This window comes from Poromitra crassiceps, assembly GCF_964638095.1.
Source record: "Poromitra crassiceps genome assembly, chromosome: 13".
Lineage (NCBI taxonomy): Eukaryota > Metazoa > Chordata > Actinopteri > Beryciformes > Melamphaidae > Poromitra > Poromitra crassiceps.
The window spans coordinates 26,281,883-26,353,779 of NC_139644.1; the positions used below are offsets into that span (position 1 = coordinate 26,281,883).

The 71,897-nt window shown below is 43.5% G+C and overlaps 4 protein-coding genes and 1 pseudogene across 7 annotated transcripts in view; 3 read left to right on the forward strand and 2 right to left on the reverse strand.

Annotated features, from left to right (window-relative positions):
- slc1a9 (solute carrier family 1 member 9) overlaps positions 1–9,319 on the forward strand; it is a gene marked incomplete at its 3' end in the record, with an annotated part of 19,588 nt that extends 10,269 nt beyond the window's left edge. The window contains exons 3-11 of the mRNA XM_083649791.1: positions 279–431; positions 574–839; positions 1,728–1,833; positions 2,003–2,129; positions 4,450–4,683; positions 5,542–5,736; positions 7,361–7,495; positions 7,692–8,190; positions 9,137–9,319. Coding sequence (XP_083505917.1) covers positions 279–431; positions 574–839; positions 1,728–1,833; positions 2,003–2,129; positions 4,450–4,683; positions 5,542–5,736; positions 7,361–7,495; positions 7,692–8,190; positions 9,137–9,319 — 1,898 coding nt within the window. The remainder of the gene's footprint in view (positions 1–278; positions 432–573; positions 840–1,727; positions 1,834–2,002; positions 2,130–4,449; positions 4,684–5,541; positions 5,737–7,360; positions 7,496–7,691; positions 8,191–9,136) is intronic.
- An 11,648-nt stretch (positions 9,320–20,967) lies between these two features.
- On the reverse strand, positions 20,968–27,546 carry kcna7 (potassium voltage-gated channel, shaker-related subfamily, member 7; the record flags this gene model as incomplete). The annotated part of the gene is made up of 2 exons (XM_083649845.1): positions 20,968–21,915; positions 26,863–27,546. The coding sequence occupies 2 exons, from the start codon at positions 27,544–27,546 to the stop codon at positions 20,968–20,970; spliced, it is 1,632 nt and encodes a 543-aa protein (XP_083505971.1).
- A 5,132-nt stretch (positions 27,547–32,678) lies between these two features.
- On the forward strand, positions 32,679–58,781 carry LOC310788294 (branched-chain-amino-acid aminotransferase, cytosolic-like). 2 transcript variants are annotated; one of them, XM_083649847.1, is made up of 18 exons: positions 32,679–32,930; positions 33,179–33,217; positions 33,419–33,516; positions 34,118–34,184; positions 34,325–34,416; positions 35,367–35,471; positions 35,562–35,629; positions 35,970–36,066; positions 45,848–45,919; positions 46,421–46,621; positions 48,502–48,612; positions 49,197–49,316; positions 49,491–49,654; positions 52,766–52,908; positions 53,661–53,746; positions 54,249–54,389; positions 55,627–55,701; positions 56,905–58,781. In XM_083649847.1, exons 1-18 carry the CDS (start codon positions 32,849–32,851, stop codon positions 56,944–56,946), a joined length of 1,803 nt encoding a protein of 600 aa, XP_083505973.1. In that variant the 5' UTR covers positions 32,679–32,848; the 3' UTR covers positions 56,947–58,781. The 2 variants fall into 2 exon arrangements, with proteins under 2 accessions (XP_083505973.1, XP_083505972.1); XM_083649846.1 differs by lacking the exons at positions 32,679–32,930; positions 33,179–33,217; positions 33,419–33,516; ... (3 more) ...; positions 35,562–35,629; positions 35,970–36,066 and adding an exon at positions 44,126–44,184.
- Positions 38,872–40,749, forward strand: LOC310788291 (plastin-3 pseudogene; annotated as a pseudogene). The gene has a single exon. The product of its transcript is annotated as a plastin-3 pseudogene (transcript).
- A 3,721-nt stretch (positions 58,782–62,502) lies between the features above and the next one.
- On the reverse strand, positions 62,503–70,785 carry ifi35 (interferon-induced protein 35). 2 transcript variants are annotated; one of them, XM_083649848.1, is made up of 11 exons: positions 70,734–70,785; positions 70,425–70,457; positions 69,771–69,851; positions 69,394–69,552; positions 68,539–68,655; positions 68,312–68,456; positions 67,309–67,418; positions 67,034–67,217; positions 66,111–66,220; positions 65,534–65,656; positions 62,503–65,108 (listed from the first exon to the last, which is right to left on the reverse strand). In XM_083649848.1, the coding sequence occupies exons 2-11, from the start codon at positions 70,437–70,439 to the stop codon at positions 65,022–65,024; spliced, it is 1,131 nt and encodes a 376-aa protein (XP_083505974.1). In that variant the 5' UTR covers positions 70,440–70,457; positions 70,734–70,785; the 3' UTR covers positions 62,503–65,021. The 2 variants fall into 2 exon arrangements, with proteins under 2 accessions (XP_083505974.1, XP_083505975.1); XM_083649849.1 differs by lacking the exon at positions 70,734–70,785 and having other exon boundaries at positions 70,425–70,475.
- Between the last annotated feature and the right edge of the window lie 1,112 nt (positions 70,786–71,897).

The following is a 71,897-nucleotide window of genomic DNA, read 5'->3' on the forward strand; positions in this document are numbered from 1 at the left end:
TTCTCGTTCCCTTTCTGTGCTCCTGGTTGGTAATTTATCCTGTTACTGACTTTCAGAGGCTGTAGCGGGTTTAGTTTTAAAGCCTGAGTGAAGTTTCATATCATATGAGACTAGACAGCCTAGGCATCCATTGGTTGCATACCAATGGATGAGAAAAAAGAAGTTTAACAGACTGTTAATATATTGGTCTGTTACTGCTCTAAACATATAGATCAAAAGCATCTCTTTCCATGAAAAATGCAAAATGTTAAACAAATTCTCTCCTCTCCTCCTCTCAGGCGTGGTGATGGGAGCGGTGTTTGGGATGCTACTGCGGTACATGGAGGAGACAGATGTCACCACGCTCACTATGGTCTCCTTCCCTGGAGACATCCTGATGAGGATGCTGAAGATGCTCATCCTACCTCTCATCATCTCCAGCCTTATCACAGGTGCAGCGCCACACACACACACACACACACACACACACACACACACACACACACACACACACACACACACACACACGCACACACTAAATAAAGTGTACCTACATGCTCAGATTGTGAGTGAGGGTGCCGCGGTGTCTTGCAGGCCTGGCTGGTCTGGACGCTCGCTCCAGTGGCAGGATGGGCAGCAGGGCCATGGTGTATTACATGTCCACCACTGTGATCGCTGCCATCCTGGGGGTGGTCCTGGTCCTGGGGATCCACCCCGGGAACCCCAAACTGAGGGGCGGCCGCACCGTCAGCTCGGCCCCCAGCCCCAAGAGCCTGCAGGAGGTCAGCAGTATGGACGCCTTCCTGGACCTGATCAGAAACATGTTCCCCGAGAACCTGGTGCAGGCTTGCTTCCAACAGGTACCTGCTGTTACTATTGTTGGCTTGTCGATGTGCACTGTAAGGCTGGCTGTCCACCATGCTTGTCTGTCTCTCTCTATCAATGGCCAGCTAATGGTCAGTTTGCTCATGGTGGACAGGAGGGGACGTCTCTCTGTGCGATCTAACACTGACAGACTTGGCTGCTGTTCATCCAGGCTGACCATTTTGAAACGGTAATCCAAGCCTCAATCATGATGCCACAGTCGCCTTCTTCTGTCTGAATCCTGCCCCCCCCCCTCTTCTTTCTGTCGTGCATGCGTGTGTGTGTGTGTGCATGCGTGTGTGTGTGTGTGCATGCGTGTGTGTCTGAATGATTAGAAAGAGTTGTTTGTGTTAAACGGGGTGAGGGTCAGCCCTTCTGCTATACCACTAATCTCTTCACATCTGCGTTGCTGCATCCTTATTTGCCACAGTAATGCATCAGCTGGTGAAGAGCGGCCATTGCTGAGCAAGCTTAGTTTAGAGCTTCCTGCTCGCTTTCCTTTTCCCTGGTGTTTTCTCTCTCTCTCTCTCTCTCTTCTCTCCTCTCCTCTCTCTCTGCACCTCTGTTTTACTGCCACTTATGTTTGTGCCCATCAGGGAATCACTCAAGTCATGAAAGTCAGAATGGCTTCTGCAGAAACGAATCGTCCTTGCCCTTTCAACTTTTATTTTCTGCTTTCTCCCTGTCTCTCTTCCTTTTCTAATTTGGAATTATCTTTAAAGACAAATTTGAGTTAAATCACTTCACGCCACTGACAAGCTTTTGGGTCACTCACACGCAGGATGAGTTACATACAAAATCAGGCTCTCGCTCTGCAGATGTGAATAGTCTAAGTTCAGTCCGACCCACTGATCTGCCTCCAAACCGTTCTGTCCTCCCTCCAGGTCCAGACGGTGCTGAAGAAGATCCCAGTGACACTAGTAAACCAAACGGAGCCCGTCTTCGTCAGCAAGAAGAAACTGGAACACAAATGGGGCATGAACGTCCTCGGTGAGTTGAAAAGAGCCGATATTTACAGAATTTGCTTTGTTGAAGAGGCGAGAGCCTGCTGTAACTGTTCCATTTTCATTTGCCTGACTTTGGGTGGGAACCTTTTTTTCTCCACTGCATGTCGGACCTGTCGGTGACATGATGTTTTGCTGTTTGTGTCTTTGTCAAGGCTTGATTGGCTTCTTCATCACCTTTGGAGTATGCATGGGCAAGATGGGGGAGAGGGGGAAGGTCATGTGTGACTTCTTCAACATCCTCAACGAGATTATCATGACCATGGTTTCCATGATCATGTGGTCAGTGTCTCGAGTTTTTTTCTTCTTCCTGTTTTTGCATCCTGGTGTTTGATGTACATAGCAATGCAGTAGTGTGCTCTGTGTGTGTGTGTGTGTGTGTGTGTGTGTGTGTGTGTGTGTGTGTGTGTGTGTGTGTGTGTAGGTGTGTGTGTGTGTGTGTGTGTGTGTGTGTGTGTGTGTGTGTGTGTGTGTGTGTGTGTGTGTGTGTGTGCGCAAGCGTGAGCATGTGTCTCTGTTTTCCCTCATATGGGCCAACGGCTGCATTGCTTTGACATTCTGGAGATACCACACACACACACACACACACACACACACACACACACACACACTCACGCACGCACACACACACACACACACACACACACACACACACACACACACACACATACACACACACACACACAGGGGTCAGTGACAGTGATGGATCAGGAGACGACTGTGTACATAAGACAAATTGTGGGAACAGGGAGCAACAGGGCCAGCCAGCGCAAAGTGAAAAGGAGAAAGGAAGAGGAGGAGAGAGGCCGAACGTGGGATAGTGACGGACAGGGACAGGTGGAGAGAGCGAGAGGGAGAGAGAGAAGGGAGAGAGAGATAGAGGTGTAGAGAGAGAGGGATTCCCCGGCACAGCGCTATAGAGTCTGTGGTATGTCGGGGAGTAGCAGGAGCCTGGGGGCCGGAACAGTGTTTTGCGGGCTCCCAGGAGAGCCGCGGGTGGAAGATCTCCAAAATGTAATGGATCCTCCGACAGCAGAGGAGCCACTTGGCAGCAGAGCACAAAGCAGATGCGGGAGGGACGGCGGGACAGGGGAAGATGCGTGTGAGAGCATGCCCTTAGAGAGCCATGGAGGCCTTGAGGCTTCGCAGGACACCGAGAGAGAGAGAGCGAGAGAGAGCGAGAGAGAGAGAGAGTAGTGGCACTGAGAGGAGGGGAGGGGATGAAGCTGCAAGATAAACTGCAGGATGCTTGTCTCGCAGCCCTCTATAGGCCATCTACAGTAGACGTGCAGCTGGACACCAAAGGAATTGGGTCCTTGTTCGTACCACTCACTCAGTATAAACAGATTACTCATGGGCCTATGGGGCCGGCCAAACACAGAGTCCAGTGTATACAAAAACACATATTATACGAGGAACACATCCATCAATCCATATAGGCCTACGCGCCGTGCTTCACCAAACAACTGTCACTAAATGCCATCCTCGGGGTCCGGCGTGCAGCTGACCCCGGACAGCGAGCTGCTGCTGCTGCTGCTGCGACGGGACCGGCTCCAAGGCGGACCGGGAAGCCCTTAAAGGGGAACACCACTTTCTTTCACATGTATCAGCCCTCTGTTCAGTAACGAACAACTGCGCGCCAAAGCTCGAAACCCGAGATCCAAGAATCTGTCGTCTCCTCAAGGACAGAAGTGCTCCGCTGACAGTGAATGGAGATTGATTTTGGGAGCTCACAGGATGTTTGTCTGACTTTTGACGCCAACATGAGCTAGCAGTGAAAGATATCAGGAAACGTTCACGATTGTGTTATTGCTCTGTGGATAAAAACAGCCCCCCACTCCTATACTACTAATCATGTGGAAAAAATACAGATTCCAAAAGTGCTGCACAAAGCTGTTCATCAGGAGTCAGGAGAACTCTTCTGACCTCTCTCTCCCTGCTAGCTCCCTCTCTAAACCCCGCCCCTCTGCTAGGAGATTGCAGAGTTGTAGGTGTAGGACATCATGAACAGCACATAAGCTGTTTGCCAAGGTACTTGAACTCTGATGCACAAGCACTTTTAACATGCACTTTGAAGGTAGGTAAGCAGCAACACAAAGCAATAAGCACTTTAAATCGGATGATTGGTGCATTTGGATTCAGACCAATAGATTGGAGCGTGGCAAGATGGATTTGTCGTGTGATCGTGATCTCATGATCTCACGTGAATTCAACTGCTTCGCAAGGTTAGAGAACTACATGATAGTAATTATTTCTTTTCTGGAGCATCCTCTCTCTCTGTGAGGCCATTTACACCTGGCGTTAACATGTGTTTTCTGTGATCAGATTGCAATCAGATTGTGTTTTATCACTTGAAAGTACAGGTGTAAATAACACCCCCAAAATACATTGAATCGGCCAAACCACCTCCGGAAGTGGTCAGGGATGCATTGTGTACACATTGAACACAAGTGTAAATACAATGTGTCCTCTCAATCTGGATACAGCAACTTTATGCGGATTGAGAGGACACCCATTTCTGCAATCTGATTGCAATGAGATTGCAATGAGATTGCAGAAAATGCATGTTAACACCAGGTGTAAATGGAATCTGTGTGTCCAGGTATTCTCCGGTCGGCATCGCCTCTCTGATTGCGGGGAAGATCGCGGCCATCGGGGACCTGCATGTGGTGGCCAGGCAGCTGGGCATGTACATGGTGACCGTCATCGTGGGCCTGATGATCCACGGCGGCATCATCCTGCCTGCCATATTCTTCGCTACCACCAGGAAAAGCCCCTTCACTTTCTACACTGGGATCTTCCAGGCCTGGATCACCGCTTTGGGCACTGCCAGCAGGTAGGCAGCCTGCGGCGAGCGTGTGAGTGAGTGTATGTGAGAGAGTGAGTGAGTGCGTGAGTGAGTGAGTGTATGTGAGAGAGTGAGAGAGTGCGTGAGTGAGTGTATGTGAGAGGGTGAGTGAGTGCATGTGAGCAGGTGTGTGTGCATGGATGGTTCTGCCTGGGGGCATGTGTTAGCCATGTGTTACATGTTTCTTTTACAACATCTATTCCGTGAGCACCTGTTGTAGTTGTTATGATTGACCGGTATAGCTGCTAGCTGGCTACTCGCTTTTCAGCTATTTGGGTCAAAACATTCTGCAATTCTGCATTAATGCAAATGTAACTGAACTGACAAATCAAGCCAGCGGAGACAAAATTAATGTGTGAATGTGGGTTATCATAATCAAACCCCTGTCAGACAGATCCTGTGTTGTATACGTCTAAGCTTCTGGATTAGTCGCCAGCAGGCAAACTGGCCCTGCTGCATCCTGCCCAGCTCGACCCGCCCGGCATTCTACTCAAACCAACTGTCATTTTGGCACATTACTGAGGCTTTAGTGAATATAATCCTATCAACTTTGTCTCTAATTATATTATGACCCCGGGCTTAGCAGGTCTGGGAATCAAATTCCTCTAATTCTCATGTTGGAGGACTGCAGCAGTGGCCCGACACCAGCTGTTTGGTGGAGGCACTCGCTCGAGTCAAATGTCTCTTCCTCTTTATCACCACCCCCGTCGTCACCTCTGCACTTATCTTCTCCACCCTGTTTGTTTTTTCTTTGTCTTTCCCCACCTGTCTACCTATTTTATTTTACCTACTCATCTCCTGGCCTCCTCTCTGCTTCACCCTCTGTATGGGGTTTCCCTCCCTCAGTGCAGGGACGCTGCCGGTCACCTTCCGCTGTCTGGAGGAGAATCTGAAGATCGATAAACGCGTGACTCGGTTCGTGCTGCCCATAGGCGCCACCATCAACATGGACGGCACCGCGCTCTACGAGGCCGTGGCGGCCATCTTTATTGCCCAGATGAACGACATTTCCCTGGATGCCGGACAGATTGTCACTGTCAGGTAAAGCTCCTACACACCTAGTCAGATTTTCCTATCTGTGTCTTTATTTTGAGGTGTTTTGTACTTGATTTAGGCTACTGGTGATCTTGCTCTGGTTGCGTGCGTGAGCTTACAGTTTGCACAGTCATCAGAGCAGTAATGTACAGTGGTGAATAAACAAAACTAGAACAGAACTATGACATCCAGTCAAGGCAATGACCGCCAATATAACACACCAAAAAATAATTCTACTTTCAGAAATGCATTCATTTATGTTTTTCATATAAAATATTTTTTAATTCAATCGTTTTTTGACAACTTGATCAACTCTTTTAGGGTTTGGTGTTTATCATTCAGATTGTATTGCTCATATTTGGGGTTTTAGCAAAACATTTACGTCTGATTGAACCAGTCTATTTGGACGAGGCTCTGCCTGTCGCGACTGCGGTTGCAGGCGATGTTCAGAACCTTTGAAGATGTTTGTCGTATGCGTTTCATCACCGGGGGTTTACCATGGAATTCCACATGGTAATTCTTCAAATGTATGAATATCGAATCATCTGTTACAAAAATCAGATCCATATGTGGTATAAATCTCTACAGTCTGTTGCTAATGCTCCCTGTCACGCTGGTATGGTAATATGGTAATTAGCGTTGTAGGCCGACATGTAAAACAGATGAGATGTAATGCAGTTTTCTGAGATGTGGGTGGCTATTCACCTTATGTTGCCCCGCCCACTTTTACTCTTCCTAGTCAGACGCAATTGTATTAGTTCTTCCGGTTCAATGTTAGCCTTTGTTGCATTGTAAACATCAACAAACTGTAGAATGAAGTTTGGCAACATTCAGCAGCTACACTGCAGCGAGTGTGGCCAACTTCAGTTACATGCTCATAGTGTTACTGCTGCGAGGAGCCGATGGCTATGCCGAGTCGGGTCGTCGCATAACATTAGTTACAATTGAGCACGTCGACAGTGTTTTCTCACTGCCAGCTGGATTCACAGATCAGATACTAGCTAGTCCGACCGGTCACAGCCAGCACTCGTCACTGCTTGTAAAAAAATTCCAAATAGGCCTTATTCTGATAAACTGGTCACATATTTGGATGTTACGTTCTAATCCGAAAAGGTATTAAAACTTTATAACAGTTTGTTTTTGTTTGAAAACAGCTTTTTGGCAAGTCTAAAAATGATAAAGGTAGGATTAATCTACTTCCGGGTCTGAAACAGAATAACGATTACAAAATGACGTATGCAGAAGCCTTCTGATATGGGCAAATGATGGGGGGTGAATCACAATCACAAGCTACTGCAAGGTAAAACAAGCGTTCATTTTCTCTCTCTTTTACCATCTGAGCCTGTGTCCGTTGCAAAAATAAGCTTGTTTAGTGGACGTACCTGCAGGCTGTCGAGGCAGGTGGGAAAAGTGACTGAAGTGATCTTAGTCAATCAATACTGCACCAATTAAAGAAAAATCTGCTCACATGACTTATACATGAGTTATACATAAACAAATATGAAAATAGGGTCCAGGTTGAAAAATACCAAAATTCTCCTTTAAAGTTATTGGTGAAAACATGAACATACAGTACACTTGGCAACAACCCTCTTTCCTCCTCTGATCATCTCCTCTCTCTTCTCCCCAGTATGACCGCCACCCTTGCCAGTGTCGGAGCGGCCAGTATTCCCAGTGCCGGACTGGTGACCATGCTGCTGATCCTGACGGCTGTGGGTCTTCCCACTCAGGACATCAGTCTGCTCATCGCCGTCGACTGGCTGCTGTGAGTCAGGTGTCTGGGGAGTGGGGGGCAGGGGGTATGGCCGCGCGGAGCTTCATGTTATGGCAGTGATACAGTACATTCTGCTTCTGCTCAAGTGTCTTTTCAAGATAAACAGTAGCACACATGAGCGAGGTGGTTCACATCTTCACATTCGTCCATTTCACACACTGACTCTTGATACTGTTTGTCCACTCAGCGACAGAATGCGTACCTCCATCAACGTGGTGGGCGACTCATTTGGCGCCGGGATCGTGGACCACCTGTCGAAGGCGGAGCTCGCTGAGCTCGACGCAGCAGAAATGGAAATGCTCATGCTCCAGCAGGAGGAGCTGGATTTCATCCCCCCGCCCCCCATCCTCATGGAGATGGACCTGATGGAACCCCTCAAACCGCCCGAGCTGCCCCCTCGCTCCCCTCGCCCGCGCAAACAGAACCACCACCAGGCCCACTCCATCACATACTCTCCGGCCAGTTCTGTCCGATCTCCCTCCCCACACTCTGTCCGCTCTCCCTCCCCGCACTCTGTCCGCGCTCCCTCCCCGCACTCTGTCCGCGCTCCCTCCCCGCACTCTGTCCGCTCTCCCTCCCCACGCTCTGTCTGCTCCCATTCCCCAAGGCCTTTCCGCACCCACTCGCCTCGCCTCCTCCACCGGCCGGAGCCGAGGTACTGCGCACTGCCCAGCTACGACAACCAGGTATCAACCTACTGCTGCCTCTTCTGGTTCTATTAATGTACTGTATGTACTGTATGATGGCTTTATCGGCAATCAACCCACTTTGTATCATTAATAATCTCGGTAATATACCGGTAAGCACATGGGCAGTGATTACCTTCTCTCTCTGTTTTCCTCACGGAGATCTCCCATTTCCTCCTCTGGCAAAGCGCTCTGTTGTGACGCGCTGCGACGTTTTGCTGGAGAGGCAGAATTTGCTCCGAGGGCGGCTGTTATTGTTTACTTTTATTTTTTAAGTATGCGCACATCCACGGAGAATCATCGCATGGAGAGCCTTAACCAGCCTTAATGACTTGCAGCTGGTGGGGGCGGAGTTTCTGCAGGCAGCAGCAGGAGCATTTTTCTCCGTGAGGTAAACAGAGAGAGAAGGTAAAACACTGGCCATGTGCTTATATTACAGAGAGATTATATATGATACAAAGTGGGTAAAGGTGGTAAAGCCATCCTTTAAGGAAACACCATATTTTTTGGGAGGACACTGTGTCGAATGATAGTAGCATTATCTTCAAGGTCAGAAACTAGTAGCATCTCTAAAGCTAAATGTTGAGTAATTTTAAATGATGTGGCTAGCAGGCGGCTGGCAGTTTGTGTTGGAGATTGGTAAAAAACACATCAAATATACATAAACATGCTAGCAGTGATTACTTTCTCTGTGGAAAGCTCTCTGTTCTCATGAGTAGTAGTGAATGCTAAAGTGTTAGCATGGATGGAGCACTGGAGCCAATGATCTACCAGGAGCACTTGGATGATCGCTGTCTATGTTCTCATCACTGATTTCCATAGATGAGTTGACCAGTGGGCCAATCTCCCAAAAATGTTTTGCAATCCTTTAACAAAATTCCATTTTTGTCATCAGTTAGCACTTGGAACACACTCTGATCCCACTCCACTCTCCTTGCACACTCAGGTTCCCACGCTGCCTCACTCCTACAGAGAGAGAGACAGGGAAAAGGAGCGACTGAGGCGAGAGAGTGAAACAGAAGAGGAGGAGTTCAGAGACAGGGGTTTGGGCGAACTGAGCGATGGAGATGAGAGTGATGACACTGCGTACGATAGGAGGCATGGCATCCAACTGAGTGACATGCCATGATTGGATTGCACCGTGAAATAGCTTCTCCATAGATTTACTTCCATTTAACAACAGCTTTCCCCGCTTTGGCGCACTTCTCCACTGGATAGTGAGGTGATGAGTAGAGAATGCACTGTGGATTTCTGGTTCATTACATGGCTACTTCTTAGATGTATTCTCATTTGAGGTCAGTGATCTCGGCTGATATGAGACTTGTTCGATGTGAGTGATTGATAAGCTTACAATGAGCGTAATACTCATAGTTATTATTATGTTGCAATGGCAACACACTTTAACAGTCCTGACAAGGGCCTTTAAAATGTTAGGGTTGTGCTACAACCCAGGTTTTATGAGTGAAGAAGGAGAGTTGTTACTCATGCTACAAGCTGGCTTCAGAAGTGCTGCTGAATAAATCTTATTTAGAAAACTTTTAGCAGTAAGTAAAGCACTCGAGTAAGAACGCAAGTTCCAAATGAAATAAAATCTGGCCTGACACTTTTGCGCTGTGGATGACTGCAAAAGTGAGCTTTAATGGAGAGTTGTTTTCCCTAGTTTCCTCAGCTCATTCATTTTTATAACTCCATCATTGTCTATTGGAGCTATTCGACAATGTCTAATAACTCTTCATGACCAAATGTAAAAACCTCCTGTGGGCCTAAACCTCCAGTCATTTGCCTGATACGAGCAACTTGTGAGTCTGCTCCTGATGAGGAAGGTCTCTTTTCAGTCTTATTGAGTATCAGCCACTTAACCATTATTACTCGATTATTATTCCTTTGTCCTCTCACCTGTTGGTATGGTGCCATGAATCTCTCCCTGGCAGACTTGGGAGTAACAGATTACCCCCCACCCCCGCCCCCCAATGCAATCCCTTACAGTTACAGAAAAAAAGACACAATCAAGACATTTAGTTAAAAAAAAAAAAAAATTGGGATTACTAGCAAAATTACAATTTTAAAATAAACTTTAAAATAAAGAAACATGGTCTGAAAGGTCTGAGTTTTTTTTTTTTTTTTTTTAAAGGTCCTTCTAAGGAGCGTGCCCCCAGACTCCAATAGTCAAATGCAGGAAATGTGTTAAAAAGTAATGGAAAGTAATCAGTTACATTACTTTAATATTGTGATGCTTGGATTACATTACTGATTACAATTTTAAACAGGTAATTAGTAATTGTATCTGATAACATTTTTAAAGTAACCCTCCCAACCCTGCTCCCTGGACTTTCCTGGAGGTGGAAATGAATTAATTCTGTTAAATGACCTCAAGAATACCAACTGTATTGAAAGTCATATAGTATTATCAGACATTAGTTTTTACTAGAAATTTCAACTCTCGCTCATTTCTGGTCCCGCACACTTTGCGCACTTACGCTGTTTTGAGCATGTGCAGTGGCACCCCTCCGCCTTATTACATGTACTGTATATATAGTAGTGAGAAGTGAGATACTATTCTCTACCTTCTTACATCTCAGTTCTCATCACCTCATTTCCCTCATCAGGAATCATTATACTACTGATGTTAATATTTGCTATTACTGCAATTTATCTTTGGTTTGTATGTTTTTGTTGTTGTTGTGGTCTGGTGTCTGAAATTATGATTATTCGTTGTTTTTGCTCAAATGCACCACATTTTGTTGTATGTTATAATTTATTAGCTATTTTACTTACATTTACTTAACTATTACTCTCATTCATTTATTATAGGCGACTTCATTGTTTTAAAACAACATTCCTCTGTCCCACTGAACTGCCTTTCATTTCAAACTGAAGATCATCGACGGCCTGCCCGCAGGTCTTAATTTCAGAGTAACAGGTCCAGATTGTGTGTATATTGTATGTAATAAAATCTTAGAGATTTATTTAAGATGACGGCAATTATTTTGTATTGTATCTGCTGATTAAATAACTTGTAACAACAGGGGACACAGTGTTTGCTGACTAAAGGCAGAAGAAAAATCTTGCGGACTATGTTGGATGTTGGAGTTGCAGCAGACACACAGCAGCGAGTGCACATGGCAAAACCCACGCAAGGCCACATTGACACGCTGATGAGACCATGACACACAGAGATACCAACACACTTAATCCTCTCAAAGAAGAGTTGGAGATGGGCGAGGCTGCAGAGAGTGAGTGATAGGAGAGGAATAGGAGGACGGCAGATGGCCAGAAAGACGTCAATCCTCCTCATTCCCAGAGACCATAAGGGCACTGTGGTAATTGCAGGCAGGACTGACGTTAGTGTTGCAACCTTCAACGTCAGAGAAGGAAACAGGCAGGGTCACCTTAGTCCGTCTTAACACAAAGATGAAATTGTACTGAAATGTGTCCACAAATGGGGAAATTACAATCTCCAAAGACTGACCAAGTTACAGCTGATGGTGTCATGGAGGTGAAGCAGTAATCTGGCTCATAGCACGAGAGAACTGTCCCTCCATGATAGATATCACACCATCTGGGGGGGGAGGGGGTACGCGGGGCCATCATCTGCTCCAATTTTATAGTTGGCTCAGCTCAATTTGAACACATTCTTGAGTCTTTAGCTGTTGTTATCTATGTCAGACAATGGTTTAAGGCCAAGATTATAGTCAATTAACTTAATTGTTTGAAATTACAATCCCTGAGGTGTAACTGCAATTTACTGAGGATCCACTACTAGAGACTGAGATGATGCAAGTAAAACACACTCACACACATACAGATCATCAGCTGGTCATCGTTAGAACAGAACAGATAGAAAACATAGGCGTCTCATGTTAATTTATCATTTGTATTTCTGTCATGTTTTTGAAAATGCAAAACATAACCAATAATGTGTTTTGCTGAATTAACTATTTAAATACCATGTAATAGGATGTAGAATTTTACAAGTTTTAATCTTGAAAGTCACATCATCCACACACAAAAAACGTACACCTAAAACTGTGGATTGACTGAGGCAGAAGTGTGTTAGAATTTAGAATTAAGCCAATGTTTCAGATTGCCACAGCTTGCCTTGGTGCGGTTAAGTGATGAATGCTGCTTCATAATTCTTCTGCGTCCTGCTTCAGGCCCGTTGGGTTAAGTTCTTGGTCCTTGGTCCAAATTCTTTGCTGACCATTAAGTTAACTGCATGCATTGATAGCAGACTGCATTGATAGCAGACAGGTGCAATGATAGTATCAGTGAGTGGTAGCAAGGATTGGAAATATTTTGTCATAGCCTATGTGTGGCACAGAGATATGATTTGAACAATCTGTGTGTTTCACCTCGAATACAATGCGATGGCACTCGGCTTGTGGTGCTCAAATTATTTGAAATCATCAGTTTCAAATAGTCTGTCCCCCTTGGACTTTGTGCACTCCGCCCCCACACACACACACACACACACACACAGACAAACACACACACACACACACACACACACACACACACACACACACACACACACACACACACACACACACACACACACACACACACACACACACACACACACACACACACACACACACTCACTCTGGAAATGGCCACACATGAGGCATGGTGCATGCATTAGCTACCAAGTGGCAAGGGGAAGTGAAGGAGGCTCTGATAAATGAGTAATGAAACGCAGGGAATGACCACATTTCCAGGAACAGTCATACTGTATGTTCCATATGTTTTCATATTCTCCTCAATGTTGACGTGTTTTTGAACCTTTGGACAGGGAGCTGGTATGATGTGAAGCGGATCAGCTGTGGCTTCCTGACACATGCTGAAAAAATGCATGACTGTAACCTCATTATGTTTATTGCAGGAATTCCTACATTGGGGTTAAACTAAACAATTAGTGATGCCCTGCTGTGGAATATTACTTCCACCTACGCTGCTTAAATCAAACCACAGCATCAGTGTGTCCATATAAGTGAGCCTCTAGCTGTAGGAATTGTCATCTGCTGATATCGTTGTGAGTTGAACAAATAACATTTAAAGTGAGTTATTTTGTCCCAAACAATTTCAACCTGATGCATCTAGATGTGTCGACATAAACAAATGACAATGGTTCTGATGCAGACACTGTAAACTGGAAAGACAGCTACTATGTCACAACTAAAATGCCTTCAGATGATGATGCTGCAATGCAGGAAATAACCCCAGTCCAAAAACACAGTGGACACCATGCAGAAACATGTGAGATATCGATTCAGTTTCCCAAGAAGAGCCGAGGCATTTATTAGCAGACCAGGAAGTGGAGAAAAGTCAAACAAGAAAAACAAGGCCAGGTCGAAACCTGGCATAGGGCCGGTGTGCTCAGTAAAGTGCAGAACTCTGCCAAGGTGTATTGAGTCATTTGTGTAGTGTGCCTGTGCTGTAGTGTAGCCTATGTGGGTTAATAATCCTGGGTTTAAGCTTCATTAACATGAAGTGCCAGATTTATGGTTAATCTAGTAATATATATTATTTTCACACATAAATGTAGGCTATTGAAATGTAGGCTTATTATGTGGTGTATTCCCAGCCCCCCCCCCCCCCCCCCATACGTGTAGGCTAGGTGTTTTTTTTACAATGAATTCGTATATCATTAATAATTGGGATTATTGTAAATATTAGGATAGGTGAGATCAGATGACTGCTTACCATGTAAAAGCTTTAATAACACTGGAATTGAGGGCCATAGACTATGGCCCAAAATTCAAATATAACACTATGGCCCATAGTGTTATTAAATATTGTACATGTTATGCAGTCATCTGATGTCCCCTCCCCTAAACATTACATGTCATGACTTGCTCCTTCCTTGGCAGAGATCTGTGCAGCACATTGCCTCGTGTTTCACTGTAAACGAGTAGGCTATTGTGACAAGCGAACTTTTTCAGTGAAACAAGTTCGCTTGTCACACAATACTCGTTGGACTTATTTGAGGGCATGTATGTTTATCGTTCACGTTCGCTAACCTGTCGGTCTTTAAACTCTTTGAACAGGTCGGGGTGCCTGTCGGCAAGATGTTTAGCCAGGTTCGATGTGTTTGAGCCTTTCGCTTTGGTCGCGTTGAAGCACCTTTTACTTCAGGAGCAACTGCACGGCCGGGCGTCAAGTCAGCCAGAATGTACTAGTACGTCATCCGCTTTGTTGCTTTCAAAATAAAACGCTGATTGTAACCTTATTTATTTTGAGTAATGCGTTACAGCCACAGTTTCACGCCATATCCCATATAACATCACAACGAGTATTTTGATACAAGTTTTGCTGCTTCATTCATTGAAATACCTTTTCTCCTCCAACGTGCATCAATAAGCTATTTACTTTTGTTTAAGTAACATTATTTTGAAAGTTTTAACCGAAAGTTTTCCAGCTCTTCCCAAAAAAAGCTGCCTGGAGATATTCTCCCGAATGAGAAGCACGCTTCTTCATAGCGCACGCCCGATAAAACTCATTCAAAACGTTGCACTAGTTTACTGACTACACTGTCGTTTCCCATAACGTTAGTCACAAGAAATGTGGAGAAAGAATCACTTTTTGGGAGACAATCGCATCATGGTGATCACTATTCAGCAACAATGGACATGTATTGGAAATCAAATGCCTTCGCTTGTTTCACAACTTGTCTGCTCCAAAGCGCTACTCCAACCGGAGATACTGTCTAAAGGTAGGCTTTAGAATGATGTTAGCTTAGCGTCACCTAATATCATCACAGTCAGTCCCTCTCCTGACAAAAAAATGCTCCAGGTAGCGCTTTTTCCATGCAAAAATGCAAACGTTATGTGTGAACAGCCCCATACACAGCAGATTACCCCTGCTCAGTCATTACCATAGTAATCACACAGCCCGCGCCCCCCGCGCGAGTGCTCGAGCACTCGTTCATAATAGAAGGAGAGTACTCGACTATTTAAATTGCTTAAAATGCGCATCCCTAGAAGCCGCTGCCATTTTCGCTGTGTCTGTCCTCCTGTGTGTCGGCTGCTGCACTGGCCATAGAGCGAGCAGAGAGGGAAGAGGGAAAAGTCGGCACGGCCACACATGAAGCAGACAGAGTCAGAGAGAGCTTTTTTTCACCATGCAAAAATGCAAACGTTATGTGTGAACAGCCCCATACACAGCAGATTACCCCTGCTCAGGCATTACCATAGTAATCACACAGCCCGCGCCCCCCGCGCGAGTGCTCGAGCACTCGTTCATAATAGACTATTTAAATTGCTTAAAATGCCCATCCCTAGAAGCCGCTGCCATTTTCGCTGTGTCCTCCTGTGTGTCGGGAGTCGGCACGCCCACACATGAAGCAGACAGAGTCAGACTTCTCTCTTCAAAGAGAGAGCTTTTTTTCACTTTTCACCAGTCACCATTGGTTCAAGGCAACGATGTGTTTATTAGCCAGAGGTGCATTACCGCCACCTACCGGACTGGAAAGACATTTACTCGGCCTGGATCCGTGCTCAAATGCTGGCGACAGAGTGGAATATAGGGCCCTGCTGTGCAATGCTGCACACCGGCCCCAAAAAACAATGAATGAACTTCTGGTAAGGAAGGTGATAGGAGTGCATCCTCTGAAGAACTCCCGAAATAGAGCTTGAACAATTGCAATGTAAGAACCTCATTAAAGACACAAATGGGGCTCATTGTAACAATAAAAGCATGCCAGGTTTGCTGAAAACTAAACATCTGTCTGCTCCACTGAGTCTGATAAAATGCAGATGCCAAGACAAGACGCTTTAGAACTATTACTGTAAGATCTTTCAATGAGAAGCAGTCACAGGAAAGAGTAACTTCAAAGCTGTATATGGGTCAGCGATATCCTGAAACAGCTTCACCCAGACCAGACTGACCAGATGCTAACACTGCTGCACTCACAGCTCCAACAGCTAGCTGCCTGGAATATTCATATTAATGCAAGCTATACACAGCTATACAGAGTGTGCGTTTCAATTGGAACAGATTTGTCATGATGACCAATCAAAGGTTTAACTGATGATTAGATTGTCTATAGCAGAATTAGGATGGAATATAATGGTTCATCATATGACATACAGTACATTCACCACAGACTGAAAACAGGGTGATGATACTCCACTTGGAAATAGGGCTGGGAATTGGCAAGGACCTTACGATGCGTAGACAAACCCGATACATGGGTCACGATATAATCGCATCACGATGATAGATTGCGATACATTGCGATATATTGCAATACTCTACTAGCCAGACATCGCCAGACAAATTCACACTTGCCAGAGTAAATAGAACACAAGCTTGCAGATTCGTCAGGTTCCTGGGCTAATAATTTCATGAAAAAGAGCTGAAAATACAACTTGTCTTGCTGTGTACCTAGTGTACAAATATGTATCTGTTGTCCTTTCTTGTCAGAAATCAACGGTGCCTGAGGCGACATAATACATTTGAACTCGCTGAACTTATGCAAACAGTAGCTGTGTTCAGAATGGTTCAGTCATTCACTATTCCCCATGTGTTTATTATAGTGAACTATATATGGGGAACGATCAAACGAGTTTCAGACACTACCTCCATGGTAAACACGACCGCATTGCATTGTGGTATATGGGAGGAGAAAATGTAGGGTACATTCGCTGTTGACTAGAAATTGCAGTGCTTTATATATTGTGGGCATTTGAAAACCCAACTGTTGGAGACAATCAATGATTCTAAAAGACAAACACGCACGCACGCACATACTGTACACACAAACACAGTTGATTCTGTAGGAGGAAACATTACAATCATGAAACTAGAGGAAGATCAAGTTACAAACAGTGGAGTTTTGTGGAGACAGTTTCCAGTAATGCTGGGCATGGGCCAGAGTAGGGATTAACAGCAGACAAAGCTGGTGGTGTTTCTCTGAAGATTTTTTCATCAGGACACGGACAAGCTTATGTTGCTCTTAGTCGTGTCACCAGTCTTGGTGGATTAACCAACACGTCAGCTATAGGCTATAGTTCATTTCACAAACTCCTCATGTCGTTACACTGCACAGGACTCAAGTCATAAAGGCCATTACCTTGATTTAAAAGCCAATATTATGAGAATTGCAGATTGTATTTGCTTTACTTCCTGAAGCTTGGCTCACACAACACAGGATGCACAAAACGAACCCGGTCTTGATGGATTCAGCTTTACACACATCCCAAATAGCAACAGTTATAACCAGCCAAAACTGTGCTTAAAAAAGGAATGCCTGGAGTTGAAGTGTACTATTCACTAACTAAAGATGTGACCATATGACATGCTATAGTATAAAATGATTGCTATTACAAAATTTCAAGTGCCAATTAAGTATTAATTTCACTGCTATCATTATATAAATTTCTACTAACTATTTTTTCAACTCATCCTAATAACTGATTAATATCCTAAGAGAAATGTTAATTGAAATACATTGTAAAAATCTCTATATATCATTAATTTATGGAAAAACATGTATGTAGCCTCTGCAACTGCAAGGGAATTTTGGTGGATCATGTCTACATCAAATATAGAGGAATCACGAGTATGACGTATGTCGTATAGCATATCAATTACATAATGCAGCCAGCCAAACATGGACTACAAATGAAATCAAAATGTGCATAAAATCATTGAATCTTTACTAGTGGACCCGTGGGAGTTAGATGCCCCTAGTCTGGAACACAGTGGTATCCAAAGCCTCCGGGACACACTCAAATTAATCATAAATCACTGATGATATCACTTATGTATAGAATTGGTGATGTCATCAGTGAGATATGTAATCAGTGATGATGTCACCAGATTATGTCATCATTGCTCGAGTGACATCACATCATTAGGTAATTAGGGCAATCATCATTAGGTAATTAGGGCAATTATTCAGCCGTAATTATTAGCTAATTAGAAACACACACACTTCGCATTATTATAGAGTTAGTACACTGTACTAAAAATGAGAGAAGCAGAAGCGATAGCTGAGAGGGAGGGGTTATCATACACAACTATTTATTTATTTAATTACAAGTATAGTTGCTGCTGCTACGAGGCCTACAAAGCAATCATCATCTATTGAAAATACTGCTTCAACTCCTTCAAACACTTCAACAATATTCATGACACTAGCCTACGTTGAATAACCATGTGTGTATGTCACTATGATCAGCCACAAATACCAAACATTAGTATCTCTGAGTTAATATTAATTGATATTAAGACAGAATACAAAGGTTTATTTTGATTCTACATCTTATAGAAATAAAAGACAGTTCACCTATCTATGAAACTTGGTAATTGTGTTTGAACCTCCATTTGGAACTTGCTTACCAGTTTTCACCATGGTTTTCACGCAGATCCCCATGAAGGCGCTATACTGATTTGACGCATTGCTGCTGAAGGTATTTTGAATTAGATTTGAATATGTTTTAGTAGAGCTTCCCAGGGTTTATGCACTTTGGAGAACTCACAATAGACAAGGTTTGTAACTGAGCACAACATTGCAACAGTGTATCAAAGCCAATCAGGTGGTTATTGCTATTCAATTGTATACTGAAAAAAAAAAAGTTTCATCTCATCTGATTATAATATGATAAGTCAATGCATTGTAGGAACGTTTACCAGGTAAGTAGCCTACTTCAACAGCCCATTTAAATGTTGTCCTCTCAGCCCAGTGAACTAAACAAAGTCCTCTGCTGGATAGAATTGAATGTGTGGGAATGAAAATGGCAATATGTCAATCATTTGGATCATATGGAATAAATGAACATGATCATTTCAAGACGAAAGACATGTTGCTTTGTGCTTGTTTTAGGGCTTAGTAAGTCATATGGCTGTAAATCAAATCCACCAGGAGTCAGACAGATGACAACGTTTTAAAACACACTGACATCTAGAGGCTGGACCTATCATCACATGGTGGCCCGGGAGATTTTACCATAGAATCTGTGTTGACACATCTCAGTGATTAAGAAGCATTGTTATGCTCTGTCATAAAAAATAATTTATGGAGCTTTTCCAACCATAACATGTGATCTTATCTAATATGATGGGGCTATGTGTAGCGCATCTGAAAATAAAGCACGCCTTGTGTTGTTTAGCTTTAAGTAGCGTCACTTTCTTTCTGAATCACTGCAGGGAGAGAACCATGTGGAAGGAATTCAGAAATCCCAGACAGGAGTGATAAAATACAATCTTTATTAAATAAAGTAAGACATATAGAAAGCTCCTCCTCCTCAGTCACTTCTCATCAGAATATACAGGTCACACTACATCCACACAGTCAAAACAACACTCCTTCCCTCACTCAAGCAAGCAAGCAGTACAGCACCTCAGTAGTTTTTGTTGTTGTTGTAGTTATTAGTAGCAGTCAAGGGTAGAAGTTAACAAATTACATTTATTCACATTACCTACTGTGATTGAGTGTACTTGAGTTTATTTTTATTTTTATTATTATTATTATTATTAATTCATGTTTTTTTTAGATCCGTAACTTTCCTTTCCCTCAAGTACGTTTTTAGTGCAGTATTGTACTTGGCTGCATTTTAAATCACATTCATTACAGGGAACAGGTTTTGAGGCTCTCCATGAGCATCAGAAACTGGGCAATGTTAAATTGGCAAGTGGAGCCATTCACAGTGAACAATCAGTCAGCAAAGAGAAGAGTAGACTAATCTGCCTTTACTTTGTGCATTTTATTTTGCAATTTCCAAATTTTCCAATTAAAAGAATGTAGTTTGCTGCTCGTCTGTTCTATTTCCTTTTAGAATTGCATGGAAAAACAAATCACATCTAAAAAAGACTCTCTTCTCTAAAATGTAACTCAGCAACTTTTACTCAGCGCACATACATTTAAATTAGCTACTTTTTACTTCTACTTGATAAAAATGTCAGCAAAGTAACAGTAAGTAAAGTTCAAAGTTACAGCACTTCTACTTGAGTAGGACACTCCACCGCTGGTAGTAGCAGTAAACTGCAGCGGTAGTAGTAGAAGTGTTAATGATCGAGTTCAACTCCAGCTCATCAGAGTACGACATGGCTTTAGCCAGTATAGGCGCCATAATCTCTGCCTCGCCACTGGGACAGAAATGTCAACTGGAGGCCCTACAGCCATAACGTCTCTGACCCAGGGTCAGCTTTCCCCACGCACCTATCCTGGCCATATATCCATGACACTGTGTAACATGTAAACTGGCCCTGGACCAAGTCGTAGGTGTGATCTCTGTCTGCACCACCGCCGGCTGATGACCAATCTCTTTGTATTCCACGTCAGCACAAGATTACGGTACCGCATTCCTGCCATAGCGCTCACAAGGGTGCGGCGTGGACTCCTGTATACACTCGCTGTGCGTTTAGCTATGTGCACAGCAACCATTGATGGCACTGCGGCCACCTTCTTCATATGGAAGAAGAAGAAGTTGGCCGCAGTGCCATTAAGACTAACCAACACGATCTGATAAGAAATATGCAATGAGTGGATATCCAACATTCAGCGACATCACTAAACAGCAGGCGTTACATTTTGTGCAAATGTTGTAGGTCTTCTGGATTACCTGTTTCTTTGGCATAGCTCTACTGTGGTAGTTTCATCAGTTCTGTTACTATATAATGAGTCAGTGTCAGTGCAAGTCAGTAAATATAGCTTCATACCGTTTTCTCAACTCTAGGTATCATTTCGACAACATGTTTCCGTCTTTTGCTCTCTCCTTCTCATGATACGAGGCAGTGTTCAATCTGAAAATACTCCATCCATGCCATTCTCCATCAAACTTGAGTGACCAGAGGTTCTCCCCGGAGGAAGTCGTTCACGCCTCTCTGGTCGCCGGTCGCCTGCCCTGCGCACTGCCCCACCAGCAGAGTCCCATTGGGGGGAGGGCAGAACCCCTTGCTGTCACCGCCGTACAGGGGCGCGTAGTCCCCCGTGTCCACTTCGGGCCCCTCGTCCACTCCGTCCTCATCGTCCTCCTCCTCGTTGTCGTCCTCCCAGAGCAACGTGGGGACGTGAATAAACTCTGAATTGCTGAACTCGCACTCCGTCTCGCGGTGGTAGAAGTAGCTGAAGTTGGACACGATGACGGGCACCGGCAGCGAGATGGTGAGCACGCCGGCAATGGCGCACATGGAGCCCACCAGCTTCCCCGGGACCGTCTCCGGATACATGTCCCCGTAGCCCACCGTGGTCATGGACACCACGGCCCACCAGAAGGCCTCTGGGATGCTGGTGAATGACGTGTTGGGGTTGTCCACCTCAGCGAAGTAGCAGGCACTGGAGAAGAGGATGACTCCGATGAAGAGGAAGAAGATGAGCAGGGCGAGCTCCCGCAGGCTGGCCTTCAGCGTCTGGCCCAGAATCTGGAGGCCCTTCGAGTGACGAGACAGCTTGAAGATCCGGAACACCCTCACCAGCCTGATGACCCGGATTAAGGCCAGGGATACGGATGGCGGGGCCATCTCTCTCTCTCTGTCCTTGGCCATCTCTGTGCCCAGGGTGACGAAATAGGGAATGATGGCGAAGAGGTCGATGGTGTTCATCACGTCTTTCATGAAGTGTACCTTGCTGGGAGCGCAGAGGAAGCGCACGACGAGTTCAAAAGAGAACCAGCAGATGCAAATTGTCTCTACGATGAAGAAAGGGTCCTGGAAGGGATTGAAGGCAGGTGGAACCGAGATGGTTTCGTTCTCTATGGTCGGGTGGGGCATGGTGATGAATTTCTGGAAAACACAGGGAGAGGGAAAAGTGGTTACAGTTGGACCCAAAGCACTTAGCTATTCTGTCTAACACAGTGATTCTCAACCTTTTTCATATCAAGGTCCCATCATTTCATCCATATTAGACCCCCCCCCCAATTTGATTAGATTCCGTCTCTGACCCAAATCTGAGAATATTTTTTTACTGTTTATGATTTTGTCCAGAATTCCATGACTATCTGTATTGCAGGTAGCGAGATAAGACAACAGTGAGACTGTCATAAAAACAGTCATTCTTCTACATTCTCCGGTTGTGTTAGTTGAAATTGATCCAGCACTGAGCAAGATCGAGCCGCGCAACAAGCTGGAACAGAGACAGACGGGGCATCGGGGCACCATGCATGTACATCCTGTAAAGAGCTTTTTTTTTGCCACTCACCGGCTCATATTATTATTATATCATACAGAGACTCCATCAGCCTGCTTCTATGGGTCTGGACTGTGTAAGTCTGAGAGTGTCGCGAGAGTTGCGTTGTTGCAGGAAAAGTCATCTGTATTTGGTTAGACATGTTCTGCTTGGAGTAATCTAACAGAAGGATTTTGGAAGTTATGGCTGAATATTTTGCTGATTTCAAGAATATGAATGAGGCATTTGAATTTGATGGCCGCCGTATTTATTTGATCCGGAGTATATGACTGAGGAGCCGAGCAAGAGAGGGAGACAGAGAGGAGCAGCAGACAGAGAGGAGCAGCAGACAGAGGGGGTGAACAAACTGTGATTTTTGTCAATACTGCACCAATTTAAAAAAAATTATGCTCGCATTAATTAGTTATACATAAAGAAAATAACAAAAATAGGGTCCAGGTTGAAAAATACGAAAATTCTCCTTTAACTTCTTATAAATGAAGTAACAGAGCACTTTAACCCCTCATCATTTTGATGGGGCCCCTCTGGAACCCGCTCAAGGACCCCTGGAGGTCCCTGGACCCCACATTGAGAACTACTGGACTAACAGATAGCACTCACACCTATCTATCAAACAGGCGCGGGAAAGAGAAATCGGAGAATAAAGGGGAAAGGTGGGGTAATAATAAATAGCTCCATGGAGACAAATGTAAACAGGAGTGAAAACAAGCAGAGTAAACAGGACAGGGAGGGAGGGAGAGCGAGCATAAGTGAGAAGGTGCGATTACTATACAAGTGGTAAACTTGAGTTTATGTTTAAGTTAGGTTATCCTTTATTGTCCCCGTGGGGGAATTCATCCTCTGTAATTGACCCATCCTCTACTAGGAACCTTCCTAGAACTAGGAGCAGTGGGCAGCCGCAGTGCAGCGCCCGGGGACCAACTCCAGTTCGATTGCCAGTGTCTTGGTCAGCAGCACTGACAGGAGTATTAACTCTAACATGTCTTTCAGGGTCCAAAATTAGCACCAGCCACCAGCCAAATGCTGGTCAAATATGCAAGTGGCTGGGAGATTTGTTTCACTCACCAGCCCAAAAACAACAACAATGAGTGACTATTGAGTGGCGGGTACATTTTGAACATTCACTAGCCATTTGGTCGGTGGACAAAAAAGCAATTTTTTTACCCTGGTGGTGGGAGGAAACCCACACAAACTCCACAGAGAAAGGACCTGGGTTGGACCGATGTTCTAACCTGGGACCACCTTGCTGTGAGGTAACAGTGCAAACCACTGAGCCACCGTGGCATCAAGTGGTTGGTCCTCAGCACATGTGGAAAATGCATCTGTCATCACGTTCTGATTGAGACTGTGAGATCTTTGATACCGTGTTAACGCTCTCTCTCCTCTCCCTTTTCACTGTCTCTCTATTTCTTCATCAAAGACTTTTACATAGATATGTTTCTCTATATTTAAACGCACACAAAAAAGAAACATTATGCGCATGTGACGGCAGGTTACGTTACACCCCAGATACCATCATGGCAGAGAAATCTGACACTTAATTTAACTCTACTGCTGTCTTTTTTGTTCTGAGTAACCTATAGTATAGGCATTAGTGGTTTCCTCAAGTTAGATAGAGATCCTTTACTCTTAGCTTTTGAGGGCATTTCAGAACATGTTGTACATAATACCATATATTTATTTGTCTTTTGATGTTTCTCTCTGTCTGTCTTTTCTTATTTCTTTCGCTAAATTTGATATAGCCAAAAGTTTGGACTTTTCTTTCTCTTATATTTTTTTAGAATAATAGTAAAGACATCAAAACTATGAAATAACATGGAATTATGCATTATGGTGTGTTTAACTGTGTCTGCACTTTATGTTTTTTATTCAGATGTTGCGTGATGTTATGCCTGTTTTCCATGTTTTTATGTTTTGCTGCACCCCAAAGTGCCCTTCTGGGACATACGAATAAACTTGAACTTGAACTTATAGAATTGTATTACCAAAAAAGGTCAAAACTATCTTATATTTTAGATTCTTTAAAGTAGCCACTTTGCTTTGCTGGAAAGGCTTTGGAAAGAAATTCATACATAGGCATCAACTTCACTATTTATATTTGTCTAAGAAACAAATTTCAAGCGTTTGCATAAGCCTTTAGATGAAAATGGCTGAATGAAAAACAGCACATTCACTCAGGCGTGTCCAAATGTTTGAGCTGAACATGTTTGACATCTCACATCTCAGTTTAGACGTGCACATCTCACATCTCAGTTTAGGTTCTCCTCACAGGTCATGTGATCTTTAAGCCAATAAAGACATGCAGTATGTCTCACGCGTACATGTTACGATCCTGTGACAAGACTGTCACAGGATCATAACATGTACGCGTCTGATGTCATGTCGCTCAATCTCTCCTTTTCAGGTTACATTTTCACCATCACGTGTGAGTGATTGAGTGAGTGTTAGCGGTAGCCAGTGGATGGGTATCTTTTCGTATGTTTCTGATACCAGTGTTAAAACGATTTTAAACGGCACTGCTGCCTACCTGAACTGATAGTTTTTCAAATTTAAAGCATCTTTAAAGTGGATTTTTTATTTATTTAAAGAGGATTTCAAGCAGCATGCTCCAAACGATAATGTTAGTGAAGGTGCGTGCAGCGCCAGTTTCAGAACACTGGAGGGCGGATATTTCACTCAGCAGCTTGGGCATGGCACCTAATGAGGTACCTGATTCTGTGTTGCAATTCGGTACCGGTTGTATCGGATGTAAAGGTACCGGTACCATAGTGGTACAGGGTTTCGGTACCCAACCCTACTGTGCAGGGATGGGGTAAAGTAAAACCTGTGGGTTTTAGCCTCCTTGCTAGAGCGTCTGCCACCCATGTCAGAGGTTCCCGGTTCAATCCCCAGCTGCGGTGGAGCCTCTGCTTGTGTGCGTGTGTCTATGTATGGTGTCTATGTATGGGAGTCGGAGATGTTTTTCAGCGCTGGGGAAATGTAAACCCAGCTAGCCTCTCGCGTCTCTCTCGATGCTCCAGATCCACCTTGTCATCAGAAATGATGAGCCTGTTTCCATGCCGCTTTCAGTGTGCATGAGTCACAGTGTTTATTAATACGGACATTGGTTTATGTGTTGATGTGCTCTCAGGGTTGTCCTTCCTCTATATATAGCCCTTCAGATCTCCAAGGGGTAACGTGAGACAAGCTCATCTCCTTCCCTCTCCTTTGCCTCCACATTTCCTAACTCTCTCTCTCTCTGCAACCGACTCTCCGCCCCAGTCAAAATGTACATGCTGGCTCTGGTAGTCAGTGACAGTGGCCAATGGGGGATAGCATCACCGCGACATAACTTTCCTCGGACGGTAAACCTCCTCCCCTCCATCACACCTGCTCTGTCTCACTTTCTCCCCTCCTCCCTCCTCCTTCTCTCTTTCTCTCCTTTACTCTGGTTTCTTTTTACGCATCTTCGCCCTTCTTTTTCCCAGCCAGCGGCGGCTTAACTGCTCTCCTCATTCCTTCCCCTCAAATCCGACTGGCTCAGATTTAACGACACGTCGAAAATAATCTCGGGAATCACACGGCTTCCCCTTCTCCCTCCATTTATCGCCCCTGGCTCTCCCTTTCTTGAGATTGTTGGCATAACGAACTCGAACCCCCCAAATTCCCGTGCTCAGCCCTTTCCATCTTGTTCTATCCTCCGTGGCATTTTAACTAGGGATAGCGAGACAATATATCGGTAATCACATCGTATCGGCCAATGTTAGTCATTTTTTTATTAATTAAATCGGTATCAGTCTGATGAGCAAAATAGCAGCAATGTTAATATCGGTCAACGGTATCAGCCAACATTTTCACATTGAGAGGAAACACTGCAGTAAATCTATGATTTATGGGTATTTCCAAATGTTTTGGAAATAAAGAAAGATGTTACCTTTTCAAATTCACAGTGGTTACCTGTGTTTTTCAGTATGTAGAAAATGTGATTATCATAGAAACTTGTTTTAAATACAGATCATATCGACATCGGTAAATACTGGTTATCGGCCATAACAGCAATGTTAATATTGGTTATTGGTATCGGCCAAAATGTTCATATCGGTGCATCCCTAGTTTTAACCCTGTGCTGATAGAGTGGGTTTGGTCAGTAGGCGTTTATGTTTGACAAAGTGACACCCGTCAGCACCTGCCGTCCTTCTATGTTCACCTCATCAGCTCCTCGCTGTGTTAACCTCTGTTCTCTTAGCACCCTGTCAGCCGCTTTCCCAACCCCAAGCTCAGGCATTTTGCACTGACACAACCTCTACCTTCAGGCCTGTAAATCCTCCCTGTTGTCCCCCACCAAAGGGGGGACTATGGATGGTCTCCGTCCGTCCATCCCTTCGTTTGTTAGTTTGTTAGTTGCGGTAGTCACACTGTAATGTTGACTTTGTGCCGCTAGGGGGTGGCAAGGGTGGAACTACAACACTGGTACATGTTTACTATTTGCTTATTTCTCTCTCTATCGGTTATCAGTCCCATCACAGATACCACACCATTTCCCCCTTCAAACAGCCTCCTCTCACCTCCCTCTGTTCCTTCTCCGACCTGAACTCGGGCAGCGTCTCCAGGCAGAAGATGAGAATGGAAAGCACGATGACCATGACACTGATGATGGCGATGATGCGGGCTCCGCTGGAGGACTCCGGATGCTCAAACAGCATCCAGAGGCTCCTCTGCAGCTTGTTGGTGGGCAGTGGCTGCTCCTCCTCTTTGGGGAAGCCTTCGTCCGCCTTGAAGCGTTCTATGATGTCCTCTCCCAGCTCGTAGAAGCGCAGCTCCTGCATGAACACGTCCAGCGGGATGTTGGCGGGCCGCCGCAGCCTCCCGCCGGACTGGTAGAAGTAGAGGATGGCGTCAAAGCAGATGCGGCTCCGGTCCAGGAAGAGTTCGTTCCGCAAGGGGTCGAAGTATTGAAGGCGTCGGCTGGGGTCGCCCAGCAGGGAGTCGGGGAACTGGGCGAGGGTGCGGAGCTGTGTTTCGTAGCGCATCCCGGACACGTTGATGGACAGGCGCTCCGACAGCGCCCAGCCGCCTCTCCACCGTCTCTCCTTCTTTCCATTGACACTTCGCTCCTTCTCGCTGTACTCCTTCTCACCCTTCTCCACCTTGTTGCGCTGGTCCTTGGTCCGTTTGTCAGTCTCACTGACCTCCTCTGCTGTCTCTCCTCCTCCTCCATCTCCATCTCCTCCCTTGTCATGATTATCCATCTCTTAGCTTTCGTTTTGGCTGATCCTCTCTTCTTTCTTGCAAGGTTGTCGCTGGAGAAAACAAATCGAGGTTAATCAAGGTTAACCTGGTAATGTTACCAGAGTGTGAGAATAAGTAGAGAAAGACAAAATAAAGTAAGAAAATGTAATATTCACCTCTTCACTCATTTATTTGATTTGATTTATTTTCTTTGATTAAGATTAGATAATAAATTGTCTTTCAGGCCTTCGATTTTGCCAAAACATCCACCAGGCAGTTAAATAGCATCACCTAATGCATAGTTAAACGTATACTGATCGATAAAATTAGAAAATCACAATCTCACCTGAATGTTCTTGCAGAATTCAGCAGATCAATCTTCTGCACATCACAGAGAAACACAGTTTTGGTTTAACTCATTTAGAAATCAGCAATAGATAATTGTGCAAAGTTAGGCGTGAGTAGGAGTGTGAGTTATATTAGAAATGACGAAGGCAAAGTTCCTGAAGACATTGAAAAAATCTCTAACACCCAGAGTAAAATAGGATATCTATCGATATACAGTATCTGAATGTTTAGCAGAATTTCCATGTTTTTGCAAATTATTAGTAGATTATTTAGTAAACTCTGTGCTGAGCTTTGCCCCCAGACCCCCCCCCCCCCCTCCACCATTTTCAAATCCTATCATGCAGACACACCATGCAGAAAGCCCCTTACAGGCCGTTGTTCCTCTCAACCCCCTATATCACAGCTGCTGATTGAGACTAATTACAATGACTGTGACTCTGTTACTGTACCTCCTCCGCCTGACCTCCCCTCCTTCTGAAGCCGTTTGTCTGGCCCTTCCCTCAGACCACCCCTCCCCATCCTGTCCCAACTTCATGTCTCAAGTTTGGGAAAGGGGTTACGCTTGTTTGTAGGTCGCTGTCTGCAGTCTGTGCCTCCCTGCTCTCTCTCTCACACACACTCTAGCTCTCTCTCTCTCTCTCTCACGCTCACTACGCCCCCCGGCCGGGGAATGCTGTCAGGCCGAAATTTAATCTTGCGCCTCCTCTCCTCTCCAAGAGCTGCCGCTGGCCTTCCGCCCTCAAATGGCAACCTCTTACCCCCTCTCTCTGGAGCATGCGTGTACTACATGCAAACGTGCATGTGAAATGAACACAAACACACACATACGCACGCACGCACGCACGCACGCACGCACGCACGCACGCACGCACGCACGCACGCACACACACACACACACACACACACACACACACACACACACACACACACACACACACACACACACACACACACACTTAGCAGTAAGCACCTGACACGCACAGGAAAGAGTTATGGTAGGTGATCATAATGATTTAAAGGGATGAAAAGGCTAGCACAAACGTGGCAAGTGTTTTTCTCCTGTTTTCGGTCTCAGCCATGAATAACTGCTGCTAAAACAAATAAAACGTTCTGTTACAAAAATCGGTTGATTGATTGTGCAGAATTGTCTATGAATTTGATTTTGATTCTGGGTTCATGGAGAAGGTATGCAATAAAACTGGCATGAAACCTGACCTGTCAGGCTGGTCACACAAATGCAATCCATCACTGCTTCAATATCTTATGAATAAATATGGATGACTATGACTAGAACACCACGTGTATATTTAATCATCATACTTAGGCTATGTGTGTACTAAAACTACAAATCCCATACCACTACCAGATATAGTAACTTTACAAACGATGCCTTCATGTGCTCCTCCTCCTAAGTTTACAAGCAGGAACAGAGCTAGACTCTCAGCACAGGAAGGGGGGAGAGCAACTTTGTCAGACACGCTTGTTCTGAAGAACAAAACAAGAAAACAGGTTGTCAGTCCTGTTCAAAGGTTTCAGCACCGAGGACAGCATCGATTGATGAAGGGTTCAGCAACACCGCTGACAGGGGCATGCCTGGCGCTGTCTAACTGTGTGCTGCTGAATGCAGACAAGCCAGGTGCTGAACGCAGACAGGCCAGGTGCACTGTTTCAGGACCATGTATTTCTTCCACAGGAACAAGGGGTAGATCATAGCTCCATTCGTGAAGCCAATGCGGAAGTGTCTTGAACCTGCATTCTTTCAAATGTCCTGCAGGGGGCAACTCCACCTGACTATCTAATCGTATCTGATCTGATCTTGTCTGATCTGATCTTATCTTATACACTATTATGTAGAATGAAGGAAGCTCTGTCTGTCTCTGTTCAACATTGGAATAGGCAGGAAGTGACAAAACCATTTTTTCCATTTCCCCAAACCCCAAGGGGAAATCCCTCTGTTACAGCAGCAACAGAATACAAATACAGATAGGGAGGATATATTGCATAGATAGATAGAGAAATAAATATGCATGGCCGTAAAAATAAAAATATGCATAGCATATTTGGCAAATATACACAATTATACAAAGCAAATATACACAATAGACCTAATATGCACCACAATAATAATAGTACAATAATATAATGTAATGTGCATGTGCATGTGCAAAGGAGCAAGTGTCCTAGTCCAAAGTGACTGCCCGTGTGGGGTGGGGGTGGTTAGCCCAGCTGGCTGTTTAAGCTGTTTATGAGCATTTTTCCTGCATTTCTAATGACATCTCTCACTGATGACATCATCACTGATGACATCATCACTGATGACATCACTTATCATTATTCAGAATAAAATTGGGAACAATGCAAATTTTTTCCAGCAAGTTCAGTTATAAACACTGCAGAGAGGAAGAAGACACCACCAGCACCACCAGCACAAGGAGGATCGCTAATGTGAGAGTTCACATGGAACGTATTATGCAGAGTGACTAAAGCACTTCAGATTTTTTTTTCGCAGGGTGGGCCAATCAACCTCACACCAAAAATAGATGCAATTCTGAGAATTTGTGCTGCCCTGTGTAACCTGCGAGGTGACATGATACATGAAAATGCTGAGTGAGATGGATTGGAGTTGTCAACAGAGCAGCAGCAACAGGATCGCACCTGTGTCCTTGTCTCCAAACCTTTTGTATAGTGTAACTAACTCTACAATTGTCCAAACTTGTATATATTTCCATTCTGTGTATATACCATATACTGTATATGTTTCCATTCATATCATTATTATATTGTGTTCAGTGGTGGAGTCTAGTTGGTATATAAGTTTCAGCTTGGAGTGAGATTTGTATGTGCGGCTTCCTGGGTACAGTATCATCAACAAATTGATGAATGGTTGTTATTATCCATTCATTCATTATCCATTATCTTTCCATTTACATGAAGTTAACACAATTAGAGAATGTAGAATGACTATTTTGATGATAATTTCTCTGTTATCTCTCTACCAACAATACAGACAGTCATGGAACTCTGGACAAAATCACATGTAGAAATATTCTCAGATTTGGATCTGAGAGATAAAATGGGGGTCTGTTGTCCTGATGTGGACTAAAGAGGTCCTTGATATGACAAAAGGTCAAGGATCACTGGCCTAGGGGACCTAGATCTCTATCCCCCATCCCTGTTGCCCTCTCTCTCTCTCTCTCTCTCTCTCTCTCTCTCTCTCTCTCTAAATTATGACATATGTAGCCTATAAGTAGGCCTAAAACTGTCACAAAACCATACTGTATCTTTGCCCAATTTTAAGTGGGTATACTCAAATCCTGGAGCTTTCCTAGTGGGTATACTGCTTAGTGCTTATACCTGTGTATCGTGATAGACTACACCACTGATTGTGTTCTTAAACTGTCCACTCTGACCAAACTTGTATACTATTTAATTTAACCAGGCCAGGAAGTGTAGGGAAAAAAAGTATATTTTAAATTATATTCCCCCCGTTTGTATTATTAGGATAGTATTATTAGGAATTTAGGATTAGCTGAGTTTTGTTTGTTGTTTGTGCTTCTTATTGTTGACAATGAAATACATTGTGGATTTCCCCCTGCAACACTATACAAAGCCTATTCAAACAGGTGAGGACCTTGCATGTATAAGAAGGAACCTGTGGTGGACTCTAAATGATGCAAGACAGAGCCAAGGAAACGTTACGGAGAGAAATGCAGGTTACAATGATCCATGCTATTTCAGTCGAATGGACAGTGACATGGATTTATCATTAAACAATGTCCTGCTGATATTTAAGGAGCATAACTGCTGATAGGCTATTTCAGAACCATGGGTACCATGGATTTTACTAATAATGTGCTCAAACCCAGCAAATGAATACAACATTTGACATTCAGTGATGTTGGGTGTCCAATACATTCAACTTCACCTTGACAACAACATAATTCTAAATGGACCCTAGCTTATTTCCTGTTACATGGTTTGCTAATACAATGGCTGACAAGGAATAATAGGTTCCAAACTGTTCCCTAGCAACAGAATTCCAGTGAAACCACCTATAACATAATGTATAGCCAATGAATCAAGCCACACACACGCACACGCACACGCACGCACACACACACACACACACACACACACACACACACACACACACACACACACACACACACACACACACACACACACACACACACACACACACACACACACACACACACACACACACACACACACACACACACACACAATCAACCCAACCCACACATGACAACAAAAACTAAACTACAAGTGTGCAAGCAATGTGTGGCCTGTCGTTTATTTAAAAAAAACACGGCGGTTACAACATGAGCAGACAAACACAAACACAACGCTGTTTTTGAAAAAGGCCAGATAGCCAGCCAGCATCATTGACAAGCTACAGGTTAATTAATATGAAACAACTTACCAATGACGTTTTCACCTTGCCCCTTCCAGCACCGCGTGGGCCTTGTTTTCTACTAAATAAAGTATAGGCTTATGTTTAAATTAATTTCATCAGATATAGCCTAACGTCTCTGTATGACCCTCTAACCATCAGATGTTGACCCACCCAGCTTCCATGCTCTGCGCCCCCAAACGTGACTTGTGATGTTTGGCTACCTCTTGCCTGGGTCGACCATGTGGAAACTTTGAGCTTCCGAAAATTCCGACAGCACTTGAATGCAGCTGAGGAAATCCCATGATTTTGTGGAACTTTGAACCTTGACGTAGAAAGTTTGTAGATACAAATTTGATGATGAGAGTGACGGGAGTGAGTGAACAGACACGGAACTGCTGTGGAAATCAGGAGGAAAGAGAGTCAAAACAAAACAAAACACTGCTCATCTGTTGCTGGCTGCAGTAGCGCTATTCCTCAACAGCGCAGCGATTTGCGACTGGATTATCACCCAAATCATTCACCCAAATAGTATTCACCCTCACCCCGCAGCCACCGTCATGGCCCTCCGTTACCACAACAAGGTTGCTATCGTCACTGGAGGATCCAAAGGCATTGGCAGAGGGATTGTCAAAGTGTTCGGTATGGTAACTGTTATTGCTTATTGAATGTGTGTGTGTGTGTGTGTGTGTGTGTGTGTGTGTGTGTGTGTGTGTGTGTGTGTGTGTGTGTGTGTGTGTGTGTGTGTGTGTGTGTGTGTGTGTGTGTGTGTGTGTGTGTGTGTGGTGTGTGGTGTGTGTGTGCGTGTGTGTGTGTGTGTGTGTGTGTGTGTGTGTGTGTGTGCGTGCGTGTGACCATGTCCATGAACATCTTCTATGCCCATGTTTCAGTGGAGAATGGTGCCAAAGTGGTGTTCTGCGCAAGAGGAGGTGAGTTGTTTTAATTGAATTTTTATCATAGCATTCTTATTGTTATCAGAATAATAACTGTATCACCTCTAGTATCATTTATTGTGAGTGTACATTATATGAATATAGGCCTAAAGGAGGAGTAGGCTGTGCACAAACTAAAATACTGGAATTATAGCCATAGGCTACAGAAAGACAATGAAACTTAAATCCTCTCCACAGCTGCTGCAGGTGAGGCTCTTGAGGCGGAGCTCAACAAAGCAGGGCCAGGCTCATCCACATTTGTCCCATGTGACATCTCCAAAGAGGAAGACATCAAGGTGACGTGCTACTTTAATACTGCAGTCTGGTTATTATAGACCTGTGATCCCCATATGACAGGACAGAGTCAGCTCCTGATCACAAGACCTGCAGCTCGGATTGTGTTTATGATATGAGCTGGTCAGACTTCAAGGCCATTTTGAGCACAGTGTTCCCAGTCTGGAATGACCGAGGCAGACAAGCTAAGCATTCAGTAGCCTAACTAATTATGACATAAGTGTTAGTTGTTGTTGTTGTTGTTGTTGTTGTTGTTGTTGTTGTTTTTTACATCCAAAAGATCAAGATGATGCCAAGGTTTACACCTTCACAACTTTAACTTTAGGCATTTGTCCAGCTCCCCTCATTTACCCCCACCCCCCTCTCTCTGTTCCATTGCAACAGTGATGTTGATGCTTGCAACAACAAAAAATAGCCATTGCATTGACACTCCAACCAGTTCAGTAACCAGTTGAGTGTGTTTGATTGTGCTGCTGTTTGCTCACCTGGCTGATGTGTTGTGCGTCTTTATTGTGGCTCTGTCTGTTGTGACTCTTTGTCTAACTGGTTCCTCTGCCCTCCTTGTTCAAACTGCTGAAGTCACACGTAAATATCTCTCCTCAGAGACTGATTGCGGTGACGGTCGAGCGTTACGGACAAATAGACTGCCTGGTCAACAATGCAGGGTGGCGTGAGTGTCCCCTGTCTTCTTCTCAAGATAATTGATGTTGAGGTTAGAGTTCTCAGTTTCAGCCAGAGCCCAATGGGACCCGATGGGGCGGGTTCCGGCCAACAACTCATCCAACAATTCATCTCCTCCTACCCACTCAGATCCACCTCATAAACCCACTGATGAGACCAGTGCAGAGGATTTCAGAGAGCTGCTCAACCTCAACCTCATCAGCTACTTCTTGGCCTCTAAAGTAATATATCAAACTCATTAAAGTGTGTTTGAATGTGTGTGTGCATGTGTGAAGGTTCATAAAATGTCACTGAATTTATTGTTTATTATTCAATTCATTGTGTCGTAATGGATAGACATCTGTAAAAACACTAGTACTGGAATTATACTGGAATGAATGAATGAATGAATGAATGAATGAATGAATGAATGAATGAATGAATGAATATTTTATTTTCGTGTCAGGACAATTACATGACCCATCCCACATGGGATTATCAGACACATCAACATTCAATATTTAACAAAACATAACATTCTGGTATGTTACCCAACCAGAAGCTTTCAGTGCAGCCCAAATTAGAGAATATATATACATGCAGACATAATATGCCTATACATATACATACATATACATTCATACATACCTGCACTGAATACGAAAATAAAACGAAAAAAATAAATAGAAAATAAACTCTACTTTATCAGTTGTACGTCAACCTTCTCCTCCTGTCCCATGCTTTAGAGAGAAATTCAGAGAATGCAAAAATATTATCAAAAAGAAATTCGAGTATTACTCCGTTCTCACTATCTATCATATTTAGCTCAGGAGTATGGACTCTTTTAAACATTGTTTCTCTCAAGTCATACTCAAGTCATACTGGAAGACATATTTTGTGTTAGAAAGTGTGTGTGAAAGTTCAGAAAATGTTGCTGAATGTATTGTTCATTGTTTACCCCATTAATTGTTACCAAGGCAACAGCTACTATTCCTGGGGTCCCACCTATACACACACACACACACACACACACACACGCACGCGCACGCGCACGCGCACGCGCACGCACACACACACACACACACACACACACACACACACACACACACACACACACACACACACACACACACACACACACACACACACACGTAGGATGTCTGACTTCATAGGCCTCTCCCTTCCTCCACAGTATGCACTGCCACACTTGCGGCAGCGTCAAGGAAACATCATCAATGTGTCCAGTCTGGTGGCCTCCATCGGCCAGAAAGACGCCGCACCTTATGTTGCCACTAAGGTGAGTCACAAGCCCATTCAACAACTTCATCATCCCCCTACTGTCAGCTAAAAGGAGGCCTGTCATGTCGTGTGATCTTTTTCCCACAAGGGGGCGATAATTGCCATGACAAAAGCGATGGCTGTGGACGAGAGTCGCTACAAAGTGAGAGTCAACTGGTGAGCCAACCTGCCAAATACAGCTTCATGGAGTCCCACAGCAAAATGAGGAAACATTTAATTTCACTATGATTCAATTCACTAGAATTTATCCCAATTTGAGAATATATAAGAGTGACTTTTGCAAAAAATAGATTTCACTCTCACCCCTATTATTTTACCCATGTAGCCTAGTTAGACAGTTCAACTTAAAGCCTGGGACCAAATCTAATCAAATGGGGGTCAGTGCGCTCTATGTGTCTCTGTTTTGGGGAATCAAGCCCTGATCTAGAGAATATAACATGTGTTAAACAGGTGTTTACCTCCTAATTTGACACTGACTGTCTGCCTGTTGTTACAGCATCTCCCCTGGTAATGTGATGACACCTCTGTGGGAAGATTTAGCGGGACAGACAACAGATGCTGCAGCAGCCATTAAAGAGGGAGAAAACTCTCAGGCAAGTTCACACACGGCTTCCTACACACAGCAGGGAAGGTGGCGAAAGGGATGGGAATTAGAATTGATCATTTCCACGTCTTGAAAAGTTTGGGAATTGCACAACAATTCTGAAAAGAAAATCATGATTTCTGACATACTGAATCGTCAGTAATCGAGTGGTTAATAGAGTTGACAGTCATGTTACTCATTCACGATCAGCATACTACAGTACTGCATGTTGAGAAGAGTATGAATGTTGTATGATCTATATATATATACAATTGGGTATGTGGACTTTGTTTGTTTGTTTCAAGTTCTGTGTTCGGCCACAGCTATGCCATTTCACACGCACGCACGCACGCACGCACACACACACACACACACACACACACACACACACACACACACACACACACACACACACACACACACACACACACACACACACACACACACACACAAGGAGGCATTGTGACATCACTGATGCAATAACTAAGCAACACACACACACACACACTCACGCGGCAATAGGGCAGGCGGGGCCACGCAGCAGCCAAGCTACGGGCGAGGCCGTGCAGTGGCCGAGATGCCTAGTATTTTTAAAAGTGAAAAGCCTTGTATCTTGTAAACATTTATAACTGCTATTAAATGCCACGTTTTATTACCAGGTTCAACTTTAATCCAAAATTAAGAGGTTTCTCCGACATGTAATACTAATAGCTGTACACAACATTCAATATAAAGAGACTTTGTAAAAACAAGACTCCTGTCCCGTAGCAACTTTGCTTCCTGCTGCTGCTCAGCTCTTTACACCTGGACACAAACTCTGATGTGTGCTCCGCTAAACTGTGACACGGGTGAAAATGCAGAAAACGACTCTGTCTCACCGCACACTTTAATGTCAATCATTATGAAACAGCCTTCCACCCCCGGCTACATTGTTGCGTTAACTCTCCCGCAGTTAAGGAAGAGGACCAGACTGCTTTTGTTCTGTCAATTGTCGCTTTACGTTCCAACCCGCTGAGGTGGGAAAGGCCTTTGAACCTTGCAGGGTGTTTATTACAGAGGAGAGACAAGTCTGTTGGCCGTTAGAGTCTCAGCTTGCACTTCATTATTCATACTGTAAAGGCTAAAGAGGGAAGAACGTTATCTATTTCTCTTGTGTAATAACTGTCAGATAATGTAATAACTTGTCAAAATATAATAAAATATTGCTACCTGTTATTTTACTATTACAATTGTAATTATTAAATGATTTTACTCTGTGTGTAAAGCGACTTTGAGTACCTAGAAAAGCGCTATATAAGTTGAATGTATTATTATTATTATTACCTGAGTATGTAATAATAGTACTAATGTAATGATTACTTATAATAAGTTGTCATATTGTTCTGATCTTTATTAGGTATTGCATTTAGGCTACAGTTATTACAGCATTATCAACTAAAACATCCAACCCTTGTGAGGTAATAAACACTGGTTAATATAACAATGGAACATTATCTGGAATGTATGACATTAACAGGTTTTATTACATCTTAACCCATTTAGAGGGACATTGTAGCTTACTTTTACTCAAGTATTAGCTGTTATATCAAGTGTAGAAAAATAAAAAAGTTTGAATTCGATGAGTGCTCAGTAAAAAACAGCACAGGCCTCTAATACAAATTTGGGGTGATTTTTCAGAGCACTTCTACAGGGATAGCCTACAGAGGGAAAGATCAGAACCAGTTGCTGTGGAATATAACAATCCAATTCAGACAAATCTGTTTGTTTGCATGCTTATTAATTCCGTTAAGGGAGGGAAGGTCTCTACATCCCGTGGATTAAATTTAATATTGAAAGCTTTTTGAACACTTCGTAAAACATTAGAAACAAACTTGACAAGAAGTCACTTTGAAGTTAATGTTTGCTGTTTGCTAGATTATGGCGTCTTTCTCCTTCTCTGACTGTGTCAGGACTCGGGCGTCGCCTGAAGTTGGACTACTAAAAAGCTGCTGCTTGTGTTATTTTTGCATCAGCAGTTTGTGAATGTGAACACTGCTGCGACAAAACGCTCGTTAATTGATACTGGCTCCCCCGGGACATGATTCTGTAGTTAGCCGAGGAGCTGCGACCAGCGTTGGAAAGGCAAACCAGGCGACACTGGGCTCCCGGTTGTGTAACAAATGACGAAAGGACTTTGCTTTTTGCCATGTCACGCAATTTAACCGAGGTAGCAACAGCCATCAGCAATTTGGCTCATGTTGAAAGTTAAAGTTAGCTATCAAAATTAAACCGTTAGCCTAACGTTAGCGCGTTTGCTACATCCACCAGTTGACGAGAAATGAGGACGTAGTGTCTGTGTTGCTAGGTAACAGGGTAACAGGCATAAAAAGTTGATAACCGATGTTGGATTGGGTACATAACCAGACATAAAATAGGATTCCTTGAGTTAGTTGGATTTGCTCCGATTTGCTTCTGTAATACAAAATCAGAAAAAAAAATCTTAACTAGAGTGTCATCACTGATGACATCATCAATGATGACATCACTGATGACATCATCAATGATGACATCACTGATGACATCATCAATGATGACATCATCAATGATGACATCATTGATGACATCACTGACATCACTCACTGATGATAGATGGGAAGGATTTATGACATCACTAATGATGTCACAATGTCTCTGACATCATCAATGATGTCAGAAAATCTTCCCTGCAGGACTATATAAAAGGTCGAGGGGGTTCCTCCGGCAGAATAGACAAGGCTCTCTGGCATTTCAGACACCTTTCTCTGACTGACTCACACTGAAAAAGAAAAAACAGAAAATGGCAGGAAAGATTGAAAAAGAAGAGCTGGAAGAACTGAGAGAGGCCTTCCGGAAAGTTGATCTTGACGGCAACGGCTTTATCTCCGACTATGAACTCCATCATCTCTTCAAAGTGGCCAACCTTCCCCTGCCTGGATACAGGGTCCGAGAGATCATCCAGAAACTTGATCGCAACAAGGATAATAACATCAGTTTCAATGAGTTTGTGGCAATCTTCCAAGAACTGAAGAGCAGTGAAATTGCCAAAACGTTCCGCAAGGTCATCAACAGAAAAGAAGGGATCCTGGCCATTGGGGGAACGTCCGAGCTGTCTAGTGAAGGGACGCAACACTCCTTCTCTGAGGAGGAGAGATTTGCTTTTGTGAACTGGATCAACTCGGCTCTGGAAAAAGACCCTGACTGCAGACATGTCCTGCCCATGAACCCCGAAACAGACTCTCTCTTCAAAGCTATGGGAGATGGTGTCGTTCTCTGCAAAATGATCAACCTGTCAGTGCCAGACACTATTGACGAGAGGGCAATAAATAAGAAAAAGCTGACACCGTTCACAATACAGGAGAATCTGAACTTGGCTCTGAACTCTGCCTCTGCCATTGGCTGCCATGTCGTGAACATTGGAGCTCTAGACCTGAAGGAAGGGAAGCCCCATCTGGTGCTGGGCCTGCTATGGCAGATCATCAAGATTGGCCTGTTTGCTGACATAGAGCTCAGCAGGAACGAAGCACTGGCAGCCTTGCTGAGAGATGAGGAAACCCTAGGGGACCTGATGAAGCTGTCTCCAGAAGAACTGCTTTTGCGCTGGGCCAACTTCCACCTCAAGAACGCAGGCTGGCAGAAGATCAACAACTTCAGCTCAGACATCAAAGACTCCAGGTTATACTTCCACCTCCTGAACCAAATCTCCCCAAAAGGCACAGAGGAAGAAGACCAGCCACGCATAGACATTAACATGGGAGGCTTCAGCGAGAAAGATGCCGTGAAGAGGGCAGAAGCCATGCTGCAGCAGGCGGACAGGCTGGGCTGCCGGCAGTTTGTCACCCCAGCTGACGTCGTCAGCGGAAACCCCAAACTCAACCTGGCCTTTGTGGCCAATCTCTTTAACAAGTATCCATCTCTAACAAAACCAGAGAATGAGGACATTGACTGGGGACTGCTGGAAGGTGAGACACGAGAAGAGAGAACCTTCCGAAACTGGATGAATTCCTTGGGAGTAAACCCACATGTCAATCATCTGTATGGAGACCTAGCAGATGCCATAGTCATCCTGCAGCTTTATGAGAAAATTAAAATACCCGTTGACTGGACCAACAAGGTCAACAAGCCTCCTTACCCCAAGATTGGAACCAACATGAAAAAGTTGGAGAATTGTAACCATGCAGTAGAATTGGGCAAAACAAAAGCCAAGTTCTCCCTTGTTGGCATCGGTGGGGAGGACCTGAACAATGGCAACACCACCCTGACTCTCGCCCTGGTGTGGCAGCTGATGAGAAGGTATATCCTGAATGTATTGGAGGATTTGACAGATGGACAGAAAGCAACAAATGATGACTTTATTGTAACCTGGGTCAATAACACGCTGTCTGAGGCTGGGAAAGCAACCAAGATTTCGAGCTTCAAGGGCAAGGAGATCAGCAGCAGTCTGGCAGTGGTGGACCTCATAGATGCCATCCAGCCCGGCAGCATCGTCTACGACCACGTCAAGACAGGCAGCCTCTCTGAAGACGACAAGCTGGACAATGCCAAATACGCCATCTCTATGGCGTGGAAGATTGGAGCACACGTCTACGCTCTCCCAGAAGACCTCGTGGAGGTCAAGCCCAAAATGGTGATGACGGTGTTTGCCTGCTTGATGGGTCGGGGGATGAAGGGAGCCTAAGAGACTTGCTGCATTGTTAGTGTGGCACCACAAGCCATCATCTGGCATATCCTCTTGATTATTGTTTTGTTTCTTATTTTACCAGCTCTTTTGTGTGTATTTTTATCCTTTTATTGGTTTTATAGGATGGTTTTTATTTGTTATTTTAGGCACTGAATGTGACATTGTATTTGATCACTTCCTTGCAAATGTCTGTTTGTGAAGCACTTTGTAACGGTTGAAATGTGCTATATAAACGTATTATTACTATTATTATTATTATTAGCATTTCAAAACGGCTTCCCCAGCTGAAGGCGTGAAGACCGGTTTGCAAAAAAAACAATGTCATGTATCCCCAACTCTTTGGATTAATAAAGATGTTTGCTGAAGAAAAAAATTGCTTGTCTCTTATTTAATTAAAGTAAGCCTACAATAGTAAATTGCTAAAGACATGGGACTTACAGAGGACGAATGGGTATGTTACTGCTCAATATGCAAAACACTTTCTTAATGTGATGTAATGAGAACCAAACTGACACACACAGACACAGACACAGACACACACAGACACACACACACAGACACACACACACACACACACACACACACACACACACACACACACACACACACACACACACACACACACACACACACACACACACACACACACACACACACAAGAAATACCCAGATCAACCAACTGCCAGCAATCTGTATTGCACTGCCAGCTGAGTGTGTGGTGAAAGGATGAGAAATGCCTCTACTCCCACAATTGATGGCGGTTTTCTTCTTTGGTGGTGCAGCTCATAGGTCGTATGGGGACAGAGGCAGAGAGCGGAATGTCTGCTTTATTGATGGTGGTTTTCTTCTTCTTTGGTGGTGCAGCTCATAGGTCGTATGGGGACAGAGGCAGAGAGCGGACTGGCTGCTTTATTCCTGGCTGCTGACGCCACCTTCTGCACCGGCATAGACCTGCTGCTCAGCGGAGGGGCCGAGCTCAACTACGGCTTCAAGAGTCAGATGCAGTCCTAACACTGTCCAGGAGATTTACTGATCCAGTCCTAACACTGTCCAGGAGATTTACTGATCCAGTCCTAACACTGTCCAGGAGATTTACTGACACCTTTGTTCAGAGCATAATATTCAGGTGTGCTGATTGCATGATTTATAACAATTTCTGGTTTTAAATGCTGAAGGCTGTCTTATATTTAGTACAATAAAATAAAGGGGCATTTCATACATTTGTGAGGGTCTTTTTAAAGGAGATATTCGCACATCCAATTCCCTCTGCTGCAGCTGCATTGGAAAGTATCAGTTGAGTCTTGAAGAAGAACCCGCACACTGATCTTGCTCAGCATCACTTTTTCACTTTTTTTATTAAACAAACACGTTTCGGTCCACTGGACCTTTGTCACGGGTTTTACAGCATTTGTCACCTTGAAGAGGTCATTTCAAGGTGACAAATGCTTCCTGACAATTATTGAGAGACACTCCCACAAGAGACTGATTGTCCTCCACCTGTGAACACAGGGATGGAGGGGGTGGAAAGGGTGTAGCATTGTGGCAGAAATGCTGTAAAACACTTGACAAAGGTCCAGTGGAAACGTGTTTATTTAATACAAAAGTGATGCTGAGCAAGATCAGTGTGCGGGTTCTTCAAGACTCAAACATTTGTGAGGGCAAATTTAGTTTGTGCATCTCCAGACATTTATGAACTCTATACTTGACAGTTTTGGCACCATGACCAACAGTCTTTGGGAGTGACGGATTACATGTATGTACTGTAATGGGATTACATAATAAGATTACTTTTTTAAAACTGTAATCACTTACAGTTAAAGAAAAAGATGTAATCAAGATTACAGTTACATTTAGTAGAAATTGGGATTACTCAGAGGATTACAATTTGATAGAGCAGTTAAAGTGTCAGAATGAAAGGTAGTGCAGGCCTAAGTATGTAGCCTAATCTTTCTCTGATATACAGCATGCTATTTTTGTCTGGGCTGATTTTTAAAATGGCAGTAGGACTATATTGTTTTGCACCATTGGTTGGCTTGCATCTTCTCTGTATGTTTCTTTGCATGGCTTAGCCTCATCCTACAGTAATGAAACTGGTAAGACTACTGTGCTGCATGGCTTTTTACTTTATAATTAACATATTTTCAAGCTAAAGCCAGACTGTTGTAGCAGAGCTTGGAGAAAAAACACACTTGGTTCTTAAAAAGGACCAGTGCACGACCCCAAAAATAAATTATTAGAAACCAGATAATATCAGTGCACTGTAATCCGAAGATGGACATATTATTATAGTTATTGTATTATTATCTCATGCACTATGCACGATTCCTAGACTCGCTCCACCCTGCTGCTTGCCGAGCTGGCCCTGCAGCTCACATACACAGCTTGGCTGCAGCGGCCGCTGCGCAGCCTCACCCATCCTGCGGCTCGACCGCTGTGCGGGCTCATGATGTTTTGCTCTTATGACATTACTGATGACATCATCAGTCTTATGACAGCACTGATAACATTATCAGTGATGTCACAATGCACAATTGCTTAAGTGACATCACTTCCGGAACAAAAATCACAGAGCCCACTTGCTCCCTTTTAGTTATGATGATGATGATGATCACGACGACGACGACGACGACGACAACGACGACAGGTGACACTAAATAGATTGGCTGAAAGCCTGCTGTAACCAACACAGAGCTGTTTTTTTTAATGAGGAGCATGCCCCCAGACTCAAGTAGTCAAATGCAGGAAATTTGTTCAAAAGTAATCCAAAAGTAACTGAAAGTAATTGGTAGTTACATTACTTTAATATTGTGATACTTGGATTACGTTACTGATTGTAGCCTATCTCATATTACATTTTAATCCTCCCAACCCTATATGACCCACCAAGTAACACGACCTGTACCACTCCCTGCTCACAGACGAATCAGCATAGCTCTCTTTGAACTCAATGACCTCCCTTCTTTCAGGGCTTCAGGTTTTGTCCAATCAGATGACAGGGATTTGTCACACCCACTATTTACTTCCTAGTTGACCCTTTGCTTGAGTAGACTGGTCATTTTAACTGCATTATTACATTGTAATAATTAGTGCAACATTGGCACTCATCGAAATACAACTCTCTAGCAAATGTGAAATTATTATTCATGATATAAAGGATATTTTTCTGTCTGAGAGGTCTCAAACGGATTTGAAATTAATAATCAGACTATTCCGAAAAAGGGAAGAGGAAAAACTGTTGTAATAACCGGTAACAGCCCTTAGCGAAGGGCATTGTTGGTTGAGAGGTTCAAGCTTCACCTCAGCTGAGCGCTCTCATATTTCAAAGATTTCAAAGCGGAACTCAAGTTGACTTTGCCTCGCGGAATTTGTTGCTACACGAGCAGGTTTAGGGTTTTTCGTCATTACGTAGCGGCGATGGCAGCACTCAGAACGGTGAGTCCAAAGACCAATGTTTATGTCCTATTATATTGTCTGTATATTTTGACTGTGTCGGTGAATGATTCACTTAGAACAACCACTTAGTCAATCGATAAGGCTTTTTTGTGAGATAATGCGTCTGGTTGACTGATGTGGTTGTCCCGCCAACACGGGAGTGAAACGTGCCGATAACACTTCCATTCATAAATATGGGCATTTTGTTTGACCTCGCTTATCAGGAGAGGTAACGGTAACGTTACACGCCTATAAACAACACACATGACCTGCTCCAGCCTGCTGCGCTCATCACCTACACCGTTGGTGGGAGAAGATGCGAACCAATTCGAAAAGATAAAGAGATTTCATTTCAATTAGTGCTAATTGATGGATTAAATGTATGCCGAAGTGAAGAGCGGTAACGACGCAGGAGGTCTTCAGTCAAATTGATGTGCCCGCGTGTCGTGTGTATGTTTCTTCGTAAGCAGTCGCCATTAAATTGTCACATTTATGAATGGAGTTTGGCGTGATGCTCTCTCCCAGCACTCTGGTCGGCTGCTGACGTCATGTGTGTATTGTAAAGTTGTTATTACCGTACACTTTCATTAGGTGCGACGTCGGACGTAAAAACCTTAGAAGTATATTTAGTAAGCTTAGTAGGAATTATGGTGTTCTTATTAACTTGAATTTCAAGGCTACCTCATTAGAATTATTGCCATTATATTCATTGTACTATTATTTTATGGCAGGACCTATTAAACCTGTTGGAATGCTTTCCTCATTTTGCTCTTATCAGAGGTGTTTGTGTGTTTGTTTGTGTGTGTGTGTGTGTGTGTGTGTGTGTGTGTGTGTGTGTGTGTGTGTGTGTGTGTGTGTGTGTGTGTGTGTGTGTGTGTGTGTGTGTGTGTGTGTGTGTGTACACTTGTCTAATACTATTTAAAGCACACTGTTGGCAGCACCAGTTGTCCCATAACCTGCAGGGGGGAAAATGCAGGTGCTGAACAGTAACACACACACACACACACACACACACACACACACACACACACACACACACACACACACACACACACACACACACACACACACACACACACACACACACACTACACACACACTACACACACACACATGCCACCCGCTTTGCATTGGCCCCCTATGTGTCCCAGCTGTTGGAGAAATGACTGCATCACCTTGACTGAAAGACACACTTTCAGTGATGCAATGAACTGCTTATGACTGTGATATTTTGCGTATACTGTAGAACAGGTGTCAAACTCAAGGCCCGGGGGGCGAATCCGGCCCGGCACCCCATTTTATGTGGCCCGCGAGAGCTAGCAAAGAATACAATTCTTCGCAATACGACTAAACATAGCTATTAGTAAATTGAATAATAGTTGTATGCTACTAGTTGTCTGTTTGCCATTGTTTTCCCTATAATTCTGCTTTCAGAGCTAGTTATTAAGTATTGTCTGCTACTAAAAAACAATCAAATCAGAGGCAATTATGAAATATGATAAATATGATAGGCTTGATACATTTATATCATGTTAATTTACAACTGGCCCTTTGAGGGCAACTATAATGCTGATGTGGCCCAGGATGGAATTGAGTTTGACACCCCTGCACACTTGCGTGAGTCTGCAGTTTTGCACAGAGCTTTGTCATCTGTCATCCTCAGGCACTCCATGGACGGCTTCCTCAGGCCCTTCCCTTCTCCTTTGGCTCGTTGCGGGCTGCCAGCTCCTTCAAGGTAATGAAAAGAATATAAATGCCTGAGTCCACGTCAGCACAGCAGTGAGGACCTGCTGTGTCTGCTCCGCCCTCTGGAATGTGTCTAGTGTAACATGACTGTGCTTGTCTGGTGGTCCATGGTTTCATCACAGACACCAAGGTGTTAAAACATTGATGGGAGGAAGGAAGTCAGTGTTCCAGCATGTCAAGAGGCGGATTTATTTCCTCAACCTTGACTTAAAAGTCAATCGTTTTTAGTCAATCGTTTTTAATCTAATTGTGACCGTGTGCTCCCTCTTTTTCTTGCTCTAACTGTCTCCCCGCTGTCATTTAATTCAATAATTAATTGTGTCTAATTGACCGGATTACTCAACATCCTGGCTCTTTTTGGTGCTCAACTAATTCTCCTTTTAAAGCATGCTCTGTCAATAATACTGAGGAAAATCATTGTATATTCGTGGCTTGCTCTGCTCTTCTCCTGTCTGTTTCTTTCCGGCTGCCTTGTCCTCCCCTCTCCCAGGCAGCGGACCTCACCATTGAGCGCAACACGGCCTGCAAGCCCAAGCCCGACCCGTCCTCCTTGGTGTTCGGCAAACAGTTCTCCGACCACATGCTGACCATCCACTGGTCGGAGAAGGGCGGCTGGGAGGTGCCGCAGATCAAACCCTTCCAGAACCTGTCGCTGCACCCGGCCAGCTCCGCCCTGCACTACTCCATAGAGGTAAGAGTGAGTGATTGGCCAACATGCACATACATGCACCTATACGTTGTCGTTTAGTAGATCTACCTTTAGTTAGATCTAGCTAGACACAGTGCAAAGTCCTGTGAGACATGCTTGTGATAAAGGCTATATTTAAATAAACAGACTTAAGCTATTTCTGTGATCACATTCTCGCTGAGTGCAGCATGGCTGCTCGTCATTTGACCCAAACTCTACTTTAAAGCCCATACAAACGAAATTATATTGGTATTAAGCATTTAAATGAATGATTTTTTATATAGAGGATTATGTGTTTTGTGTCTCTGTCTGTCCTCTGCCCAGCTGTTTGAAGGCATGAAGGCGTTTATATAGAGGATGATGTGTTTTGTGTCTCTGTCTGTCCTCTGTCCAGCTGTTTGAAGGCATGACGCGTTCATATTATAGATCAGTGGTTCTCAACCTTTTTACACCAAGTACCAGTAGTTGGCTCTCCAAGTACCACCATATGACCGACATTAAAATACAGTGTATTCAGCTGCACAGTTTACGCAGGAGGCACATTTATTCCTAATACCGTTATTTATTGTTAACTTTTGTCAGCCACAGCCACAATGTACAAAGGGGTAGCACTAGAACTAGCAAACTCTTCCACACAATTCTCATACAATGCACCTCAGTAAATGAGAACATAACCGTATCATTCACACAGCAAGTGAGAAACTTTATTTAAGCAAATGTACTTTAAACACTCTCTCTCTCTCTCTCTCTCTCTCTCACACACACACACACACACACACACACACACACACACACACACACACACACACACACACACACACACACAGCAAACAATTGTACTTCAAACATTCAAACACACACATACAGAGCAGTTTGATGTCCATTGACAACTCACATAAGCCTAATGTGAAGGCTGTGCCTGTCTCTGTGAATTTTGATTGATTGATTGATTGATTCCAGCCTGCTTCTGTATTTGGTTTTGATGGCAGCAAGTGAACAGAAGCCTTTCTCGCACAGATATGTGGTCGCAAAAGGAAGGAGAAAGCGCACAGCTTTGCCAGACAGGGCAGGGTATTCTCTGTGTTGCTTTATCCAAAAGTCCAACAACTTTCAGCCAGTTTCAGGATTCAGTGTTTCGTCACAAGACAACTCAATTAAACTCTCCTGCTCAGCACGCACTGTTGCCTGGGCGCTTCCTCCGTCCCCCACCGCAGCTGAATCCAAACCTAATGTAACTGGAGTTGTATTTGCGCACTGTTTTGTGTCGTTTGTTTGAGGATTCCCCACTTGCACTGCTGACAGAGCCACTAGCAGCACATGTGGCACTCGGTTCAGCGCTGCTAATGCTATTAGCGTTATCACTGGAAGGCATTGTGGCTGTGCTGCGCTTCTGGCTTCTGCGCTTGTGCTCGTTTCACTGACCTGTCATCCTCGTTCACTTGTTGAACTTCATTGCTGCGGGACTCCTCCACACGTCTCTTTCCAGTTCGTTTTCAGCCAATTTTGCAACATGCCTGCTTTCTTGTAATCAATAGCTTCTTGCTTGTAACATTAGCAGCTAATTGTGTACGCTCAACACAGGTAGTAGTGTCCGTCAGATTTTTTGTTTGTTTTTGTTCCTAAATCTACGTGGAAGTTATTTTAAACCCCATTTAAATTCTCACGCTTATTTTCATTACTAGTAGCCTAGTATTTTGATAGTATTACTGTAGGCTACATGTTTTAAAGTTGGGTTTATTTCACATAAAAAACATTGAGATTCCAGGGATCCCTCCAAGTACCACCAGCAGGGGGCGCAAGTACCACCGGTGGTACGCGTACCATAGGTTGAGAATGACTGTTATAGATGATGTGTTTTGTGTCTCTGTCTGTCCTCTGCCCAGCTGTTTGAAGGCATGAAGGCGTTCCGCGGGGTCGATAACCACATCCGTCTCTTCAGACCCATGTTGAACATGAACAGGATGCACCGCAGCACAGAGAGGAGCTGCCTCCCTGTGAGTTGATCCCACCTGGTCCTCAGAGACCCACCACCTCCTGTCAATGCTGGCTCGTTATGGCTTCATGAAGGCTGATCTACACTATATTTGGATTGATGCTGCAAATAGCCGATATTTTGTATCAGTATTCATCAGTATCTTTTCATTTGACCATTTTCACAGCCAAAAAAAGGCAAGAATTCAGTGTTTACTTGATATGCATTTATGGAGACTAAAGTCTCCAGGATAATGAAATGAGTGAGGCAGCCAGGTTTGCAGGTTTTACAGACTGAAGGTCCTCCCTCACCACACTGGAATTACTTTCTATTCTCAGCTATTTGAAATAGTGTAATAATAATACTAATAATAATAATACTGACATAGTAATAATAATACTGTAATAATACTACTACTACTACTAGTAGTGCTACTACTACTAATAATAACATTCACTAGCAGAGGTCAGGGAGGAACCTACATCATATCGAAAGTGGACGGACGGTTAGTATCGGCTGTTTTAGAGAGTTCAACCCTAGTTCAACTTCCCACCAAACAGGACAGCAAGAGCCAGCAGCTGAGCCTCTCCTCTCTGGTCTCTCTAGTTGTTTGACAAAGCTGAACTGCTGGAGTGCATCAGGAAGCTGGTAGAGGTGGACAAGGAGTGGGTTCCCTACTCCCAGGATGCCAGCCTCTACATCAGACCCACCTTCATAGGAACTGAGGTGAGCGTTGGTGTCTGAAAGTGTGGGAAAACGGCGTACATTCATAATACTCTTAACTCCGGGGGTTACAGGTTTTCATCTCAACCAAACAAAGCCTATTTACCCACTGCAGTACTATCAAAACAACGTTACAGTCGTAAGTGAGTTCCTGTCTCCTCCTCTTCCTCCTCCCAGCCCTCCTTGGGGGTTTCTCGCCCAGGACAAGCCATGCTCTTTGTCATCGTCGGCCCCGTGGGACCCTACTTTGCCACCGGCTCCTTCAACCCCGTCTCCCTGCTGGCAGACCCTTCCTTCGTGCGGGCCTGGAGGGGCGGCGTTGGGGAATACAAGATGGGAGGGTGAGTGTGCTATCTTCCCTCTTTTCCATTCCATCGCCCTCTAGAGGTGAACCCATACTAAATATTCAGAACCAATAGCAGCAAAGCGTGGATTAGTGGATAAGCGTGATATCGCAACACAGTCTCACAGAAAATTGTAAAATAGCAACGTTTTGGACCAACATTGCTATGTTACAATTTCGGCTCGAAAATTGTACAATGGTAACGTTCTGAGATTTTAGGGTTAGGGTAGGGGGAGGGGTTAGAAACAGAAAATCTCCGTAAACCATGCCCAAACCACGCCCACCCCTGTAGAAACGTACGTTACCATTTTACAATTTCGGAGCCGAAATTGTAACATAGCAACAACGTTGGTCCACAAACGTTGCTATTTTACATTTTTTTGGGAGATCGGGTTGGATATCCAGTATCGGCCTATTTATAAAACAGGAAGTGCATCAGTTGCACTTAATAACTATTAACCTCTGAATACCAATTAGCAATCAAAATGTAAAGAATGGTCACTAATAATAATCTAAAATAGGCTACATAACATTTTTATTAACACAACGTTTTTTTCAATCCATGATCTGTAGGCTCACTTGCACACCTGATTCAATGAATGGCTTAATGCTGATTGGTTGAGCAGTAGAAACAGAACTTGCCAGAACAGGGTCAACATGAAAGTGTGTAGTCACCATTGGGCCGGTGTGTGAGAGTAAAGACTGAATCAGGGCACAAAAAGTCACAGGAAAGGGGGAGCTTGAGGACCGGCCTGGAAAACTGCTCAAACACAACTTATTGATGAACTCAAAACCAGCTTATTCATAACAGGCTAATCAATAAAGAACAGTGTAGTTAGCTTAGGCCTAGTAAAACAGAATGGTATTCAAGTCTAAACAAACGCTGCTCGGCCAGTGAACTTCTCAAATAGCAGAATTTCCTTATTTTCATATCAGGAGACATTTTTCCTCCCAGCTTGAAAGTTTAATTTCTCACCAAACGTGCATGGAATGAAGCATGGATATGACACAGCTTCATCTGATCCCTGTCTTACAGATTGTCAGCGCTTCTCTAATCCCCACTCAGTCCACATAGCCGCCTTTAATCACAGGCCTGCTCCCCACATGACTCTATAACATGCCAGACCAGCGCCTGCTCAGCTGTGCTGACATAACTCAGCTGAAACACTACTCAACACATCTCTCCCATCACAAGCCTCAGAGTTAGTTACAGACGTTGCAGTACTCGGCTCTCCTCAGGCCCTTCCTGGGTATTTGTGACACACTGAAGGAGCAGTATAGTTTGTAATATCTGTGGAAATAGGTGTGAGCTGGGGACGAGACTACTTTCTAGACTCACTTTGAGATTTGTAACTGTGTGCATTGTTCTGACATTTCTGCAGTTACAGGGAGAGAACTGCAGAATGCCTGGAGGAGCAGCCTAGTTCTCAGGACGCAATTTTGATTGAATGCCAGGAGTTATGCAATGACTTCAGAAAACGCAGGCTATGTAATGAGTGGCTTGCTTTCAGCTGCAGATCCCTCCCACATAATGGTACACCATGTAATGGTACACAATGTACCATTTAGCTTATGTGCACTTAACCAGCTGAAATGTCATCCTCTGGGCGGCCATATTGCATACATTTCTCACTAGCTTCCTCCCCTCTCAGCACGAGGATCGCTCTGTGTCATTTTTAAGGGACATTAAGTGCATCTCTGTTTCCATTCGTCTACACCAGTGGTTCCCAAACTGTGCGGTGGTCCGCCAGAGCATTGCATTTTTTCTACAGGCAACAGTTTTTGCATAATTCGGAAATATCGGGATATTCGGGGAAAATCACGATTTTGAAAATCTAATTTCATAGGCTATAGCGGGCTCAGTTTTAAAGCCAGAGTGAGATTTCTGGTATCATATGAAACTAGAAGACCTAAGTTATATCCATTGGTACCAACCATGTCATGCTAGCTTGTCAGGAAGGTGGCTAAATAATGCTCTAAATTTAGGTAAAATTTTGTCAAGGGGAAAAAATAACATTTCAAAGGGGTGTGTGTGTGTGTGTGTGTGTGTGTGTGTGTGTGTGTGTGTGTGTGTGTGTGTGTGTGTGTGTGTGTGTGTGTGTGTGTGTGTGTGTGTGTGTGTGTGTGTCCATTCGTTTTGAACCAGTATTGCATGGTTAAATCATCACATAAAATCACACATAAAATAAAATTTATTTTATAGATGGTATACGCAGTGGAAGTGATCCCTGGGAAATTTGGTTTTGTACATAGTGGTACTTGGTCTGAAAAGTTTGGGAACCCCTGGTGGTCTACACTTTCCATCACAGCCAAAATGTGCCAGCTCCCTTTTTCAGTGACCTGTCCCGAAGTAAATTCCCTGTTAGTTTCTCTGACCAGCCATGCACACCTTTGGAGCGGGTAACATTTCTATGGTAACAGGGGCCTCTGTGATTGGTGGGAACACACTAAACCCGGTGATGTAATATTTCACAAGGAACAATGTTGAAATCAGATTGACATATGAGTAGGAACATACAGTGCATAATACTGTAGTCATTTATTTCACAGTCTGATAGCTCATGTTAACTCTACATTGTTATGGAAAGAGTCAAATGCACAAATAACGTACAAATGCATCAAGAAAAAAACAAAATAAATAGAAATAATATGGCTAGAGAAGCAGATGTATCATCAGTGCTCTATGGAGAGCAAACACATTTCCCATTAAGATGATACCTCTTTATTAGATGAGAAAACAGTGGAGTCACTGACTTCCTTATTCTTCCTAATGGAGGAGTCAACCGAGTTCATCAGCCAGAGGTGAAGATCACTCAGCGAGTCCCGGCCCCATTTAATATCCTAAGCATCGAGCTGGAGACACCAACAGGAATTATACATTATAAACAAATAATGAAGTGGATACATGACCAGACAACAGTCACCTGACCAAAAAACTAGAGTGGATCAGAGTCCACATTCAGAGCCGTTTGGTGCCAATTTTGATCTGTTTCATTGAAGACAAATTAAAGATGGGTATTCCTCCCAGTCTCTTTTCTGTCCTTAGAAAACATCCCAAGGTCTCTCCTCACCTGTCCTCATTTCTTTTCTCGCCGGCCCCTCCCCCCAGTAACTACGGGCCCACGATAGCAGTGCAGAGCGAGGCGGTGAAGCAGGGCTGTCAGCAGGTGCTGTGGCTGTACGGAGAGCAGGAGGAGATCACTGAGGTCGGCACCATGAACCTCTTCATCTACTGGACCAATGACAATGGAGGTCAGAGCCGCTTCCTGTCTGTGTGTCTGTGTCTGTTGTCTCAGCTTGTTCAGTGTCTGTTGATGGGGAAGTGTGTCCCCTTGTTGGCTGTTGTGTGGCAATAAACCTGGGTTGGACTGATAGAGCTTTTTGAAGACCAATACGATACTAATATTTTGGGGATTTGAAGCCTCTGATAGCTGATATTTATGTGCCAAATTTCTATCTTCTTTCTGTCTTTCAATTATTCTTTTTTCACTATTTCTTTTTTTCACGACTTTTTTTCTACGGGGGGAAAAAAATCCACTAATTTAGAGGTATTCTGTATCCTTTCTTTATCCTAATTTTATTCCTGGCAAGGTGAAAAGGCATTTAATCCATGGGGCGACATTGACTGCCTGATCATTAATAAAAGCCAATATCGGCCCAATAATCTAGCCCTTGATAATATTGTGATCCCATCCTTTGGATTGAAAAAGGTCTTGTTATTTTCTCTGTGTCAATAGCTGCAGCACTAGGCCCCCACAGTAAGAAACGTGCCACTAAGAGAAAATGACAAACTGAAATGTGGCTCCATTTCATTCAAAACGGAACGAAACCAGCACTAGTATGTTTTCAAATCATAGTTTAACTGCTGCAACTGAACCAAATCTGGGAGCAACAAAACAGGAATGATTATGGAAAGTAAAACATAAATTTACTGAGCATGTATGTGCTGGTCTTCTTAACTGTATGTATGTTTGTGTGTGACAGTTTTGTTTGTGTGTCTGCAGAGAGAGAGCTGTTGACTCCTCCACTAGATGGGGTCATTCTCCCCGGGGTCACCAGACAGTCTCTGCTGGACCTGGCCAGAACATGGGTAAGAATGGGAGGGAGGGAGATGGAAGAATTAGACAGACAGGGTTCTACAGTGCAGCGGTTAGTGCATAGTGTGCTACTTACTGTGGGAAATTCAAACTGATCTTGTGTAAGGGCTCATGTCCTCGGGTTTTCTCCATTGTTTTTGGAGGGGAAACATCTACTCAAGTCACACATCCTGCTTTGTTTTATGGCAATCCTTCACTCACAACGAGGCATTCATTCAGGTTGATGGAATGGAAGCATTCCTGTCCCTCTGGTTGCAAAAGGAGGAAAAACGTCTAGTAAAAAGCAATTGGACACCACTAATTGTACATATTTTCATTCATTGTTCTTTGTCTCAGTATTTCCTGCTGCTGTTTAGTGCATAGTCATGATACTGTGAATTTTGCTAATATTTGTATTCACGTTCTTTATCCTATTACTATTTTTGCAGCTGCAGTGATTGAGTTTCCCTGGGCAGGTCATTAATGTGGGATCAATGTGTGCCTGCTTTGTGTCAGGGTGAGTTCCAAGTGACGGAGCGCACTATGCAGATGAAGGAGCTGCTGGGGGCTCTGGACTCGGGCCGGGTCCTGGAGGTGTTTGGGGCCGGGACCGCCTGCGTCGTTTGTCCCGTCGGCAGCCTCCTCTACAGAGGAAAGGTAGTTCACCTTCTGTGTCACTAATCTGCCCTTTGTCAATATTTGTGTGGCCTCTTACTCCTGTCCATGTTGTATGCTCCACTCGGGCATAACGAGTTCCAAAAATGTTGTAAACAATTTTATCCTATATTCTATAAGATTTTAAAACGTCTTTATCCTTCTTTTTTCAAATATCTTCTTTTAAACATTTTATACATCTTTATCCACTCTGAAGGACTTTTAATCTGGGTTTTTTAACACCTCTTTAATATAACTAGCGGGATACCCGCCCTGTGCTGTGTATCGAGTTTAAATGTTGCGTTCTCTGCATGTTCAACCCATTGACTATGGACTGTGTCTCTGCAGCCAGGCTGGCCAGCACGGACATGCAGTTCCCCAGCCCCATAAATCTTGTCAAATTCGTCTGAAATAGCTCCCCAACAGATACAAAAATATGACCATACGTATATGTGTTTGATGTACATACAAAGAACTGCTGCAATCGGATTCGTGAAACACGCATTTAAAAAAATCTTGATTTCCTTCTTCCTGGTTTCTCCTCTGACAGCCTGAGCTCACCTCAACAGAGGCAGCCAGACTGCGGACGCTCTGCCTCCGGCTGAAGCGATCCGCGAGTGCGCCAGGGTCCGCGTGACGTTAATTCCGTCATCAGATGGTGTGCACGCAAGCTCTCTGCAGACAACCACGTACTTTTGTGACCGCGCGGAGATGTCTGGTGCAGGCTGCGCATTTTCTTCTCTCTGATTTTTCCGCGTCACGTCGTGCCTCCCCTGAAGTTGGCTCACGCCCCCCAGGCGAGGCGCGCCTCACACTTTGAAAACCGCTGATCTACAGAATTGACCCAAAAATAAACAAAATAAAAATAAACTGGATGTCATCTACCTGCCATACTGCCATTTGCTTTGTCACCAGTACCACTCATCACTGTAACCTGTACAGTATTTTCTAGTCACTCTATACAGGCGAAAAATCCCCCCCCCACCCCACCCCCAGTTGATTTGAGTTAAGTTGTGAATGTGGACCAGTAATGTCATTCATGCACAAATTACATCACAGGTCCACAACTTAACTCAACTCTCAGTAACTGTCCAACTAAATGAGTGTCTGAAAAACTGTTCACAGTTTTCTGATATACTACGTACTGATTCTGTAATGATACAAAGCAGGTTGAAAACCAGCGAAGGCCTAAAGCGTGAATGTAAATGTGTGTCCTGACGTCTCTCTCTCTCTCTGCCAGTCATACCAGATCCCCACTATGCAGAACGGTCCAGACTTGGCCAAGCGGTTCTACAAAGAACTTACTGATATTCAGGTAAGCGGTGTGAAGAGCACCAATGCCCCCTGCTGCTTTGATCCTGATGCTTCCAAAGCTGCACACCGCAAGTTCACACATTTTGCGGAGCTCCAAATGATGACAAAAAAAATGTAACTACCGGCTACGCTTCGTACCAAAGATACCAAAGGGATGACAGAGGAAAAGATCTCTCAGTTTGTATTTCTCTCTTAAGCCCCAGACACACCAAGCCGATTGTCAGCCGTCGGTAACGTCCGGGCTGTCGGTGTGTCCTGCACCGTTGGCTCTAGTCGGCCTTGTGCATGTTGAATCGGCGTCGGGAAATCTGATAATTCCAATACACAAATGTTTTCAGCCTTCGGGAAAGCCCCTTGAGCCTGTGTGATATCACTGCGGTTTCGCCAGTGCTACATTTGCAACTTTTAATCAGACATATTGTTAATTAGAAGTAGCTATATTACAGAACTGTTTAAGCGGTGAGCGAGAGTGGTGTGAAAGTGGTAGGCAAACGCCTTGTTTCATGCATCTGGTTTGTATACGAGGGATCAGCGTGACGTCACTTGCCACCCAGAAATGCAGAACCCCGCGGCAGTTAATAGTATGAGTTGTGTCAAACAAACTTTAATATCTCAAAAACTATACATCACATCGCTTATATTTTGACATTCTGAGCGAGAGCAGAAGTAGCTCAACTGTTTGATGTATAATATATATGCATGTCGTGTTGAAGTTGTGTGAACTGTCGCAGTTTTTAGAATGTGAACAGCGTTAACTGGCTAGAGTCAGACACTCACGCCTCGCGCCACTTGTGCTCCATAGGGTTCCATTGCCGTTGCCACCCAGTGAAGTGGTTTGTTTACCAAAATGCTGCTCGGCTGATCCCTCGTATAGCCGCAGTCTAGGGTCTTACGCAGGCGCAGAACGTATGTGCTAGTTGACCATTGGCTGTAGTCATTGCGGTGCGTTCAAGTGCAACTTTTTGGCCCCGACACAGGTGACGTGTTCATGCCCAACACCATAATTTTATTTTGCCGGTGGTGGGATATATAGAATCTGTTAGTGAGTCACTTTGTGATTTAGGCTGAGGTGGGTGTTTACATAGAAATCTTGCTAGTGTAGCTTTAACATTTGCAACAAACCAACGGAAAAAATACCCCCCCCCCCCCCCCCCCCCCCCGGTCCTCTCCTTCCTCTTTGACCTTGTTCCCTCTCCTCATCCAGTATGGACGCCAACAGAGTGACTGGGCTCCACTGGTCGTTTAAACGGCCGTTTGCACACGCCAGTCATATCAAGGGAAGTCCCATAATTCCAGTTTGGAAGACCAGCACTCCTCCTCCTCCTCCACCACTACCCACTAATGCACTCCTGCTTGCTGACTGCCCTGAGGAGACGGACACTCTCTCTCTCTCTCTCTCTCTGTCGGTCTTCTCAGGCGACTTTTACAGCCGTTTCTCTGTGGACTCTCAAAGGAATAAGGTTTGTCTTCTGAATGTGAAACGCTTGCATTCGAAAGCAATACGAACAACATTATGCAACGTCTTGACCGTGCGTCGTCGGTCTCACTGCCCGCAACACCAAGTTGTACGCTGCAAAGCAGGAAGACCAGTGTTAACCAGCTGTCATTGAAAAACCAACAACCAACCAAATAAAACAAAGTGTTGATCAAAGTTTCTGTATTGATAGGATAAAATTCTGATTTGTTTTTGAAATCTAATATTTAGAAAAGATAGCTGATTAGCTGACTAGAGTGTCCTGCTTTGTAAAAGGCTATGCTCCATTTGGAGAAAAAAGAAAAGAAAAAGCAATCATATTTGTCATTTTATTCACTCCTGTCATGGCACATGTTGTCCTGAGGACAGCGCTCCTCGTAGCTGATAGCACAAAACATTAGCAGACCAATGCGGTCATCCAGGCAAAATTAATAGGCACAAAATGACGGATTTCAAACATAGGATTTGAAATACCGGTATTTGCAATAGGAGACTATTTTTGTGTCGGACTTGGCGTTAGATGGTTAGCTTCTTGGCAGCACACATTCACCAAGTATGGTTATTCATCTTCAGCTGTATTTAAAAAGTGCAATTCGCAACTTATATAACCTTGTAATACTAGGAACAACTTGTGATGTTTTCTCGGAAACGTTTAACTGTTACATGTAAGTATTTGAAGTTCAAATCGGAAAATAGGAAAGCTGTAAACCCATAGGATATTTTGTTACTGTCATATGTACAGTATATATACTGTATAATATGTATGTATGTATGTATACACATACTGACCTGAGAGAGCTGTTAGAGTGTAGCTTTAGTTTCCATGGAGCCATGTCACTTTGACACCAGAGCTTTTTTTTTGTTTTTTTTGGCAGCGTTGTAGAAATGAGTTTGCACTGACCTTTGACCTTGGTCATGTCAGGTACTGAGTTGTCACTCAGTTTTTAGAGGAAATACGAGAGTGGCTTTTATGTCTGTGGGTTTTGACTATTGTAAAGATACTACTGTGCGAAAAGAAAGAGATTTAAGAGGTGAGGTCTGGGTGAACTTGCACAAATGGAAAGAACAGAAAGCCTCAGCCGACATGTAGCCGAGCGACGTTTTAGATGTGGCTGGTAGTGACTCCTGCACTAGTTTGTGTGTCAGTATCTAAACAATGTATAGGAACAAGTAGTTTTTTGTTTTGTTTTTAAATAAGACCTCTGTGTGTAGGGTTTTAAATTATTTTCTTTCCTTGTGTTGATGTGGATTTAGGCCCACTGTCTTCCAAAGTACCTGTTAGTGTCACCGTACTTCCAGCTTCCTGTCCTGACTCCTCTTTCCAGTTTTCCTCTCTTTGAATGTATTCTTCCTTTTTTCAAGGGTCACACTCCATACAGCTGTCCCTCTCCTCTGTCTTAAGTGCCTGACATGAGTGTGTTAGCGTGTCCTGTGGATCTTCAACCTTTTGTTTGAGGTTTTATTCTGGTGTCTGCACTAGGGGGATATTGCTGGATTCTTTAAGTGATGATGTGAGGTCATTTTTGTGTGTGTGGGACGTTGTTACTTTTAACGTGCTGTTACTTTTAATTGGCTGTTGTGTTTTTAAAATAAACCTGATCTGTGTTCACGGACTGTCACTGCCTTTTTCCTTCAAACTTGTGAAGCATAATAATTCAATTCAAAACTTTATTCGGGACACAGCTCAGGGGAGATAATAAATGAGATACAGTGATATTATAACATTATAGCATTTGATTTGGCCAGTGCTGTGTTGCTTTGAGATTCTGGCACCATGCTTTTGTGAATTTGGATGTCAAATGATAGCATGACAATTATTTTAATAATCAAACTCTATTTTAAAGTGAGGATATGTTTTGCCAAATGATTCATGAAACCCTTTTAAATTCCTCATTTTAACGGAAGAACAACAACGGCCATTTTCAATGGAAAAAGCAGAGAAAATACAGGCTCTGGTATGTTTACAAGGGCTCTGTATTGGAAACACTGGTTAATATACTTTGCAGATCACAACCTCGTGCGGAAAGTATGTAGCCTACTGGTTTGTCCAAAGTCATCATCATCAGCGATTGCTCCTGTCCCTTTGCTACATGTTCTGCACCACCCATCCCTCCCTATCCAAAGCGCACCTCAAACAGTGCTATTCCCAAACAAGAAAATGTTACATAATAAATAAATATCACCTTTATCCTAAGATTAGCAAGTGGATTTCCCTGTTGTGCAGTAAGAACATCCTCTGAATGACATCTTTGAACTGTATAAGGACTCCCCCAGTGTACAATAGGCACGATTCTCCCACAGGCCATCGGCGCTATTACGGGCCTTAACCGCAAAAAAACGTGCCTTGCGCCTGTTTCGGCAAGATAGCAATAGGCTTTAGGCTGCCAAATGCGCTTTAGGCCGAATGGGCGTGGCGCAGTCCCAAAGTGGGCGTGTCGGCGCTAAATACCAGCCTAGTCATATCTTGGGAGCTGGCCTACATTTAGCGCTTTGCGCTTTTCAAAAGCAGGCCTATTCTTTGCCTTCACTGCTTCTTCTCTGTCACCCTTCTCTCTCTCTCTCTCTGAGTTCCCAGCATGCATTGTGTTTCTTCATTTCGCTACTAAATAGCCACCAAATGAGCCAAAATAGATATAAAAGGTAGTTCTAAATTAATGTGTAATGGTAACACAGCCTGCCATTGTCAACATTTCAATATTGGACCAAATAAAACCTCGAAATGAAAACACCACCCTATGTGAAACATATATGTCCTCCTGGGCATATATATACCCCTTGTCGAGTTAACGTGATTTAGAGAAGTAACAGCGGAACGCGCTTCGGAACGCGCTTCTAATGGCATCTGCTATACTGTGATGTCCGTCCAATAACTTGGCCCTATTTCACATTTAGTTTTACAATAAAAACACATTTATGCAATGACTTGACATAATGTAGGGTATATTTATGTGCATCATCCTTCCTGCAGCAGGCGAGAGAAAATGATATCTTTCTGGACAAACTTTCACCAATCTAATAGGCTATATTTTTCTAGCTGATGCATAGAACATTATTTTCACTTTGATCTTGCTATAGTGTAGCGTATTTACATGCTTGCAGTATTGAAACTGCAGTTAGATTGGTTTGAGAAGCATAATAATATGGAATAATAGCCTATAATGCAGACAGACAGGCTGGATGAAGGGAGGGGGGGGGGGGGGGGGGCAGAGCGTTTGGCTTTCGTCTGGTTTTGCGGGATCACTGGAATTGGAGCTAAAAAGGCAAGCGTGCGATTCGTTTATTGCACTTATCCAATGAGCATGACGGTGCATAATTTTACGCCTAAAAGGCGTGGTTGTAATGCTTTGGGCTGCATCTAGCGCCAGCACGACGATATCAAGTGCGCCTTTCCACGCCCACTGCTTTGATCTGCGCCTGCCGCTCGGCCTAGAAACTGCGCCGATGCAACGATAGGGGCCAATGTGTGTCCATGTCCCCTACACTATATTCAAGCTCACATCTACACACATATTTTATAGCTATGTAGGTAGTAGCCTACATGACCTCTCCAAATCACTAGTGAACGGAAGGAGGAGACAGGTGTAGGTTAGTTACTGTCTACTAAGGGTTTACTATTCACTGTCAATACGTGCAAACCCAACACAAGGGATTAAACAAGTGTCCTCTCTGAAGGTTTAATAGATATATGATGATGGATGGTAACGTGTGTGTTTTTCTTTTATGTTTTGTTTGTTTGGCTGTTTGTCTTCTGTTGAACTGAAAATTCGAATAAAAATACAAGTGAAAAAATATGGCATGTTTTACATAAGTTGAGTTGAAGTAGTTTTCTTATTTTGTCCAGTGAAAATGTGTGGATTTTGAAAAGCATTTTATTTATGTCTGCATCGGCCAGCGGGCCATCACGGCATACTGTGTTCATGAGGACTGAGGAATATGTTATAGGTTATGACTGACTGAGGAATAACGGAACGGAACGGAATGGAACGGCTTGCGTCTCACGAGTCACGTGGTCAGACGGACGTAGGAAACAGGCGTGTTCTGTAGAGGGTGAGTAGGCTAATGTTATTCAGTTTAAAAAAAACTTGAATATTAGGATTAAGTTAATGAACGTTACGATTGTCACATTTAAATTTAAACTGTTGTGTTTATTATAAGAAAATTCTCCTTTTCTCGCCTATGGGCGTGCTCTGTAGGTTATGGGGCGTGCTCTGTAGGGCGTGCTCTACTGGCTCCGGCCGGGGGCGGGTCCCACGGCGAATGCAAGCGTTCTTGAAAGGAGTAGCAATAGCGTATTATTTCCCAGTTATATCCTCGTAGTCGTAGTACTTCAGAAGTTTAATTTACAAACACAGGACTCGTGTGTGCGGAACTGCGGATGATATTATCACGAATATATAAAGTGGAACCGGGCTCCGTTTATCTCTGAGGGGAAAAAGAAGCTCCTCTTTTATGGGACTCGGGTGAATGGTTTAGCTGTGAAGCTAACGTTAGCCTAGCTGTGATTGAATGCCTTTGTCAGTAAAATAGTTCAGGAGGAAACGTTACTGTCACTGTGTGAAAATGAAAACTTCTAAAGTCCAGAAGCTGAGAGCGGTGGTGAAGCAGCGCCTAACTGCGGCTGTTGAAGAGATATTTGGACTGTTTGAAAGAGCGATAGCAGAGTACGAGGAGGAAGCTGCTCGATCAAATGGGGAGATCGACCGACAAGCAAAACTGCTGGAAGCTGTGCGGTTACACAGAGAAGCCTTGCACCCGGACCTCCAGCAGCTGTTGGTAGAAGAGGTTCCCGCTGAACAGCAGGAGTGGAGCTCCAGTCTGGACCAAGAGGAACTGTGGATCAGTCAGGAGGGAGAGCACCTTCAGGAGGACCCAGAGTCCCCACACATTAAAGAGGAACAGGAGGAACTCTGGACCAGTCAGGAGGGAGAGCAGCTTCAATGGTTGGAGGAAGCCCATATCACCAAGTTCCCATTCACTCCTGACCATGTGAAGAGTGAATATGAGGAAGAGAAACCTCAGCCCTCACAGCTTCATCAAAGCCAAACTGAGGAGAACAGAGAGGCAGAACCTCTAGCCAACTCAACTGAACAGATGAAAACAGAAGTTGGTGGAGACTGTGGAGTATCAAAACCAACCAGGAACTTAGATCCAGCTAGTTGTTTACAACCACCTAGTGATGACAAGACTTCAGACTCTTCTGAACTTGAGACTGAAAACAGTGCTGAAGAATGGATGGAAACTAGTGAACTAGTTCATGGGAAGAAACATTTGAGTTGCTCAGTTTGTAGTAAAAGTTTTGGTAATAAAGCACATTTGAAGATACACATGATAGTCCACACAGGTGAGACACAATGTATTTGCTCAGTCTGTGGTAAAGGTTTTGGTCTTAAAGGAGACTTGAACAGACACATGACAGTCCACACAAGAGAGAAACAATTTAATTGCTCATTCTGTGGCAAAGGTTTTGGTAAAAAAGGACAGTTGAAGTCACACATGATAATCCACACAGGTGAGAAACAATTTAATTGCTCAGTCTGTGGTAAAGGTTTTGGTCTAAAAGGAGGCTTGAAGAGACACATGATAGTCCACACACATGATAAACGATTTAATTGCTCAGTCTGTGGTAAAAGTTTTGGTCTTAGCGGACACTTGAAGAGACACATGATAGTCCACACCGGTGAGAAACAATTTAATTGCTCAGTCTGTGGTAAAGGTTTTGGTCAAAAAGTTAACTTGAACAGACACATGATAGTCCACACAGGTGAGAAACAATTTAATTGTTCAGTCTGTTGTAAAGGTTTTGGTCAAAAAAATGACTTGAACAGACACATGATAGTCCACACAGGTGATAAACAATTTAATTAATTGCTCAGTCTGTGGTAAAGGTTTTGGTCTTAAAGCAAACTTGAAGTCACACATGATATTCCACACAAGAGAGTAAACATTTAATTGCTATCTGTGGTGGAGGGGGTATTTGAGTGTTTATGTATAAGTTAGTTATCTATCCTTTATTTATCCCCATGGGGAAATTCATACTCTGCATGTAATCTAATCATATTTAGAAAAGATAGCTGATTAGCTGACTAGACTCCTGTCATGGCACATGTCCTGAGGACAGCGCTCCTTGTAGCCGATAGCACAAAACATTAGCAGACCAATGCCGTCATCCAGGCAAATAGGCACAAAATGACAGATTTCAAACATAGGATTTGAAATATTTGGTTACAGCTGTCCCTCTCCTCTGTCTTAAGTGCCTGACCTGAGTGTGTTAGCGTGTTCTGTGGATCTTCAACCTTTTGTTTGCGGTTTTATACTGGTGGCTGCACTAGGGGGATATTGCTGGATTCTTTAAGTGATGATGTGAGGTAATTTTTTTGTGTGGGACATTGCTACTTTTAACATGCTTATGCTGTTACTTTTAATTGGCTGATATGTTAATTTATAAAGCAATCACTGGTAAGCTCCCGCTCTAACTCTGCTCATACATCTCTCTCACATCAAACCAATCCTACACTTCATGGTCACAGGACTTTTTACATGCCTCAGTACCGAACTCGCACTGAGTTTGGGAAAAGGGCCTTCTCTTTCTCTGCTCCGTCTGCCTGAAATGGACTTTAAAAACTCTGAAACTGCAGGACTTCATCACCATATATGATTTTAAAACTCTAATATTACGGACATTTTAAAGAAAGAGATGGGTCAATGTCACTGCTTGGTTGTATGTGTCGTGCTTGTTTTTCATTAACTTGACCTCTCCTCAGCGACCCTTCGTAACCCCCCTCCCTCATCCCATTCAATCTTGGCTGTTCCAGCCAAATTTATGCTTGCGCCACATTGCCTTTTATGTTCCTGTCTGTGTTTGTGTCTTGCTTATGTGTTATTTTGTTTTTAAATGCTGCCATTTTGGCCAGGTCTTGCTCAAAAAAGAGATCACTGATCTCAAGTGACTGACTACCTAGTAAAATAAAGGTTAAATAAAATAAAATGTTTTTACAATAAATCTGATCTGTGTTCATGGACTGTCACTGCCTTTTTTCTTCAAACTTGAAGCATAATAATAAATGAGATAGTGATATTATAACATTATAGCATTTGGCCAGTGCTGTGTTGCTTTGAGATTCTGGCACCATCCTTTTGTGAATTTGGATGTCAAATGATAGCATGATTATTTTAATCAAACCCTTTAAAATTCCTAATTTTTCCACGTTTTGCACAAATCTAGATTTTATGGTGGGGAAATGTAAAGTCATTCTTTGTATCAAAACTGCACTCAGTCTTTGTAATTTCTTCTCCTAAGTCTTAACAATTTATATTTGCCTATACCAATGGAGCATGACTGCCGCCTTTTTAAGGATTCACATACTTACTGAATGAATAGATCAGTTATTAATATGCAGAATATAGAGGTTGGAAATTTATTGCATCACCTTCTTTATACTGTACACTTTCTACATTGATAAATGGTTTTTGAAAATGTTCTGTATTAATGTCACTATTGCTTGGAGGCTTCAGCTCTCCTTTTCCAGAAAATATTAACAGCAATTTGACCAATCAAAAACCAACATTATCCAAACATCTAGAATTCCAGATTGAACATACAGAAATGATCACATTTGTGGTGAATTACTAACAAGAGTCTTCTTGCCATTAAATATATGATTAAATAAAATTACTGAATGCACTAACTTAACCATTGTAAAAGGTTCAACAAATGTCACCAAAAGAGTATAACTTTAACTATTAATGTGACTAATATTAGCTGGGCAGTTGTGGCAGGCAAGACCATTAGACCCGGATCCTGAGGGAGCAGCATGAGTGAAGGCCTGGTTGAGGAGAGGTGGGTGGGTCTACAGCGACCCGTGGCTGCTGGGACAGTCCTCCTGGAACAGGGCCGAGGCCTGCTGCCCCAGCGGGTTGTACAGGAAGGAGTCCACCTAAACAAAAACAAAAAGCAGTAACATCTGTTTAAATATTGAGAACAGGGTCACTCAAATAACAAGGATGTGGTGGACAGTCTCAATAGTTATTTTACATCAGTCACCAGAAGGCTGGTGGAAAAGCTTCCAGGCCGATATGGGAAGAGTCATGTCTATCAGTAGTACTATTCTCAGAAAGTTTCAAGCGGATAGCTTCTCCTTCTCACAGGTGTCTGAGGCAGTTGTGCTTGATATGCTCAACAAGCTCAACTGCTGCAAAGCAACTGGTCTTGATAATATTCCAGGTAGATACTGGGCTTTATTGTGTTATCCTGATTCCCCCCCTTTTATATGCAGGCCATGTCTTGACAGAGCTGCTGCACTTTGAATGAAAATATCAAGTAAAATCAATCAATCGGTCAATGAATTAATCAATCAATCACCTCCCCTCCCCCGCTGCTGCTCTTCTGGAAGTGGATCTCCAGCAGGTCCTGCAGGCTGTCCTGCTCCATGACCGAGGGGATCCCCGTCAGCAGCACTGTGCGAGGACACACCACCTGCTCCGTCTGCCAGCCGGACACACACGCACACACTTTACGCAACTTTATGCAAATAAACATACATGTAATACAGATACAAAGCAATACACTCTCAGAACTCAAATAAATTGTTCACATGTGGCCCTAATCCTCTTCTGTACATTATGCCTACAAACAACTGACCATGTGCAGAAAGAAAAAGGAGAAAATAATAAATCATTAAATTGTCATCAATAATAATGAATCGGATTCAATAATTGTATTAAAAACATTGTGATAATTGATTTTGTCCACATCACCCAGCGCTACCTGGAACACATTGAACATGACAGATGGTTGATATTTAAGTGTAAGAAGATTTGGGGGAGTTTCTCTCTACTCAGTAGAGAGTAGAGTCTACTGCCACCTCCTGACATCATGTTTACCTTCTCTCTACTCCCACTTCCTGACAGAATGCTTAACCTCCTGACATAATGCTTACCTTTAAGTTTGTGATCTTTCCATTCAGGAAAGGTGTCACCTTCACTCTGTGCTTCTTTTTTTTCTCGAATTTCACATCATGGTACTGCATCTCTGTCAGGCCTTTGGCAACTGTTTGGTGGAAAGAATAGAGGCAAAGTGACCACCTACTTCCTGCTTCAGCACTGTACCAGAGATTTTCATCCGCCATTTATTTTCCCACACACATTTTGTAAAATGCGTATAAAAATAGTTTTACTGGTTCAAACCAAACGGTACAGATATATTTAGAAACAGGAGATATCGCATAACATTTCACTGGGACCAAAACGTAAAAACAAATGGGGGGTTTAAAGAAAATATTTTTTCTGTTTTTTTAAGTTTTGGTCCGAGTGAAATGTTCTATGGTCTCTCCCGATTATAGCGTTAGCTGAACCGTTTGGTTAGACGAAGTAAAACTATTTTATAAGCATTTTACGAAATGTCCATGGGAAAATTAATGGAAATGGATGAAAATCTCTGGTACAGTGCTGAAGCAGGAAGTGACATTCCACTTTGCCTCTCTATAGCATCAGCTGGGAATGGATTTAAAGCGAAAACAAACAAAAACACAAGAATCTCACCAACTGACACACTGGATGTTCATAAAAAGAAATAGTAGCACGCAAAAAAATAAATCAACTACAAGCACATAATCTGCAGGAACAAATGTACAAGGTATTCCAAAATACATGCATGCATGCATGCATGCATGCATACATAATCTTTTGGGTAAACTTTGTCCTACACACTCCCTGACTCCCATGTGTTGGAACAATTCATACCTCCAAATTCACCTCCCATTTCCCCACAAATAAGCCTCTGCTGCCGCTTCATTTCAGCTTCATATGGATAATGATGGATATGGATAATGGATAATGAATAGTCAGATCAGAGCTCGCTCACCGTCTGTGCTGACAAAAGTGAGGACCACAGTGCCCGAGTCATGCAGCAGGTCGCACTCCTGCACCTCGCCGCCCCCGTGAGGCGTCTTGGAGAAGTGGATCTCCAGCTTGTTCAGCAGAATCTCGCTGTCCATCTTGGGCAGGTTGGAGATCAAGATCCGCCGAGGACAGACCTGGGTGTCTATCTGTGAGATGAGCACACAGAGGTCACTCAAAGAGGGTAAACACTGGGGCCTGTCGGACATAGGGAGGCTGTTTTGTGCTTCTTTGCTGTACCTCGACCTGGTTGGGGATCATCAGCTGCACCGGCTTGGCCTCCACAGTGATGCTGAACTCTCCTCCCAGGTTCACCTCATGTTTGGTCAAGCTCAGGATCTTCTTGGCCACTGAGGAGAGAGCGATTCAGAGTTAAGATTCAATTCAGGTCTCCAGCGAAACCTAGTCTGCGGCCAAAAGCTTGACATCTGATCATCCGGTAAAAAGCGGAAACGGTTGTTGGAGATCTGGCGGATACGGAAACGGACTGTGCTCCAAAAACAATTCTGCTCTGAAAACAGGGCAACTATTGAATTAACAACTACCGTATCTGAATTATGGTAAATAAATGCGATGCGAGTTATCAAGCTATGTAGCTAATAGACAAAAATAAAAAGAATTAAACACAAATAATACAATAGAACTGCAGCACAAACCAGAACCAAATGACCGAATACAGGCGGAGAGATCCGCCGGATCTCAGACCAGAAGACTAATTGAATAACAGATACCAGGCTTTTCTCCTCTTAGAGAGAGCCTGGTGACGCGAGGTTAAGCAAAACCGCATATTGAGAGCATCGTGCTTCCTTAATGCGATGCATAAGTGAGAAGCAGTTTTATTTGAAGCGAGGGGCGGGACTGTGCAGAAATCTGTAACGGTTTTACTGAATGGCATTTCTGTCTACGCCTGCTGGTACTCGATGATGTTACTGCTGAAGTAAAAGTAATTTTAATATCCAAAATAATTTACAAGAAAATATATATTTTGTGGCACATTGTCAAACAGGTAAATGATCTGATGGAATTAAAAGGCTTTTTTTTTTGTTCATTTCAGCACCGTCACTGAAGATATAGAAAACACATGGACACTGACATAAATACTTCCAACAGGAATGGAAGTATTTGGTTGCCATCCCGATAAGCTCCTATTCAAATTCTGGAAAGTGCACTTTTAACTCGCGTCTCAGTGGAATAACATATGGAATATATGGGAATAAGTGAAAGCCCGCCTCCACAGACTCACCTATCTCTTCCTCAAAGGTGATGAGTGCAGTCCCGCTCTCCATGGGATAAATGATACGCAGCTTCATGTCGAACAGCTGCGTGTCGGCCGCGCCTGCCGTCAGCCCCTTGAACACCACCCGCTTCTCCGGCACGGCGGTGGACACCTGCGGAACGGGAGCGTACAGGTTTACCGGATGAGCCGCGAACTGCCACTGATACCGTGTGTGTGTGTGGAAAGAGACGTACGCTAGTCTGCTTTTTGAGGTGGTCGTTGTGGGCCTCCACATCCCACATGGCTGTTTCCACCCTCTGGATCTCCCGCCTCAGCTCGTCGTCCTGCTGCTTCAGGCGGTCCAGCTTCTCCTACAATGGGAGGGAGGAAAAACACAAAGGGAAGATAAGATATTAAAAAGCACCTCTGATGTGATGGACATGCTGTTTGAAGACATATTTACTGTAGGATTGATCAATATTGTCTAGAGGAAGGCCTCAGCCTGAACCGATTCTAATGTGGAAAATCTTCATGATCGGTTTTCACACTTTTCAGTTTTAGTGTCCCATGACGGTCTCAATGCTGTTTCAGAGGCTGTTCCACCCTGACAAAGTCACATTCTGGGACAAACACTGATGTACATCAGAACCCATATCAGTCGAATCCAACATGACGGTTCAGTAAGTCTCACCTGATACGCTGTATTAAAATTCTGTCCACATTTACTAGGAATGGGATGATATACTGTATATTGAAGTTCAATATGTCATAATACAAAGATGTGACACTGTCTCATGGGGCAGAATTGAATCGTGATGTTAGCTCCATTTTATTCTGCTGTAGTAATCACAGATGAGATGATTGCCCATCACAGTTTCACAAACTCTACATCCAAATTATATTATTTTCACTTTGTAATGAGATTTTTTAATTGTTTATATTATATCAAGCCAATGCCATCGCTAGACTTTGTTGTCACAGAATTGTGAACCCTATTGCCTATGAAATTTGTATCGTGACATCCCATCCCCAACATCTACAAGCTCTGCTTTGTGGCTACAATGGCTAGAAGCAAACAGATGTACGTGTGTTGTGTCAGTCAGTGGTACCTTTTCAGCCTGGACGTCCTGGGCGTAGACGCGCTGGTCTTCCTCCAGAGATCTGAGCAGCCGGTCAGAGCGCTGTCTGTACTGCTGTGCCAGATCCCGCTGGGTATCCCTGGACTCAGACAGCTCCTGCTGCTCATTCAGCAGCTGCTTGTGCTGCATCTGTAGAGACATGCAGCACCTAGTGACATCATCAAACAGCGCCCTAGTTGGCGAAAAGCTGAAATGTTGTTCATCTTTCTAGCAAATCTAGGTACATTTCAGACTTTAAAGCGGTGTCTTGTCTTCTGTCTGAGGTGAAATGCAAATGAACTAGACTCTCATATGATCAAATGTTTCATGTCCTCTTTAAAACCTGGTTAAAACTTAACATAGCCTACCTGGCAGCCGATTATCAACTTTTTAACTCCCTCCAGGTTGTCCTCAGAGGGTGGTTTATCTTCCATCACAAGAGAAAAATCCTGAAAGACAAGCAGAAACATTGTATCACTTAATTGCCTCAATAACATTGCATTGAGGTTAAATACACCTGAGCTCCCCCTACCAACACTTTGCCTGGACTGTTTACCTGCTTTCTCCAAATAACATGTTGACCTATAAGCTAAATCCATAGTAGCCTATACAGCATAACAATAAAGTTAAATAACAAGGCATTTTTAAGATTATGTGTTGATAATCAACTTTTATAACAAACCAAAAGATATAAAGTCACTATAGAGTAGGCCATATCACAGATACACTATTTGACCTTATATGACTAAATATTATAGATGCCTTGGGAGATTAAAATACTGTACCATAAAAATACTCAATGTACAGACACTATAAACTTATTGGTTTTATGGATGTACTGTTGCCCAACGGGGTAGGCCTACATCTTTATGTGGGCTATTTTAACATTCTTTGTAATACATCAAATCAACCCAGAAAGGAATACTAGCTATAGGAATATGAATACTTCTGTTTTCATCGAGGTAGATAGTTTGGACCATAACATTGGATATGAAGAAGAAAACAAATGTCAGTGGTCTCACCTCATCTGACGACATGGCTACTGGTACTGCAATCTGGAAAAGTTGATAACACTGCACAGCTGAGTCAGTAGGCTACATTGTACTGTCAATGCTACAGACCTATGCCCTGGCCTATGCTATGGATGACGACAGGCCCTGATTTGACTCAACCACCCAGTTTCAACCAATCGCACGATTCGCACCATAAGAAACTCATGTCTCATCAGTAGTAGCAGGCTACTTATTAGAATTAAAACCGTAGACGCTATCACTGTTATTAAATGAAAATGTTCGATGTCTAATGAATAAAACAGTGAGATATGAACTTACCTCCTGTCACCCTGTGCGCTGCAGTCACATTCTCTTTCAGTTTCGTTTTCACGAGAATGAACCATGGGGAATTCTTTTTTTTTCTCCAGCAGGGGGGCGTCAAACCGGTTTAACCATAACGCTGCCTTCAAGTAGCGTCGGAAACGTGATATCCTTGGGCACACATGGGGTCATCAAAAACGGTCATAATTTATTTTCACTATTTAGTCCAACCATAAGTAACACACTGATACAATGAATGACACTGTTTTGGTCATGGCTTTCATACACTTTCTGGAATAAAACATCTAAAAGTGTGACGACCCTCCTTGCAGGAGCTTGGTGTTGGGGTCATTAAGCTGATTGGGTGCACCTGGGCCCAGTGCACTCAAGACCATCCAGTTTCTCTCCCTCCTCAAATACACACCTTTTATTCTGTTCATTTGTAGTTTTTGTTGTCTAGTAATGTTATCTTAGTTTTAGTTCAATTGTTTTAACTTTTACTTTGGTTACCATGCTCAAGGAAATAACATGAGGGGAGTCATACATACAAACATACATACAAAGTAAAATTAAAATAATTTAGTAACTAAAACCAACCCAGCGAGCACAAAACGTTTTTTCAACGTTGATTTTTAGTTTAAATCTGGGTGATATTGGGTTTGAACGTCTAAGACCTAATTTCACCCTTTTTTCAACCGGCTAAAATGCGGTTACAACGTCAACGTGTCAAAAAACACAATTTGGTTAATCATTTTGTTAAAACATTTGTTGTAGCTTGATATAGAGGCAATATTGATAGTGTGTGAATTGGCATTTGTCCAATTTATTGTCTAACTGAGAGTTTAAATCTGGTCTACACGAAAACTACATTTCAACGCATTTTATGTCACATGAAATATCATAAATATGGGACTATATAGGCTATGTGGTGCCAGCAAAAAGCTTCCAGGACACATCTATGGTTAATACTTTAGCGCAATACTATAAAATAATGAATTGAGTTCCTGCAGCAACGCGCATGCCCAAGTACTTGCAGCTGTGACTGTGACTGACTAGAAGACCAAAGCGAGTCTGCAGCACCGGTCTGCACCAAGTGCAGAAGGAGGTGCTCTGGGCACGCTATGTAACAGGCTACAAGGCTCTGTGTCCCCCCTGAGTTGCCGGTGTTAAATTAAGTTATAA

Coding starts and splice junctions, on each gene's coding strand:
- LOC310788294 (XM_083649847.1), top strand. CDS start 32,849: ATGGCCCTCCGTTACCACAACAAGGTTGCTATCGTCACTGGAGGATCC. Junction 49,317..49,490: donor CCACCTTCATAGGAACTGAG/GTGAGCGTTGGT, acceptor TCCTCCTCCCAG/CCCTCCTTGGGGGTTTCTCG. Junction 52,909..53,660: donor CTGGACCAATGACAATGGAG/GTCAGAGCCGCT, acceptor GTGTGTCTGCAG/AGAGAGAGCTGTTGACTCCT.
- ifi35 (XM_083649848.1), bottom strand. Junction 68,457..68,538: donor ACCTCAAAAAGCAGACTAGC/GTACGTCTCTTT, acceptor CCCGTTCCGCAG/GTGTCCACCGCCGTGCCGGA. Junction 65,109..65,533: donor GCAGCAGCGGGGGAGGGGAG/GTGATTGATTGA, acceptor GTTTTTGTTTAG/GTGGACTCCTTCCTGTACAA.